At 39.0% G+C, this 71,907-nt stretch overlaps 5 protein-coding genes and 1 pseudogene across 10 annotated transcripts in view; 2 read left to right on the top strand and 4 right to left on the bottom strand.

Moving 5' to 3' along the window:
• Nucleotides 1-3,649, bottom strand: part of LOC133724551 (phosphatidylinositol 4-kinase beta 1-like) — a 15,457-nt gene extending 11,808 nt beyond the window's left edge. Inside the window, exon 1 of the mRNA XM_062151312.1 lies at nt 1,753-3,649. Coding sequence (XP_062007296.1) covers nt 1,753-3,177 — 1,425 coding nt within the window. The 5' untranslated portion in view covers nt 3,178-3,649. The remainder of the gene's footprint in view (nt 1-1,752) is intronic.
• Nucleotides 3,650-28,752: 25,103 nt separating this feature from the next.
• LOC133734740 (receptor protein kinase CLAVATA1-like) lies at nt 28,753-32,188 on the bottom strand (annotated as a pseudogene).
• A 9,177-nt stretch (nt 32,189-41,365) lies between these two features.
• LOC133724549 (chitinase 2-like) lies at nt 41,366-42,885 on the bottom strand. The gene is made up of 2 exons (XM_062151310.1): nt 42,435-42,885; nt 41,366-42,287 (listed from the first exon to the last, which is right to left on the bottom strand). The coding sequence occupies exons 1-2, from the start codon at nt 42,499-42,501 to the stop codon at nt 41,452-41,454; spliced, it is 903 nt and encodes a 300-aa protein (XP_062007294.1). The 5' UTR covers nt 42,502-42,885; the 3' UTR covers nt 41,366-41,451.
• A 247-nt stretch (nt 42,886-43,132) lies between these two features.
• Nucleotides 43,133-49,699, bottom strand: LOC133724548 (O-fucosyltransferase 38). 5 transcript variants are annotated; one of them, XM_062151307.1, is made up of 11 exons: nt 49,400-49,699; nt 48,512-48,590; nt 47,967-48,034; nt 47,475-47,563; nt 47,190-47,376; nt 46,215-46,343; nt 45,681-45,817; nt 44,760-44,973; nt 44,475-44,659; nt 43,784-43,879; nt 43,133-43,463 (listed from the first exon to the last, which is right to left on the bottom strand). In XM_062151307.1, the coding sequence occupies exons 1-11, from the start codon at nt 49,577-49,579 to the stop codon at nt 43,331-43,333; spliced, it is 1,497 nt and encodes a 498-aa protein (XP_062007291.1). In that variant the 5' UTR covers nt 49,580-49,699; the 3' UTR covers nt 43,133-43,330. The 5 variants fall into 5 exon arrangements, 3 of the variants coding, with proteins under 3 accessions (XP_062007291.1, XP_062007292.1, XP_062007293.1); XM_062151308.1 differs by having other exon boundaries at nt 47,190-47,367; nt 49,400-49,698; XM_062151309.1 differs by having other exon boundaries at nt 43,387-43,523.
• A 3,996-nt stretch (nt 49,700-53,695) lies between these two features.
• Nucleotides 53,696-55,005, top strand: LOC133725714 (uncharacterized). Its single transcript, XM_062153081.1, has 2 exons — nt 53,696-54,341; nt 55,001-55,005. The coding sequence occupies exons 1-2, from the start codon at nt 53,696-53,698 to the stop codon at nt 55,003-55,005; spliced, it is 651 nt and encodes a 216-aa protein (XP_062009065.1).
• Nucleotides 54,839-63,460, top strand: LOC133734694 (uncharacterized). Of its 2 annotated transcripts, none has more exons than XM_062162315.1 (5): nt 54,839-55,013; nt 55,140-56,508; nt 56,647-56,979; nt 57,675-57,723; nt 63,012-63,460. In XM_062162315.1, the coding sequence occupies exons 2-5, from the start codon at nt 55,168-55,170 to the stop codon at nt 63,017-63,019; spliced, it is 1,731 nt and encodes a 576-aa protein (XP_062018299.1). In that variant the 5' UTR covers nt 54,839-55,013; nt 55,140-55,167; the 3' UTR covers nt 63,020-63,460. The 2 variants fall into 2 exon arrangements, with proteins under 2 accessions (XP_062018299.1, XP_062018295.1); XM_062162311.1 differs by lacking the exon at nt 63,012-63,460 and adding an exon at nt 57,859-58,170 and having other exon boundaries at nt 55,142-56,508.
• Nucleotides 63,461-71,907: the final 8,447 nt, after the last annotated feature.

The raw sequence follows: 71,907 nt of genomic DNA, 5'->3' as shown, positions 1-71,907 counted from the left end.
TTTCTATCGCACGACAAATTAGCTTAGAGCAATAGGCAATTCAGCTTCAACCGGCAATGCTTGGAAAGGCAAAAGATCTTTTATATTATGGAGGGACAAACTTGGTGCATCAATGCTGACACGCAGTTTACATGATCTGATACCATGTTAAAGTTAGAGAATCCAACTGGAAGCTAACAGCAGCAGGTGAAGAGGTACAAGGGCATGGCTTCACATGCCAAGGACTATATACATACTGATGTTGGAGAAGTGTTGGCCAAAGGAAAGGAAGCTAGAATGCAATGGAAGTCACTGAGTCAACCAACAAAAGTAAGAACAGGAGCATTAGTAAATGACCGCAACAATGTGGCTTCTAGAGTTTTATCATAAATGACTAATGCTCCAAAGGTTGGCTTAGCAATGTCCAACTACAAATGACTTTTTTGGATTTCTAGATTCACTAATTTGTGAAAGAGACAAACCAGGACTATACCTCTGAACGTGGAAATACAAACTGTACATTTTACGACTTGATTAAAAAGTGAATTCAAAGCGAAACAAGGGAAAGGATAATCACTCTGCAAGCTTTCTCTCCCACAATTCCAAATGTACATGTAATCATTTGCCATGTCATTTGACATCAATCCAGAAGAAAGATTATTTGACAGCCCTTTCCCTTCCTATACTTAATCTTTCTACTCATCTAACATAACCAAACACAATAGCATGACAATAGTACCTTTTTCCCTGAACAAGGGGTTAATAGGGATGGTCAGGCCCATGGTTTGCTCCCATCTATTATCTGGGTCATAGACTCCTCACAATAGCTACCTAGCCATTTGCTAAAGTTCATAATCTCCTATAGATTGTATGGCTCTGGTGGAGGCCCCAGTTTCAAGCCCATTCCTGAAGGAGTGGACGATTTCTGGGTATCAGAAAGCACAATTACACCTTCCATGATCACTTTCCTTTACAACTCATCTCGTTTTTCCACCTTTCTAGTTCCACCATCTACTTTTTGAAACCCTGAGCGCACTTCCCTTTCCATGCTACTTTTTATTCTGATGCATTTGGATGTCATAATGAGGTTATATTACAAAAAGTAACACTCAAACACACCCACTCCATAGAGCCAATTATCCTGCCAAGCCTCTATGCCTAGTATATGCAAGGATACTTGGAGGAAGAAATGTATCTTACTTTTTATTTAAAAGAGGTTGAAATCAATTGTAAATATCTGTTCAAACGAGTAGCAAGCTGTCTATTGTTATTAATGAAGATGGTATGCTATATGAAATAAGTTTAGTTCCTTCTTTTATCACACATAGAACTACCCAAACAGCTTAAGCCACAACTTTGAAGAATCTACTGAATATCAAAGCTACACTGCATATAAACGTAAATATGACCTCCACAAATCAATGTTAACTAACTTCATCACTAAAGAAGTAATTTGTATTTCAATTTTCTATCTCAGACTACTGTTCTATAACTACAAGTAGCAATGCCCTCAAACTGCAGCTGGTGCATGAAACATTTTCAAACTATCCCAGTTATTGAGCAAACACATGACTTAGTGATCAAAGAAATAAATAAATAAAAACAAAACAAATAGATAAAAAAAAACAGAGCAAAGACATGGATAAAACTATATCACTGATAATTTAAGTTAACAATTTCATTACATAGGTGAGAAAAGAGCGAGGACCGCAGAGGGAAGGCCATACTACCACTACCAGTAAAGCAAGAGAAAAGAAGTAGGAGTAAACTTACCTCTTTATGTTTTTTTGAACCAAATAGCTCTGAATCTTCAACTGAACGGTCTCGATCTCTAAACAATTTACGGAAAAAATTCTCAGTGCCTGGACTACTTTCTAACAAGCTGCTACCATTGGTGCTTTCATTAGCAATACTTTTGCCATCTTCAGGATGCACGCGGAACAATCTTCGGAATAATGAAAAGTCAGAATGCTCTTCGTCCTCCCCATTGGCACTCCCTTCCTCAGTTTTATCATTCCCATCTTTCCTGTCCTCAAACTTATTACTAAATAACTTTCGGAAAAACCCATCTTTCTCATCATCTTCAGCTGATTTCGAGCATTTTCCTTCTGAGTGTGCTGTATCATCATCTTCATTTCTATCCTTTTTGTCCTCAAATTTCTCTTTGAAAAACTTCTTAAAGAACCCATCTTTTTCTTCATCCTCCACTGATTTAGAAACTGATTTATCCTCGGAATCGCTCTTACTTTCACGAAACAATTTCTTAAAAAACCCCTCTGAACTAGAAGTTAATTCTTCATCGTCCCCTTTACTATCCCTTAATAATCTCTTAAAGAACCCATCCTTTTCTGTATCATCATCATCCTTCTCCGATGACTTCCTAAATAGCAAAGAATCTCTACGCTTCGACCCCGTCTCATCATCACCTCTACTGTCCCTTAGCAGCCTCTTAAAGAACCCATCCTTCTCAGAGTCATCCTCATCTTTCTCCGCCGACTTCCTAAACAGCAATGCATCCCTAACCTTTGGACCCGGAATGAACTTCTTAAAAATCTTATTCTCATCAGGAGACAACTGCCCTCCACCATCCTCTGGCACACTGTTTCCTGATGAAGGCGAGAATGAAAAAGACTTCTGAGCAGGCGGCGAAGACGTCAATGACAACAGTTTCTGCTTAGATGAAAACAGTCTATTCAACACCTGGTTCTTACTCCCGGGGCTACTAGACTCACTCTGAGGCCGAACCAGCGGCGCCCACTCGCCCATCAAAGTAGCAGCAATCTGACACTTCTCCTGTATCCTACTAATCCCTTCATTGTCATCGGAATCTTCGAGCTCGGCCAGCAAAAACCAATGCACCTTGAGAGCCATCTTAAGGGACTTAGAGCACATATCAATGACAAACTTATCCAAAGAGGGGCTGGGTTTGTGTACTGACATATAACATATCTGAAACAAATAGCTCTCAATACCTGGCAATGGCAGAGTGTACATTCGATTACAGAGATAGTCTCGAACCCCGGAGTGTTCATGCTTGTACAGGTAGCTCACGGCGATCCACTCGCAGAAGAACGCCGAGTCGAAGAAGCGAATCAGCCACCCATTCTCGCCGGAATCACTTGATATGTTGGTCCGCGAGGTGATCTCCCGCGGCGACTCGTCCGTCTCACCCCGAGTCAGTCCCAGTATCCTCACCATTCTCAATCGACCATTATAAACCCTAGCCACCTTGTTTTCCACCCCCAATCCAAAACTCACAGTCCAATCAGAACCGAAATCATCAACCTCGCCAAGACATTTCTTCAGAGCAGAACCCTAGAAATCGCTAAAACCTTCATCGAAAACCCTAGCACAAGACGAAGCTTCAGCTCCTCTGACAATCCAATCCAGAAACCGAAAAAAAAAATGGTGACTACTGAAGCCGCAGAAATTGACGACCGGAAATCGTAATCCGGACCAGGAGAGACGACTTTGTTCCTGGTCGTCGATCAAGCTGGAGTTTAGAGGCCAAGTGAATTGCAGAGTCGATCGGGGAATTTGGGGAGAAATGCAAGAGAGTTTGGGATTCTGGGAAGAAAGAGAGAGAAATGAGAGATCGAATTGTGCTTACGAAACAGAATCGTGTACGAAGAAGAAGGTGATGAGGGATCTTCTTTAGAATTTGTCGTCCTCAACGACGTCGTTCTGCTGGTGCTGGGTAGTGTTGGTACTTGGTAATAGTCGTCGTCCTTTTAGTTGTGAATTTTTTTTTTTTTTTAAATCAAACCCAAATCAGGCGACAATAAGGGCTGGGCACATCCAAAACCGAAGGCCTGGTACCGTCCCGAAACCGTCCTGAAAACCGCCGGTATCAAAATCTGAAATTCACTGTTTAGGCCCGTCTCGTTCCATTTCTAGAAAACAGGCCCGGTACCGGTACCAGCCCAATAGATACCGGTTGGTCCCGTCCCGTTTAAATTAATTAAATTAAATCTTTAATTTTTTATATTACTTGGCTGAGTTTGATTAGCTAGTTTAGTCAAACATATGGGAACACAGAGGAATGACCACACCTGATCACTAAGTGACTAAACATGTTAACCTAAACGAATACCTCGATCCCCAATTCACCAACATCTGTTTTGAGCTCTCTACTCCATTTCTCCAGATCTTCTTCTGTTCTTCTAAATCCCAGATCCCCAATCTCTTTCCAATTTCCCTTCATACAGCAAGCATGATGAGATGAGCAAATGGTAGAGTTGAAGTAGCCTCAACCTTTTGTTCTTCATCTAAATCCTAGATCCCCAATCTCTTTCCAAGAACTGTCGATTGAGAGCAGGTCTTATGGCTGTCGGCCAATCGCTCCTAGGCTGTTGAGCATACCGGTAGTCAATTAAGAGTTCTCCCGAACACACTTGGTCATCCTCCTTAACCTCGTAAGTGATGAAAAACTAGTTTGTTTTTCATACTTCAGATATTAGATCGGATTTCATTAACTTCTTTCTTCATCAATGAATGGTTTTGTCAATATGCCCAGTTTTTGAGTTGCAGGTTCTGTCTTTAATTGTAGATTACTGAATTAGTGACATGGAAGAACCACTTTTTTTTTTTTTTGGTTGTCTTTATCTCCAATTTATTACGTATAAATTTCTAGATTCTGTTCTTGAGGATATGTTTCAAAAATACTAACCATAGCTGCTGATTCATACTTCATCTCCAGTTCAGTTCTTCAATTCAAATCGTTTGATGTCTAGAGGGAAGAAGGTAGTTGCTAAAGGGAAGAAGGTAGTTGCTCGACCTCATCCAACCGCTTCGGGGCTTGAAGACTCTTCAATTGCAACATCACATTCTGCTCCTCTTCAAATTGAAGCTCTTCCTCCAGCAAATTCAAGCCAGCAAGCTCCTACGGGTTCAAACCAACAAGTTCCTACTCCTGCAACTCAAAATGATCCTTCTAATCCGGTTAGTTTAGCAACTATTGAGCGTAGTTTTGTTTGGGAACACTTTAAGGAGTATGATAAGGTTGTGAAGGGCAAAGATGCTGAAGGGAATGATAAAGATATTGTTAAGAAGCGAGCTTATTGTATTCACTGTCCTAGAGGAAAAATAGGAGATTTTGTAGTGGATAGTTCTATAAATGGGACTTTAGGGATGATTAGGCATATTAATCAATTCTGTAGGTACTATCCCCCAAATGTTAGTAAGAGTCAGAGGGTTCTTGCATGTGGGTGATAAGTCTTTGGGAAACAAACTTACTGCAGTAGCTTATGATCAAGATGACTATGTAAATGCTTGCATCAAATTGATTGTCATGGATGAGTTGCCTTTTAGCTTTGTTGAGAAGAAAGGTTTTAACCGGTTTTGTGCTAGAGTGTGCCCTTTATTTAAAGTACCCTCTCATAGGAAACTAGTTAGAAAGTTCCTAAGCATATATGATGCACAAAAAAAAGAACTGTCCAAAACTATGAAGGATTATAGAGTGTGTCTCAAAACGGACACTTGGACTAGTGTCCAAAACATCAATTATATGATGCTTACTGCCCATTTAATTGATGTTGATTGGAAGATGCACAAGAGGGTTATAAATTTTTGTGTTATCCAAAACCATCAAGGGGCAACCATAGGTAGACTTATAGAGTCTTGTTTGCTGCAGTGGGAGATTGAGAAGGTGTTGACCATAATTGTTGATAATGCATCTGCAAATAAGTCGGCTTTAGAGTGACTTAGATCAAAGATGAATAAGTGTTCATCTTACAAAACTGTTTTAGGTGGTAAATACATGCATGTGAGATGCACAACTCACATAACCAATTTGATAGTGGGACATGGCTTGAAGAGGGTGCAAAAAAGTGTTTTAGTCATTCAGAATGCTGTCAAGTATGTTAGGTCTTCACCTAATAGACTCGACAGCTTTAGGAAAGCTATCGAGAAAGAAAAGCTTCCACTTACAGGGCTGGTTTGTCTAGATGTCCCAACTAGGTGAAATTAAGCTTATCTAATGTTGGAGGCAGCCTTGAAATTCAAGAAGGCTTTTGCAAGGATGAAGGAAGATGATGATAAGGTTTATCTAGGTTATTTCAAGGAACCAGAGGAGGAATATGATGAGGAAGGCAATGTCATTCCTAGTAAGAACAAAAGAAACAGAGTTGGACCTCCGGAAGAACTAGATTGGGACAAGGATGAAATTTTTGTTGATTTGCTTCGAGTTTTTTATGATGTGACCCTTAGAGTTAGTGCAAGCTTGCATCCAACTGTGCATACAACATTCCATGATGTTGTTACCATGGAGAGAAACATAGAAAACCTCTTCATTGCACCCGAGATGGCAACTGGTTCCGACACTGAAAATGTATTAATTGATATGGCTGCAAATATGAGAAGCAAATTCTTGAAGTACTATGGTGGCTTTTACAGACCTGAACAACTTGGTTATTGTTGGACTTGTGCTGGATGCAAGATTCAAGCTTAGGAATTATACACATTTTTTGAAGGAAGAGGGTATGGAGGATGTCGAAGTGCAAAGTAGAACCAATGAGATTAGGTCTCTGCTAATAGCACTATATGATGAGGTACAACTCTTTTTATTTAAGTGTTTCAAACATTAGATTTTCTGATCTTATGAGTATTAAAACTGAATTTATGTGTTTATGCATGTTCTTGCTTTATAGTATGTACCAATAGTAGATGGTGGGAGACATATGCATAGACATCAAAGCCCTATGAGTTCAGGCAGCACAATCACGAGTAGAGGCAGCAATACGAGAGTTGGTGTGCGGGGTCAATTGCTAAACTCTTGGAGAAAGGTGGTCCAAGAGAGTGAAGAGGTTGTAATGGCACATGAAGTTGATCAATATCTAAATGCTCCCCTAGAGTTTGTTGAGGAGGAGGAAGATGGTTTCGATATTTTGTGTTGGTGGAAGATAAATGGACCCAAGTTTCCTGTGGTGGCAGCAATAGCAAGAGATGTACTTGCCATTCAAACATCCACAGTTGCATCGGAGTCTGCATTTAGCATTGGATGCAGAGTTATTGATGCTTTTAGGAGTTCATTAACTCCTAAAACAGTTGAGGCTTTAATCTGCATGCAGAATTGGTTGTTGGGTAATGATATTGCTCAAGAGGTAGAGGAGCCTACAATTGAGAACACATAGTTCTGTGAGCAGGCTGAGAAAGGTACCTTGATCAGTTTCAATTTTAATTTTTGTTTTCTGTTTTCTTACATGTATTTTCTCTATTACTGACTTTGATTCTTTGAATGCTTACTTAGATCATGAGAGCACTGGCCCAAGCAGAAACATGTGTTCAACAATCCTAAAAGCAAAGGGGAAGGGAAAGGTTGCAGTGGTAAATATTGACTAATGAGTTTATGAGGTTGTGAGACTGTGTGTGATGAACTGATAAAGGTTTTTCCAGATGTGTTTAATACTTCAAGACTTGTAGTTAACTAGTTTTTATCATGTAATGGTTTGTAGACTTCGTATTTCTTATTTCAGACTTTAAATTTCTTGTTTAAGACCTACTGAACTTATTGTTGAATTGGTTTATGTGTTTATTCATTTATTGAACTTATTGTTATTGAATTGGCTATTTGCTGTGTTGGTCACTTGGTCTGCATCTTTGGCTCTTTGTTGTTTTGGTTACTTGGTCTGCATCTTAAGTTGGTCACTTGGTCTGCAACTCTACATATTTGCTTATTTGCATATTTGTGCAGTGTGTGAGCATTCAACTTTGTTGGTCTGCATATCTGTGCAACTGTGCATATTTGCTGTGGAAGAATGTGATATTTGCTTTGGTTTGCATGTTGGTATTCACTTATTGAACTTATTTCTTACATGTTGAATTGGTTTATACTTTTTTTAACTCTGGGAGTGAATCAATGATTGATATTGTTGAATAGGTTAAATGATTTATGTGTTTAAGTAGGGCTGTTGATTATTTGATAACTTGACAAGGTTGAATTGGTAGGGCTGTTGATTTTAAGTAGGGCTGTTGAATAGGGTTAAATGGTTTCTGGTTTAAGCATTATTTTTAATGACTTAATGTGTTATACTTAGGCCTGACATTTAGACCCGCAACCCGCAAACCCGCCCGAAACCCGCCCGCTAAAAGCCCGCACGAACCCGCACTATTGTTAATCCGGGCTGAAAAAAGTCTGCACGTAAAAAACCCGTAAATTAACGGGCCGGGCCGTGCTAAACCCGCTAAGCCCATTGGAACCCGTTAAATCATTTCTCAAAATTAAAACTCTTTCTACTCCGCTCTCTTTCAGCAATCCAAGTTATCCAACAATGGCTTTGAGCCTTCGAGATAGCCGACTAGCCTCCGCCCTACGTCTCTCTCTTCTTCATCCACAATTTTAGAGCAAGAGAGATCTGAGCTGGGATTGGAATTTGGAAACAAGTTTTGAAACAAGGTACCTTCATCAGTTCATGTTCATCTTCTGCGAAAGAAATCTGAGTTCATGTTCATCTGATATTATGTCTTTTGATGATTTTGGAGAGAGACCCGGGTTTTTTTTTTAATTTGAAGTGGAGGCATTCTGGGGTAGAAATCTCAACTGGGTATCTGTGTTTTGGTTTGTTCTTTGTTCTACATGTTGTGCTTTTGTTTCTTTGGATTGGTTATGGTCGTGGAGGCTTGTATTTTTATTATTATTTATTTATTTATTCTGTTGTTATATAAAGGGGGAGTTGGATTTTGGGGAAAGACAGTTGGAGCTTTGTATTTGAAATTTTGGTATGTGAGTGGAAATTGTGTTTGATTTCTGTTTGAAATTTTATCTCATGGTTGTATCCACCAATGCTTGGAATACTTGCTATCTCTCAGTATGATGGGTCAAGTCATAGATGATTGGGAATCTACTTCCTGCAAGCTATGTTTTATTGGTATTTTCTATCTCAACGTAGAAGTAACGACTTTTCTATTTCTCACTTTATCAATCTTTATGTTATTCTAATATTTTTCTTTTTTGTTTGTTTATATTTTAGAAAAAGAGCGTGCTGAATTGGAGGATATTACTGAAGACGTATTTGATTTGACATTGCAAGAAAGATCTGGAGAAGGAGAAAGCCGCAATTAAAATGACTTAGACGTATTTTATTTAGTACATTAAAAATGTATTTTATTTAGTACATTAAATATGTATTTTGAACCTATTTCAATTTTTGCAGCTACTATTATCATTTATGCTATTTCATCACTTATTCAAAAATCAATTTCTGCAATTGAAATATTTAATTATGAATCGAAAATTACATAAATCTTAACGGATTTTAATGGATTAGGGAAAAAAAAAATTATATACATAAGTCTTAACCGGTTCTAGTTGTTTAAAAAAAAAAAAAAAAATCTGTTAACGGGTTCCAACGGATTACCCGCAAACCCGCCGGGTTTAGCCCGCGAAACCCGTTAAGTTAACGGGTTTTTACGGGGTCGGCCTGTTAAAAACCCGCACTATACCCGCACGTTGCCAGGCCTAGTTATACTGCATGACTGTGTTGTTGTACTGTGTTGCACATTACATTTGTTTCTTGTCATAATTTGCAATCTGCATTACTGCATTCCAGTTTTTGACTTGGTTGGTATACTGCATAATCTACATTACTACATTCTAGTTTGTCCTTTTGAAATGGTTGTTTGCACTTTGCAAGTTTGCAGTTTTGCACATATTGTCCATCTTCATTAGTTCATTTCTTCTTTTCAAGAAGTCTTCAATTCATTTTAGTATTTCACATTGTTCATTTGTCTGATTTTGTTTAAGGCAAAATTGAATGTGTAGACTTATAAGTTGCAGTGCTAGGAGAACAGCTGCATCCTGGAATGATTGAAATTTGGAAATTTTGGATACATGTTAAGTACTTAAGTGTAGGAAAAAAAAAATAATAATAATAATCGGGTATCCCGAATTAGGCCCGGGCCAGACCCGATCCCGATTAGTTTCGGTACCTTCTATACCAACTTTGAAAAAACGTAGTCTTGTCCCAGCCCATCTTGAACAATATTTTAGATACCGGGCTCAGTATCATTCAGTAACCGGCCCATCCCGACCCGTGCCCAGCCCTTTATAATACCAACAAAAAAGTATATATAAAAAAGTTATGTTACTGTTTGTAGATTATAAAAGAAAAAAAAAGAACTAAAAATGTAAAAAAAAAAAAAAAAAAAGGAACTCAGTTTAAAATATTTTTTTTTTTTCAAATAGCTTATAGCTATACAAAATAATACCAACAAAAACGTATATATAAAAACGTTATGTAACGTCCCGAACCTGAATTTACCGGTTTACTAGTCATTTGGACAGTAAACGACCTTTACTTTCACTTTTACTGTCGTTTAAGTACTTTTAGTAGCCCTAAAAATTGACTTTTTGTTTGGGTCAAAATTTGAGAAATTGTTCTTCATGAAAGTTGTAGAGGACGTTAAACCGAGCGCGTGCATATGTGGTACGTAAATATCGGAGCTCGTATGCGAAAGTTATAAGCGAAAAGGGTAAAGTTACTGTTCATGATAGATAGTATAAAATTGAAAAGTTACTGTGGAGGCCGGTAATTTTTCTTTTCTCTCCCTCTCTCCTCCTCCCCGCGTTTTTCTCTCTCTCTCTCCTCGTCGCTCTGCAACTTCGGCCACTTTCCTTTTCCGGCCACCTGGTGGTGCATGGCGGGTACCGGCGGACTCGTCTCCGCTCCCTCTAGACGCCTGTGGTGGTGTTTTGCGGTGGCTCGGCCCGAGGAGCTTGGATTTGAGCCGTGAAGTCCACTGTAGCAGTTTGAGATTTTCGTCGATTTCCGGCGATTCCGGCCGCCTCCGGCCACGAGATTGGCATCGAAGGTTCGGTTTTTGACATAGATCATTTCCCCTAAGGTCTTTCATTTCAATTTGCAGTGTAGAGGTCGAATTAACGATTTGCAATTTCTAGGGTTCTTGGAGTTTTCTGGAAATTTTTGCACCGGCCGGTTTCGACTGTTTAAAGGTAAAATTGGGATGTGTTGTAGTTGAGAAAATTGATCAGTGTGTTGAGTAGGTGTTGCTGTCAAATTTTGGTGTCCATTGGAGTTGGTGGCAGTGGCGGCGGCGCCGCCACTGTGGGCGGCTGTAGCGGTGGCTAGGGTAGCTTTTTAATTTCATTTTCTGGCTAGTTAAATTCTATAATTATCATAGAGCTTGTATGTGAAGTTTGGTGAATTTTGGAGGAGTTTGGAATTGTTTGTGAATTTCCGAAGTTTGAAGTTTTGTGATGGAATTGTGGGAAATCCGGCCGTTGGATTTCCCTCGTTTTCATTGTGGAATATGTAGATTGAGGAATTGGTGTTGTGGAAGAGATTTGGGTGGAATTTGAGAGGTTTTGGAGATAGAGATTTTCGGGTTTCGTTTAGGTTCGTATTTATTTTATCGGATTGCCGTTTACGGAAATATACTTGTGTACAGGGCAATGTTGCGAGCTACGGCTAGATGAAGGGACTCGTTTGCGTGGTCGCCAACTAGTACTGTGAGTGGACGTTTGTTTTTGAATATTGATGCATGCATTTATTTTTCGAATTAATGTTTTATTAATTATCATATTATTTTAGTTTCGGATATGATTTCGGTTTTGGAATATTGCTTGGATTTTCCATCATGATTTTTGGAACGTGAGTTTTATTCGCTCGGATTTGAACTTGTGATTTAAATGATTTTCGACGAATTATTTTCCGAGGTGATTTTCGGAATTTATTAATATATTTTATTCGTCGATATTGAGATTTCTGGAATATTTTTTCGAAATGAGATTTCGATGGAATTATATTTCTTGTTTATTTATTGACTTTCGATTTTGGCATTGGGAATGCCTTATTGTTAATCTAGTTATTCTTTTAGCGTGTGGGACACGCTGTTGCTTTATACGACTTTTACGAGAATTTCCGGGTACGGTTGGGAATCGTACCCGTGTTTTCTTTATTCGTGGGACATGGGGAAGCCTTATAGATTTACTGGATTTTAATGGTTTTTACCCGCCATACCTGGGTCGTCATATTTATTGCTAGCTAGCCTATTAGTACTCCTCCCTGCTTACTATGTGTTTGTGGGTGAGTAAGAGCAGAGCATGGGATGCTCCAGAGTGTGGGACACTCCGACCCGAGCCTGGGAGGCTCCCTTCTTTCGTATGGTGAAACTTCTTCCCCATATTTTATCGTTGCTTGACTAGCGGGGCTAGTCCGATTTTCACTGTAGCCAGCGGGGCTGGTCTTATCTTTTTGAGAAACGAGATTTCGGTTTTACGATATAGTTTTCGAATGTCGTGACTAGCGAGGCTAGTCGATTTATCGTTTTGAAATTCTTGGATTTAAAGCTAAATGTGTTTTTGTAATTGTTGCATGCATCGGTTTTTATTGAAATAAATGTGGGAAAGTATGAAATCCTTCTTATTTTAAATTGTTTATTTTTGTCCACTCACGCTAACGTTTTTCGTCTACTTTCCCCTGGGCCTTTCGGTTTCTAATGCTCAGTTTGCAGGAGTTATTAGTTGAGGTCGGGCGTACATGGATCGAGGCATAGTTGACGAATAGCTTCCGCACTTCTTTGTTTGGCTCTGATCTATTGTGGGTTACTATTTTGGATAGTCCACTTTAGGGGTGACTCGACCAGTTCTCGGTAGAGTTATCTCTAAGGTGGGTCCCGCAGGGCCACCTCGGATTTCAGGGTGAAATTCGGGGCGGGTCCTGTCACGTTATGTTACTGTTTGTAGATTATAAAAGAAAAAAAAGGAACTAAAAATGTAAAACAAAAGAAGAAAAAAGGAACTCAGATCTCAAAAGTCATCAATAGGATTCGAACCCCAGTAACAGAAATAAAACAAAGGCCGCATTACCATCGCATTAACACAACCAACTTTTATCTAATTCGCAAATTACTATATATATATATATATATGATATTATGTATACTGGAACTTAGACTCTCGATGCCTGCCGGAAGCCGGTGGCCTGAGACGGTTGCCTCAGGTAGCAACCCTCAGGGCCGGCTATGTGCCCTATCATGATTGTTTATGTGCGTTGATGATTTATTGATGGATTTATAGTTTCTTTATGATGAATTCTTAATCACTATTTGAATTGATGCTTTATGTTTAAGTTCTTTGATTGATCACCTTAGGGTTTTGCATTTAGTAATTGGAAGACAAATTTGAAGCAGAGATGCAATATAATTTGATTAGCTTCTTGTGATTCAGTGTGGTAAATTACATTATTACTTGAGAAAGACTAATGGTTTGCTTGATTCTCTTGTTTTCTAGAACATAATGAATCCTTGCATGTTAAATTTATGCCTGAGAATGATAGACTGCATAGCTAGGGTATAAGATCTTTACCCAAGAGGGAGAGCATCATACACTTAAAGAAAACTATGGTCTAGAATGCCTGAGAAGGACTTAGATATGAGAATTATCGTCTAGAGAAACAAAATAATCTATTAATTGCATCCGAAACATAAATAGGATTGTTAGTGGTTGACTCCCATTGGAACCCTAGGTCCTATCATCTTTGCTTTTCGACTTATAAACTTTGTTTGTTTCTTTCTTTCTTTAATTTTCACATTATTTGTTTAGTCGAAAACCTCAAAACCATATCTTCTTTAGTTTGATTGTTTATGTAATTTTGTGTTTGGATTAATTAGGTTAGGATTTAAATTGATTATTAATCCTCAGTTGGAATGACCTCGTACTTGCATACTATACTAACGACGATTCATGCACTTGCGAGTTTTAATTAAAATTTCACAACAAAAACCAACCTGGAAGAACCCCAAGCAATACCCCTCATAAGAGCTCCCCGAAAGCTAAAATTCATCCCCGTCCGGCAACAGACCGGGTGGCGTCGACGAGGCCAAAAGGTCAGCCTAGATGCTAGGGCCACCGCCGAATGAGAGCAATCTCTCGGTCTGAATTTGCCGCTGACCTTAGGGTTATCGACAATTATTACTAATTAATGATGTTATTGACAATTATTATTAATATTGTGTAGATGAAAGTTTCTTAAAATGGGACCAAAACAATATTAATATATTACAATGTAGAGTTCGTTTTTATTTATAATTGCCTAAGTTGAGACCAAATTTCTTATGACTATTTAGAGATATTCATAAATCACTATATAGAGGCTCTATTCTTATTGACCTATAAATGTTAACACTCAAAACCCCTCATTTAAGAGAGATTATCATTTGATATTTTGATTATGGCTGCAAGCATGAATTAAGCCATTAATACAAGAATAAAATTCTTCATTTCACTAATTCATTATCATATGTAAAGTTGAGATTGTATACAACTGTAGAGTCTCTCATCAATAAGTAATAATCTCACCAAATATAAAAATAATTTTTTTTTTTTTTTATGGAAATAGATCAGCCATTTCATTAATGGGATAATGATAAAAAATGTCATTTTAAAGTGTCTTATTATAATTTAAACACCACAAATGTCCTGATGATAATTAAGGTCACATGTTCACGATCTACCACTGTACTTCAAATTAATTACAAAACTGCCACCGTCAGTTTTCTTTGGCAGTTTGCGGGAGGTAAACCGTAAACTAAAACGGCACTATTGTTCATCTTCTCCACATTATTTCGGAATTTCAAACGTCAAAAAATCGAAATCGGAATGATAAAAATTAAAAACTGACATTTTTTAACATGACCTCATTATTCATAAGGATTAAACTAATATTAATAACAATTCATAGTTGACCTTTTTATCAAGTGGGAAACTAGGTGACCTTATTATCATTTCACTCTCTAAAGTGACATTTTCCATCATTTCCCTTACTTAATACACAACCCATTTAATTTCTCATTCTAATAATTTACTAAATACACAACCCAAAGTACCTAAAATACCCTTAATCTCAAAAATAATAAAATATCCTACTTTTTGACTATATTAAGGTTACTATTTAATATGATTAGTATATTCTAGTATATTGACATTTTGTAAATGACCATATTGATTACTTGTGTTAGTTATTGAGAAATCCATAAAGATTTATTATTGTTCCCTTTAAATATATGCATATAAATAGGCTTTGTGTTATTTGAGCTTTCATCCACCAAACACCATGTTAATCAAGTATAAAATTATGAGTTGAACATTCAATCAAAACTATACCAGTGGTTTCTCCATAGTGGCGGAACTATATAGTTGTCATTAGAGGGACCAAACAAATTAACAATTACAAAGTTTTTTCACCTGTGATGTTTTATATTAGAAAATAAATTGATTAATCATAACTCTTAGAACAAAAAAGGAAATTAACTAAAAAATGGGAGTAAAGCGATATGTTTTAAAAATATTTAATGCCATTGATTTTGAAATTCTAAATATTATGGTCTCTAACCTCATCTAATTACAATTTATTTAAGGAAAAATTAAATTAGATAGTTTCTAACTTTATTCTTGTATTAAATTGGGAGGCTATGTATAGAAGTTTGTTGTGTTTATCTAACTATTTATACATAAATAGAATAATATAAGGAAAATATGACTATTTTTTTCTTCTTCTAATGCATAGATGTCTGTTTTGGTCATTTAACCTACCTACAAAATCTAATTTGAAATATAAAATAATAGGGATGTGTATTAAGTGATTACAGGTGTGTATTTAAAATTTCTCAAAAAAAAAAAAAAAAAAAAAAACGAAAAAAAGAACAAGGCCCCGTGACCCACTGCTGAAAAGAAAGAGGAAGCGGCCCAGTTTTTCTCAAGTAAAAAAACATCGCTACGCACGCTTGCATCAACACGCGCGCGCTACGATTGTTTTATTTTTTAGAAACCAAGTATGTTTTATTTTAGGGTGGTTCTAGTTGAACCTCATAATTTGCTCTTTGGACCTCCCATCCCAATTTTTTTCAAAAAATTTCCTATTTTGTCCTTGTTTGTATTTTACCTTTTTTTTTTTTATACCTCCTACTATGATACATGCAGTTCCTTTAAACATCAATTTTTTATCTTTGTCCGGTAAGGAACTATATACATAGAGAGGAGAGGAAGGATTAATATATAACCACACTACCAACTTTAAAGTCTAAACTCTATACATGGCATGAAGGGCCATCGACAGTTTCGTCAAAAGGGATAAATACAGGCATACAGTAGAGTATTTAATTGAGAACTATAAGTGCAATTGTGTTGGAGTACAGAAGAAGGGCCAAGCTGGAGGCTACGTTCTCAACCCAAAAACCCACAAAAATTTTTGGGTTCTTGCATAATTTAAAACCACCTGCATATCTCAAGTGATGTAATATGCTCTTTACTCGTTCTTCTTTTCCTCTTTAATTTCTCATGGCTATGGAGTTATGAAGTGCATCACAAATTTTGAATAAAAAAATAAAAAATAAAAACTCTATGATTCATATTTGTCAATTGGCTAAAAACAATTGCGAAGGAAGAGAGTATTTTTAGAATAATGACTCTTGTGTATCAATGGTATTCATTCTATATATTCAGTTTTTTTTTAATTATAATAGAGGGTTAAAATAGGGATTAAATTTTAACAAAAATTTAGATAGGTCCAAAGAGCAAATTGGGATGTCTGAATAGAACCACCCTTTATTTTATTTTATTTTTTGATAAGCTTATCAACCTACTGCAAGTGGCTGAGAGACATAATGAGGTTCTTTTGAGCAACAATGTCAGGCCCGTTGGAACAAAGAAATTTTTTGAGGCTAATTATGGCAAAGTGAAAGATGGAAAGAACCCCAATGCAAAGGGGGTTGGACGTGCTGATCCCTACCCACGTGGCAACAATGCACTACGTGGAAAGGGACATGGGGTTCGTGATATGGGTCATGGAGGCCCTCCAATGTATGGCGCAGAGATGGTGGTGCTGGCCTTAGTGGTCATGGAAACAAGGTGCAAAAGGCATCGAAGAACCCTAGGGCACCCTGGTCGTGACATGATGATCCGTATTTTAAAGAACTCACATGGACATCCTGACTTGAATCATATACTCTCGCAAGCGTACGAATCGTGTCAAGTAAGGGAAATATTTGGACCTTAGCTTATCGTACCTCGGGGATTAGGCGTTGGACCTAACTGAGGTAATTGACGCTAGAATAACTTAAAAGCATACAATGAAAAATAAAAATAAAATAAACTAAAATAATATTCACAAGGCACCAAGCCTCGGCAATGCTCAGCTTAGCTCACACTAAGCCTAATCAAAGCCACTAACTTGTAGCCCAAATGAGTTATGCACAAGGGAATGTAGAATTTTGTTCGGGAGTTTTGAATTGGGAATTAACTAAATTAAATGCAAACTAAAATAAAAGCAAACAACTAATTATCAAGCAAGAAATTAAATTTGGATTTTCAAATTAATGAGAACATGGGAGTGTTGGATGATTCACACTAACTATCTTGCAAATATCGATACCAATTTCACAAATACATGCATTTCCTATTTGTGTTAAGTCCCGTATCTAGTACCTGTCAAGGTTACTAAACCAATTTTCCTTTTGGTGTATTGATTATGACGGTTAGGGCCACAATTAACTCTCTAATTTAGGCATTACGCCGGTTAAGGCCGCAATATCTAAAATTAGAGGCCTAGAGAGCAAGATAATAGAGACCCAAGCAAGCTTAGCTACAATTAAGCTAGCTAATAGTCACTACACTTAAATCCTAGATGCAACAAGACTAATAAGTTGTCAATTTATCAATCTAGCTATTCATCACAATTGCCCACAACATAATTTCAAAGGTTGACAAAGCCTAGAAACATGCTTCAAAGGACCAATAAATTTGGATTTAAAGCATACACAAGGGAAATTACATTTATTTCATTTAAAGCATCAATATTTATACAAGATGAGTTAGGGCTTCACAACCCTAACTCCCAAATTGAACTACTCACAACCCATTATCAAATACATCACCAAAAGCATAGAAAAATTATGAAAGAGATAATAAGGAAGAAAGAGAGAAGAATAAGCTTGGTCACTTCTAGCTATGGGCTAGTATGAACTAAGTAATTTCTTCACTCAACTACCCAAAAATGGATGTGTGCTCTTGATGATGATTCCCTTGAATCCTTGAGTGTCCAATCCCAAAAGATGAAATTAAAAATGAAGATGGGAAGAGGAGAGAGCGTGAGGTGATGGGTGAGAGAAATGGGAATGAATGATAAAATGGGAGTGGTGTGCGGTGCTGATGTACATGCAATAGAGAATAGGGTCTCCACCCTGTGTGTTGTGGCTGTAGGGTGAGAAAGAATAGGGCATGGTGGCTGTTCAAGAAAGAGAGAGGAGAGATTGATTTATTCTGACACGTGGTGGTGGTTGTGTGGCTAAGAAGAGAAAAAGCTGGAATGGTTAAAGAAAGGAAAAAGTCTTGGGTAGGGGCTGCCACGTGGTGGGGCCGTGTGGCCCTCCAATAAAAAATCTCAAACTTTTTCTTCTTTTCCGAAAATGCCCCTGTTTTTTAATATGCAATACTCAAAATACCCCCCTGCTTGGGCACTGATTGGCCCGCCCCACTGCCACGTGGTGCGGGTGCCGTACGTAAGACTCTCTCTAAAGAAAGAAGAAATAAAGTGCACGTGGGTTTTGGGTTTCATAATTAAGCAATTATGCTGCTAGTGCTTTGTTTCATTGATTAATTAAGTTAACTGCTCACTTAATTAATGAATGATGCTACATTTCTTTCTCTTCTTCCTTTCTATTTTTCTTTCCTTCTCACTTCCCACAACTCGAATATTTCCACATACATTGTCAAGGGAAGTCGGATTTTGCTCTCTAGCTTGCATTGACCATAGTTGACCGTATCGACAATTCGTCCTTTTGTCGGAAACTCTAATTACCTCCATTTTTGTACAACTTCTTCCGAAATCCACAACTCCGCTTATTTACTACAAAATAAATAAAAATCGATTAATTACATAATAACTAACTTGAGGATCAACTTATTTCAAGTGTTTTAGGTATAATTACATGCACAAAAATGCATGTAATCACATCCCTTCTTTTGAGTGAAAAGTAAAATGGGAGAAAAATCCGCCACATTGCAAGGTGTTGGTCCTAGTACTGCTCAAATGCAGCCATTGCCTGCTGAAGTACCAGAAGCATTACCTCCCTCCCATTATGCCTCATTGACTATTTCAAAGGCACATTACTCGTTTTGCAAAGCCTGCTCTTTAGCAAAAACAGGATCGAGACCTTCCTATGTTAAAGACACAAAACAAAACGTTCCATTCTTACAAAGGATACAAGGAGATATCTGTAGACCAATCCATCCAGAATGCGGACCATTCAAATACTTTATGGTTCTGGTGGATGCTTCGACACGCTGGTCACATGTCGCATTATTGTCCACAAGAGATGCTGCATTTGCAAAACTCCTAGCATAGATTATACGTTTAAGGTCTCACCACCCTGATCACCCTATCAAGTCTATAAGACTTGATAACGCTGGAGAGTTTACATCAAAAGCATTTGATGATTATTGCATGTCTATTGGGATCGATGTAGAGTATCATGTACCCCATGTGCATACACAAAATGGTCTCGCAGAAGCCACCATCAAAAGGCTACAGATGGTGGCTAGGGCACTGGTTATGCGCACCAACATGCCTATATCTGCCTCGGGTTATGCAATATTGCACACAACTTTATTTATTAATTTCAGACCCACTGCTAGCCAACCATTTTCTGCGTAATAGTTGGTAACAGGATATGAGCTTGACATTTCACACTTACGCATATTTGGTTGAGCAGTATGTGTGCCTATTGCGCCCCCACAGCGCACCAAAATGGGTCCTCAGAGACGATTAGGTATTTATGTTGGATACAAATCTTCAACAATTATCCGCTATTTGGAACCCTTGACAGACGATCTCTTTACCGCTAGATTTGCGGATTGTCACTTTGATGAGACAGTCTTCCCGTCGTTAGGAGGGAGATAGGAAAAAAGATTTTCTAAGGGAACGACATGAATTGTCGTGGTTTGTCCCCACTCTGTCTCATTTTGATCCCCGCACTTCACAATGTGAAAGTGAAGTGAAAAGAATAATCGATCTTCAGAACGTAGCAGATTCGACGCCTGATGCGTTTACTGATATCGCAAAAGTGACGAGATCACATATACCAGCTGCAAATGTGCCTGCAAGGTTAAAAGTCCCCAACAAGGGGCATGGCGCCGCAAATAGAGGTGTTGCAACCACACTTAGTGGAGGTGTGGTTGAGGCTGTGGCTCCCCAAAGGAAGAGGGGAAGACCACTTGGTTCGACTGATACTCACCCAAGGAAGAAGAGCGTGAGTAAGGCACAAACCGATCCATTAATCATCAATGTAGAGAATCCCTCTCATGAGATTGTCTCTGATTATAGTTATGTCCATGAATCAATACTGGAGGACGCTTCAATGTTTGAAATGATTCCAGAGAACAAAGAAATCTCAATGGATTATGAGAGTGCATATGAGTTGATGGAAAGATCTTCCATACACATTGATGATGTATTTGCATACACTGTTGCTCAAGAAATCATAGAGCACGATGATATCGAACTACGCTCTGTTGCAGAATGTCAACAAAGAGTAGATTGGCCTAAATGGAAAGAAGAAATCCAGGCAAAACTAGATTCTCTGACAAAGAGACAGGTATTTGGTCCGGTAGTGCTAACCCCACCAAGTGTAAAGCCTGTAGGACAGAAATGGATCTTTGTCAGAAAGCGTAATGAGAAGAATGAAGTCCTGATGTACAAGGCTCGCCTCTTGGTGCAAGGTTTCTCACAACGCCGTGGAATTGACTACGAGGAGACATACTCTCCCGTAATGGACGTTATAACGTTCCGCTACTTAGTTAGCTTGGTAGTTGCCGAATGACTGGAAATGCAGCTCATGGATGTTGTTACTACATATCTCTATAGGGATCTTGATTCAAAGATATAAATGAAAGTGCCTGATAGCCTTACATTACTCAAATCAAGTGACTAGAACCACGGAGTGCGTTTGCAATTAGGTTGAAACGCTCACTTTATGGATTGAAATAATCTAGGCGGATGTGGTATACCCGTCTAAGTGACTACTTGATTGGGAAGGGATATAAGAGCGATGAATTATGCCCCGGCGTATCATAAAGAAAAAAAGTTCTGGATTTGCAATTGTAGCTGTATATGTTGATGATATGAACATAATTGGTACTCTTGATGAAATAAGAGAAACCGCGAGCTACTTGAAATCTGAATTTGAGATGAAGGATCTTGGGAAAACTCGATTCTGTCTAGGCCTTGAACTAGAACACCGAGTTTGTGGAATACTAATCCACCAGTCTGCGTATGTCTAAAAGATGCTCAGGTGATTTAACATGGACAAAGCGCATCCTGCTAGCACTCCCATGATCGGTCAAAATTTGGATGCAAAGAAAGATCCATTTCGTCCAAAGGAAGATGATGAAGAGGTGTTGGGAGCTGAAATTCCCTATCTAAGTGCAATAGGCGCATTATTGTACTTAGCCCAATGCACTCAACCAGACATTGCATTCTCAGTGAACTTGTTAGCTAGATTTAGCTCAGTGCCAACGCATCGTCACTAGAATGGTATCAAGAATATTTTCCGATACCTAAAAGGAACCATTGACTTGAGACTGTTCTTCCCCTATAGAGAGATAAGAGGGACCGCAGACGGAACTGCAATCTCTAAAGGAAATGTTGATGGCAAAAGCGGCGCTCACTACACCGAAACCCCAAATGATGTTTTGGTTGGTTTTGCTGATGTTGGGTACCTCTCTGACCCACATAAAGGTCATTCCCAAACTGGTTATGTATTTACCATTGGGAACACGGCGATATCTTGGAGATCAACCAAGCAAACCCTTGTGGCTACCTCCTCGAACCACTCTGAGATCATTGCTCTACATGAGGCAGTTCATGAGTGTATATGGTAAAGAGCTATCATTACACATATTCGAGAGACTAGTGGTTTGAGTTCTACCACTGAAGAGCCTACTTGCATTTATGAAGATAATGCAGCTTGCATCGAACAGATGAAGCTATGTTATATCAAGGGTGATAATACAAAACACATACAGCCGAAGTTTTTCTACAATCAGCAACAATAGGCTCTCCTCAAAATTCAAGTGAATCAAGTAAGGTCTGAGGAGAATGTGGCAGATTTGTTCACCAAATCATTGCCTAAGGCCATATTTAAGAAACATGTGAAAAACATAGAAATGCGAAGACTTTCCAAGCTCTCTTGATTAATGTAAGGATCAGGGGGAGGTGTAGACGTCAGGAAGAGTCTAACACACACATGTCATCCTCAAATGTAATGGGTGCGTTGTGCTCTTTTCCTTCGACCAAGGTGTATTTTTTGTCCCACAGGGTTTTTATTGTTACTTGGCAAGGTTTTTAGTGAAGCAACAATTCATACACCATTTCGTCTTTAACTTGGCACAAGGAGGAGTGCTAAAGGAAAAACACATTATGTGTCTTCGTCAAAGTAACTGACGAAGAGGGAATCAAGGAATTACGATTATAGCTTAATCAGCATTTACTATCATTATTGTAATTTGATGTTTCCATTGTAATTCTTTCCCTATATAAAGGGACTATGAAATGAAATGAGTAGACCAATTCATTTTACATTTACATAAATCAGTTATATAAAGGTTTCAGACAATTAATTTGGCTATAACGTTTATGGATATATATAATCAATTTGACTCCAGCACTTATGGATATACTTAATATAGAGAAGTGCATGACTAGTCATCCAGTTGGATTTATCCTTACTATCACCTTATAGAGGAAATAGTCGGCAGCAAGCTCCAAAAAGATTTATAACTATCATGTTCATCACTACAATTCGTACTATATAAATTATATGTCTTGGTTTGATTATTGTACTTTCGTAAACCAGCGAGCGTGTTTTTAAACAACTAGAGTCTCTTTTTGGATGTAGATGAAGTTGACATTTATATCTATAACAACAAAAATTCTTTTCCAAAATATCTCCGATATATCCCCAATATATATACATTAGTACCTAAAAACTGAACAGTCGAGATGTGGATATGCGACCGAAAAGTGACCCTAAACTCTAACCTCGCTCTGGATAGGATATATATATATATATATATATTTGACTGATATTTTAATTCTTGAGGGACACAAAGGGCCCAAAAGAAAGAAAAACTACATATGAGATACTACAGTCCTAAACTTAGGACTTTCACACAATTCATCAAGGAGGCTGATAGGGGTTGCTCCATGAAATACACACCCAAATCCTCAGTAAGGTTATACTTGGATAGCATGTCAGCAATCATGTTAATTACCCAGAAAACATGCTTCACTTCACAACTCACAAACTTTTGCATCAAGTACTGGCAACTATTAATAATAGATTTCAAAGGATGTAGCTCATCAACTTCTTGATTCACTAAAGTGACAAGGATTTCAGAATCACTTTCAATAATGACCTTCTGGTAATGAGCAGTAATAAGCATTCTAATCCCCAATAACAAACCCCAGGCCTCTGCTTGAATAACACTACCACATCCTAAATTAGCAATGAACCCAGAAATCCAAGATCCAGAAGAATCCCTGAGAACCCCACTAGCACCAATCTTTCCACTTCGCTTTCTCGCTCTATTAATATTCAGTTGGCACCAATCACAGGAGGCTTGAGCCAATGTAACATAACATAAGTCTTTTGATTAGGAATTAAATTTTTTAAAGTAGCAGGACTTAACTCCTCAATAACATCAATGATCAAATTGCTGGGATACATCATTAAATATAATATAAATCCTCCACTTCCAGATGTTCCAAGAAGCAAAAGCAAAGCAATACACCAATTCCCTATAACAAGTCCTCTTGCAGCGAATATTGGCTGCCAACTAGCTCTTCCAATCCAGATAGCTCTAGTAATTGTGTCCAAACTAGGCCTCATCATTTGGTCAGCGGATCAAATAGGCTGAGGGAGGTCCACAAGGCCCGATGGGTAAAATCCCGGCCCCGCCCGCATAAAAGCCCGTAAAAGGCCCGACCCAGTGGGTAGAGAGCCGAGTTTGGTTTAGGGGTTTGAAGCCCAGCCCGGCCCGCCAAAGGCTCGTAAAAGCCCGCCAACCCTGGCGTAAAAGCCCGCAAAGTGTAGTTAATTATAGATGCTATATATAGAGAGCCCTTCCACTAAGGGATCCCTTTTTTGGCCATTTTAAGGGATCCCTTGTGGGACCCACTTTTCGATCGCATTTCGGTATCTTGACCTTTTAGTTTTTAGGTCCTAATGTATAGATCACTTATACAAATTTTCAGCTAAATTGATTATCGTTAAGGAATCGAACTATATTAAATCAATGGACAAATCGAATTTGTCAAACCTGAACCGTTCGTGTTATAATTGTAAATCACAGTTATGAATGCCCTAATGACTATCAATTTAGCTGAAAATTTGTAGAGGTAATCTACTCATATAGACCTAATGTCTGAACGGTTTAGATGTGGATAGGTGATCGAAAAATGGGTCTAATTAGTGATCCATTCAAATGACCAAAAAAAAAGAATCCCTCACTAGAAGGGCCCTGATTATATATATATATGAAACACAATTCTCTTCTCTCTAAGTACATGTTGGAGGAAAAACCCTAGCCGCTAGAGCTTGAGAGAGGAAAACCCTAGCTTGAAAAAAACTTGTGATTCCGTCGTCAGAGAGTGGTGATGGAGGCTGTGGATGAGATGGCAGTGCGCTTGGCGGCATCGTTGGGACTGGCTAATGCTCGGAAACCGGTGGATCTCCATCCACCGCGTGGGGAAGGGTTGCATCATTCCCAGACTTATCTGGTCGGGAAACTCCTGACTGCTAGGGCTTTCAACAAGCGGTCCTTCATGGGCATGTTTAGGAGAGCTTGGAGGCTGAATGGGCGCTATACTGTCCAAGAACATGATGAGAGATTCTTGTTTACTTTGTCAGATCATTCTGATCGAAATCGAATTCTCTGGGGAGGACTGTGGGGGTTCGATCGTGCTCCTATAGTGTTGGCTCCATTTGACGGAGCAGGAGCTATAAAAGATGTTACATTGAATACTTTGGCATTTTGGATCAAGTCAGGGGCCTCCCTCTGGATTTCCATGCTGATCGATGCCTCAGATGTATAGGCAATGCTTTGGGACTGTTCCTACAGAAAGATACCATTGAATTTGATGATGGACGTTTCCGGATTACGGTGGAGATGGATTTGATGCAACCTGTCATTTTCCTGTCCAGTTTTACCATCGATGATGTCATTGATGTCGACCTCGACTTCTTTTTTGAAAATCTCTATGAGCAGTGCAGGGATTGTGGCTTACTAACTCATGTAGGTTTTCCGTGCTTTGGACCTCCTTTGCCAGAAATTTTGAGGGGGTAAACCACGCCAGCATGGCATAACTTGAGAGAGTTTTGAATAGGGTTGCTAACTCACCTATGGCAGGCTCCACGTTAGTGTTTGGTGCCCAGGAGGTTGGCAGTGGTCTGGTGGGTTTAGAGCGCTTTTTGCCTGCCATGAAACCTAAACCTAGACGGGAATTCAGATTCGAACCTTGCCGGTGACGCCGGCACAGAATGTTCAAGACCTAGCGCTGAACTCGACTGCAAACCAGGAAGAACTGGTGCTCGGAGATGCTACTATGGTTGATCATGCTGGTACCAGTGAGGAAGCCGACCATGCAAATAATCTTTAGTACCAGTTCCATCACCTAATCGACGAAGAAAGAGCATGGATGATGATGGAATATCACCTAAGAAGCTTAGATTAAGCCTAGCAGTTGGGCACACCAATTTGGATGCCATATTGATGGGTCTATGCCCTTCCGAACCTGTGCAAGGGGAGACAAAGAAACGTGGAAGGCCTAAAGGTGCAAAGAACAAGGTTAAGGATATCAGTGGTGTACAACCTTCACCCATGAAGAAATCACCGACAAAGAAGGCAAAGAAGGTAGAGAAACTGATCAATGGTCTACCTGAGTTTACTGTTATTGAGACTGCAAATGGTTCAAACCCTAGAAAGGGTAAGGAGCCTGTCAATGTTTAGTTGTTTTTTTTCTAGTTGTTTGAATGATTGTCTATGTTAGGAAAAGGATCTCTATGTGCCAATGTGGAAGTACTTAGTGTCACCGTACCACAATTGCGTGCTCGGCGTGTGAGATTAGGTAGAATAGATTGCCTGCATGGGCAAGAGTCTTTTGTTAACATAGACTACTTTGAGCTCAAAGTATCACAAATAAAGTAGTCGATTTTGTACTATTCTTATCTATGAAATAGGGGCATACATTGGTATGTACTCTTTATCTCAAAAAAAAAAAAAAAAAAAAAAAAAAAAAATATATATATATATATATATATATATATATATATATATATATATATATATATATATATATATACAGATCCTATCCAGAGCGGAGCTCCGCTTTGAAATTAACAGTGTGAAGTTCGAGTTTTGGGTCACTTTTCGGTCACACATCCACATATCGACCGTTAGTTTTTAGGTACTAGTGTATAGATCATCTATGCAAATTTTCAGCCAAAATGATGATCGTTAAGGCATTGATAACTGCCTTAAAGCTAGTACGGTTCAGGTTGACAGATTCAGTCCGTCCATTGGTTTAAGCGAGTTAGATACCTTAACGATCATCAATTTGGCTGAAAATTTGCAGAGATGATCTATACACTAGTACCTAAAAACTGAACGGTCGAGATGTGGATATGTGACCGAAAAGTGACCCAAAACTCGAACTTCACAAGTTAATTTCAAAGCGGAGCTCCGCTCTGGATAGAATCTATATATATATATATATATATAGCTACTCATATATACCTAAAAACTAAACGGTTAAGATGAAATATATAATCGGAAAGTGGGTTCAATGAGCAATCTCTTAAAATAACCAAAATAAGGAATCCCTCACTAGAAGGGCCCTGTATATATGTATGTGTGTGTGTGTGTGTGTGTGTGTGGGCATTGTCTAATATATAATATATTAGACAATACATGCATACATATATATGTGTTTGTTTGTGCGTGCGTGCGCACATGCGCATGTTCTTCTCCGAAATTAAATACTGCCGCTATACTTCAAGAACCCTAATTAACTTATTACTTAGGTAAAAAGTTAAATATAGATTAAATTATTTATTATTTGGAATTAGAGAATAGGCCCGGCCCGACCAAAAAAAACGAGGGCTACCCAGCCCGGCTAAAAAAAAGCCAGCAAGGCCCGATTTTTATGGACGAGCTTGGATCTTGAAATTTATAATGAAGCTCGGCCCGGCCCGTTATATGTCAAAATATTGTAAGGCCGACGCGGCACGTTGACGACCCCTACTCCAAACAAATGAGAAAGCATGAGGACAATCTCTTAACAAATGATCAATAAGGAAAGTTATGGTGGAGAGGGCAAGAAGAATCAGTGGACATTCTGCATTTGACTCTTTCTACATTAGTGAGCAATTTACAATGACATATCAGCCAGAAAAACATTTTAATATTGGTAAGGTAAAAGTCCGATTAAAGGGAGTATTATTCTCATCTTGAAGTAAAGTAAGAGCAACTCCAACAGCTTCCCTATAATTTCTGTATTATAGGGAAGCAAAAATCAAAACTTTAGTATCTTTTTCTTCTCTAACTTCAACAGATTCCCTATTTTACAACAATCTATAAAATCTCCATATTATTCCTTAAAATTTTAGAGTTTGCTGTAAATATAGGGAATTTGGTTTTCTCTTTCCTCACTTTCCCTAAAATAGGAATAGTTATAGGGAATCTGTTGGAGCAAAAGAGACTTATTTTTCCCTAAAATAGAAAAAAATTAAAATATAGGGAATCTGTTGGAGTTGCTCTAAGGTACGCAAATTTAACTGAAAACGAGTTGGAGCTTAATAATATTGGTAGCAAGCAACTCTATTTACATCTCTAGACGCACATTTATTAGAAAAATTACAAAAGATGGAAATAGAGTTGAAGGCCATGTTTTGTTTTTCTTTTACAATGTATTATTTTATTCCAAAATAAGAATTCTTTTATTACTCTATGCATTTCATCGAACATTTGGTATGCACTATCAAATTCTGTTTTGATGAAGAATATGAGTTGTATTGCTATATCGAGTACATCTTATGGTGATTCTCTGTGTTCTACATGGTTTGTGTATAATTTTGCACATAATAAGCATTTCTAGGTTATCTTTTTGAGCTTTATCCGAAGAAATTTAGCTACATGTGGTATTATGACATATGGTGATCCATCAGAGTTGTAGTACTTTACCACAATCTATTATGCGCTGCATCATTATGGCACTTGATTGACTGGTTGAATTACAACATGCTGTACTTGCATAATTGTTAACGAAATAGATTCGATCAGTTCATGGTTTATTGTTGGTAAAACTGTTATGTTGTTAAAGCTGAATGAGAAGATGTTCAGTCCTTCCAAGTCAGATTAGTAATAGGAGATGTTCAGTCCTCCATTTCTCTGTTGCCAAAAAGCAGTCCATCCTTTGTTATATAGGAGAAGATCTCATGAGTCCTCCTTTATGTTGATTATGGAGATCTTCAGTCCGCCGTATGCTTTGTAGTGAAGAAATTTGAGGGATCAGAAGAAAATTTGATTTCAGCCTTAAGGTTCGGTTCTTTGTTATACACTTCAAGGCCAATTTTCATAATTATTGGAGGGTTCATTCATTGCTGCAGTTGACAGTTTTTCTAATTATATAAATGAAATCATATAGTTTATTTCAGCAGGAATCTTTTGCTGAGAAATAACAAAGGTGATCAAAGTAAGCAAGCAATATGTGCTTTTATGAGGAATGACTTGGTTTCATATCTATGAAAAATCTTGCTCGTAATTGTAAATATGCTAGCAGCCCTTCTAGAAGGAAGTAGAAGATGAAAAACAAAGCAATATTTCAACTGCTTGCTAGCCTTGGACTCTTATTATAGAGACTTCAACGTACTGCAGGGTATATCTGCACTAACATCTTTTATTCAATACACGTAATGTGCATAGCGCACAACATCTCTAAGGGTTTGTCATGCCTGGAACAGAAGGAGGATTAGTGAGCAAGTAGACAACTTCCCTCATTGTAGGTCTTGAAGAGCTGTGATTCTTGACGCACATCATCGCTATCTTGAACATATGCTCGACACCTGCCAATGGGAGCTCACTGAGCCTAGAGTCCACAACTGCAAGTACAGATGATGCGTTGGATGACTGAGGGATTTCTGATGTGGTTTTCCTTACCCAAGTTACTAGGTTCACAGCTTCTTCGACTAGTTCCACCACTGGTTTCCTCCCTGTTACTAGTTCCAGCAGAACCACACCAAAGCTGTACACATCGATTTTCTCATCCACTTGTAGTGTGCAACCGTACTCTGTTCGATCATACCATCACAACAAAAAGAGATTCAGCATTATAATTGAATCCTAATTACATGGTTGGTTTGTTACTTTATATATCATTTTCAAAAGAGTAAGATATAAATGATGACTATATGGTAGTGTTTGTGACATTGGCCTAGATAATTGAAATTACGCACCTGGGGCAATGTAACCAAAGGTACCAGCAAGCGAAGACATGCAATCTGTTGGTCCTTGAAAGTACTTGGCAAGCCCAAAGTCAGCAACATGAGCTTCAAAGTTAGAGTCCAGCAAGATGTTATGGGACTTTACATCCCTGTGTATAATCAGAGGCGAACAGTCATGGTGGAGATAACACAATCCCTTGGCAGCTTCCACAGCAATCTTGTACCTGATTTCCCACTCCAAATGCCCTCCATTAGGCCCACGCAAAAATTGTCCCAAGCTACCATTAGGCATGTACTCGTACAGCAACAAATTCGTGTCCTTGTTCGACATGTACCCCAACAGCCGCACTATATTTCGGTGCTTGATTTGTCCCAATGTTTTAATTTCAGCTGAAAATCCCTGATCCCTCTGCAGCTGTTTGATTGCAATATCACCACCATTTGGCATTGTCCCCCGGTAGACAACTCCAGCACCACCCCTGCCGATAATGTTCTCTGCGTTTAGACACTGGAGAATGTCCTCTATGTTGAGATCGAGCTGTACTTGGAAAACTGTTAGCTTCCAAGAGCCACATTTCTCTATCATTCTGATCTTCCTCGTCCTATAAACCCTGATAACCACATATATAAGAAGCAGCATGAGTAGCAAAGTTAGCAGAGCTCCGGTCAGTCCTACGGTGATGACTTTATGGTCTCGAGGTCGTGGGTGGTTATCAGAGCTGCATAACACCTTTCCCGGCGAACAAAGATTGGGATTTCCAGCAAATGAAGCGTTGTTGAACACTAAAAACTGACCTCCGGTTGGGAGCCTACCAGTGAAATTGTTATAGGAGAGATCCAAATTTGTGAGGCTCCTCATGTATATGAATTCCACAGGTATTGGACCTGTTAGCTTGTTCCTTGAGAAATTAAGAAACTCAATTGCATTCACTTTGCCTATCCCTCTTGGGATTTCCCCAACTAAAGTGTTTTGACTAAAATCTAGGAACGTTAGAGAGGAATAACCAGAGATTGAAGCCGGAATTTCACTACCAAAATTGTTGGTGCTGATGTTGAGTTTCACTAGCAATTGTAAACTGAAGATTTCCTCTGGTACTGGCCCAGAGAATCTGTTCATATCTAGTGAAAGAATTTGTAAATTCCGGAGATTTCCAATGGTAGATGGGATTCTTCCAGAAATTTGATTACCAGAAAGAGTGAGGATTCCGAGTGAGGTACCAGACAGCTGCATCGGGAGTTCTCCGGACAAGTAATTATCATTGATCTCAATTATGTTCACATGAGGTAAGCTGAAGATTCCGGCAGGAATAGTCCCGTTGAGTGTGTTTTTCTCCAATCTGATTTTGACCAGTGACTTGCACCGACCCAATGCCTCCGGAATCGGCCCAAAGAAGTGATTATCCATCAGAATCAACGCCCTCAACCTCCCTCCTTTGCACAAATCTCGAGGAATCAACCCGGTGAGGTGGTTACCGGTTACATCGAGGTCTTTGAGCCTTCCATTCCGGCCAAGACTCTCAGGTAGTTCAAATGTGAAGTTATTCTCCCAAACTTGAAGCACCTCCAGATGAGAAAGATCGCCGATGAAGTTGGGTATGGGGCCGTAAAGATTGTTTTTATACAGGTTGAGTAGGATAAGGTTCTTGAGCTCTGAGAGACTTTCTGGTATTTCTCCGGTGAGTTCGTTAATAGAGAGATCCAAGTCCGTCAGACTCACCATACCTGAAAATTCTGGAGGTATATAACCACTGAATTGGTTAATATTTAGAAACAACTCAACTTGCGTAGGTTCTTCAAAAAGCCTAGATTGACGGGAATCTTGCCGGTGAGGTTACAGCTGGTCATGTCAAGCACTTGCAAGGACTGCATCGTTCCCAACTCAGTTGGAATTCCACCGCTATAAGTATTGTAGTAACCAACGTACAATTCTTTCATATTCTTTAGCCGAGCCAAGCTGGAAGGGAACTTTCCGTCGAGCCCGATACCGTTGAGGCCCAGATACTCCAAGCTTTGAATCTCTGAATAACTATTCGGAATTTCTCCCCTGAAGTAGTTCCCGCCAAGATGCAGATATTTGAGCTTTTTGAGATTGACGAGCTCTACCGGAAGTGGGCCATTGTAGTTGTTATTATAGGCGTCAAGAACCTCAAGCTCTGTCATTCTGAGCGTCATTTCTCCGGGAAATTTTCCAACGAACAAGTTGTTGGAGATGTTCAAGAGCTTTAAACAAGTCAGGTTGGCCATCTCAAGAGGAAGCTTCCCTGTGAAGTTGTTGTCGGCAATGGTGAGGTTGACGAGTTTGTTCAGAAGCCCAATCTCTGCTGGAATCGACCCAAACAGAGGCAAACCGGACACGTTGAGAGCAACAACTCGTGATTGGTGGTCACATGAAACTCCAGAGAAGGAGCAGTAGTAATGAGAAGAGGGATCCCAGTTCTCTAGCCCTGAACCTTTGGGGCCAATCATGGCTTTCTTGAGCATCAACAGTGCGTCAAGGTCACCAACGCAGAAACAACATTGTGGAAGGAGAAGGAAAATGAAAGAAACGTGGAGGAGATTATGCCAAAAAGGGGAGCCTACCAGTACCATCCTTTTGTTACAGTATCAGTAGGGCACCTGGTTCGCTCTGTAATTGGAATTGTAGGAGGGCAGGTTATAGATCCTAGATTTCTAGTAAAGGATTGTGGACTCCCTAGTTTTTGAACTAGTTGTATATATAGGCCCCGTTCTACTTGGGGATTTCTTTTTTGTTTTCGTGATACTCACTAGTCAATCACATTACGGGTCATTAGCTATTATATTGGTCAGAGAAATTTTACGGAAAAGAAAAAGTTAGACATAAAGTACTTGATTAATAACGTTTTGAAATTGAGTAAATCGAACTCTCGTAGGAAGCTTCAAAGGTGGAGTATCTAGCAAACATAGTAAAGAAGTTAAAAGGCCTAATGGGAGACATTAGAAAAAAATTAAAGGTAAAAGTTTAGTTAAAGAGAGACTGATTAAAGTTGACCCAAATTAAAATGCAGTAAGATGCATGCAGTCTATGTTTTTGTTGACCTCGTGAACCTGATCATCATAGTCCGAATGTCATAGATTCCCCTTTGTTACTAAAAAGCAAGATGCTAGTCAGATCTTAAATCTTAAACATTTCCTTAATTTGTCTTTCCAACTATCAAACTACTGGAGTCTGATAACAATGTGACAGAAATGACAAAGAAAATGAAGAAAAATCCAAACCTTCATAAGTGGAGAGACTAACTGGAAAGATGAAAAGCAAAATTTATGTTTTTTTCAATACAAGGACCAGTAAATTAATTCACAACATTTACTAGTGGAGACACAACAGAAAATTAACTTTTGAAGAAAAAAGTCAAAAGTTATAAAAGAGGAGGAATGCCAATTAACCTTCCATCTGAACACTCATGGGATCAGAAAGAAACTAGGGAGAGAGTGTCGCTTCCATCAACCCCAGGTCATACATGAGATCAGAGAATGTATGGATCGATTCATCCTGAAGCCTAAATAATTGAGAGAAGAATCTTGCAGAAAACTGCTTTAAGCCAAGACATAATAAATGAAAGTAAACAGTACATGCACATAGAATAGCAGACTGGACACTTGCATGTATGTTGTTCCCAACTCAGAAGCTAAAGATACCACAGCGAAATCTTTGCAGTCTAAAACTGCATACCAAATGAAAGTTCCATTCTCGTTTTTAGGTGTACCAAATATGCAAAAACATCACAGAGTTACTAAATCACTGGTTAATATGTCTTAACTTACACACAAGTCAACATCTGAAAAAGGAAACTTTGATCACAACATCATTTGTCTGCTTAATCAGGTCAAAGACACAAACATCTCCCACTTTCAAACCATTCTGCCTTACAAACTCATTCGAGTACATCTTACGAAAATTATGAGTTGTGTTGCTAACTTGCTATATCCATTACAGTTTTGGACTTTTTGTGCATAATTGGCATGCTTGCTCGAAATGGTTGAATTACAATATGCTGTACTAGCATAATGGTAGCAAAAATGTTATGTTGTTAAAGTTGAACAAGATGTTCTGTCCTTCTATGTCGGATTAGTAATAGGAGATGTTCAGTCCTCCATTTCTCTGTTGCTAGAAAAGCAGTATCAGTCCTCCTTATATTGATTGTGAGAAGTCCTATCCTCCAACATTCAGTTGCCAAGTAAATAATTAAGCATAATTAAGCTTGTCGATTATGGAGATGTCCAGTCCTCCGAATGCTCTGTAGTGAAGAAGTCAGTCCTTCACACTTCAATTTTCTATACGATCGACACAAGAAGATGTCCAGTCCTCTAGTTGATTAGTAACGAAGATAGTTCAGTTGTTTTCACTTTCAACTAAGTGTTTGAGAAAAACCACAGTTTGAATTGACTTATATGTTTTTATCCTTTTGATATTTCATAGTTTCAGACAGTTATTTGAGGAAATACTGTAATTAATTAAAGTGCAGCAAGCTATATTACATTCATAAATTCGCATGACATGCATGTAAGGATTCATTTATAATGCTGAACCACTTTGGCTGTGTTTTTTGTGATGGTAAGTTGGGCAAGGAAAACCACATCAAAAATCCCTCGGTCATCCACTGCATCATCTGTACTTGCAGTTGTGGACTCCAGGCTCAGTAGGTTCCCATTGGCAGGTGTCGAGCATGTGTTTAAGATAGCAATGATGTTCGTTGAGAATCACAGCTCTGCAAGACCTACGATGAGGGAAGTTGTCTACTTGCACACTAATCCTCCTCCTCCTGCTCCAGGCATGATGTTGAGACCAAAATTCTCTTAGAGGTCCAATTCGATGAACTCCCAAGAGTAAGTGGTCGTCGTTTTTCGATTAAAGTTTGGAGTCCAGAGCAAAAAATATATATATACCACTTCATATGTCCACCAGATCAGCAGAATGATTTCATTAATTGATCAAAGGAGTTCAAAACAGAACGAGATAAATATGGAGGTAGGCCTAACTAAATTACACCTCTTGGTGTGATTGGCTATTTGGTCTGCGTGTTCTTTTCTTAAGGAATACATACAGTAGCCAACAAGAAATTGAGAATTTGAGATTAGCTTTGACTATAAATCCTTTGACGGAGTGCTCCTGTGGTGTTGGCTCCATTTGACGGCGTAAGAGCTATAAAAGATGTTCCGTTGAATACTTTGGCATTCTGGATCAAAGTCAGGGGCCTCCCTCTAGATTTCCATACTGATCGATGCCTTAGACTTATAGGCAGTGCTTTGGGACGGTTTCTGCAGAAAGATACCATTGAATTTGATGCTGGACGTATCCGGATTAGGGTGGAGATGGATTTGATGCAACCTGTCATTTTCCGGCCCAGTTTTACGATCGATGATGATGGCATTGATGTCGACCTCGACTTCTTTTTTGAAAATCTCTATGACCAGTGCAGGTTGTGGCTTACTGTTAGAATTTGTGGCTTTGAAACCACTGTTGAAATTTGGTGCGGAAACTTTAGGAGTAGTGGGCTAGGACAATGTGTTTAGAACTTTAGTTTTGGGAGCAAGAGTTTGGGAGAAGGAGTTAGAGGAGATGGTTGAGTAGTTAAAACAGAGGAGGTGTTTTGTATTAGAACAGAGGAGTTTTTGATAATTGATGGTTCATTGATTGATTAATTGCATAAAGCTTAGTACATATACATAGGCCAAGTCAACCGACTTGGTTCACCGACTTTCCTCATGTGGTTAATTAATAACCACACATTAATGGACAACACTACAACTTACTAGAAGATTAATTACACCATGACAAGTTGACAACACCACCGACTCAACATGTGATTAATTGCTAATCTCTTCACTTATAGATAATTCTAGACATTGTCTAGATCAATCCATAAGTTCCTAGACTAATCTAGGTAATTTGAGAACAGTTTAGAACACTCCAATGAGTATTACTGTTTTTACACTCCTCCTTAATGCTCATTGATGATACTCCGAGCAATCTCATAGTAATTCAAGTCTCGATCTTGGAAGTGCCTTGGCGAAGGTGTTCTCGCTCTTGCTTTCTTTTTCCACAGCCTTCCTCTGGCTTTCTTCTTCCATAGCCTTTCTCCGGTTTTCTTCTTCATCGCAACTTCACATCTTTTTGGTTGTGGACTCGGGAATACTCCTCAAACCAGGCCATTGCAGAGGCCGCAAACCCCCAACCCTGTTTGAGTCCGATCCCTCCACAGCTTCTCATTCCGATTCCTCCAGATACTCCACATCAGAACAAGAAGTTGATCAAAAAGCTCGGGAGGCATAGAAGTAGCTCTCTCCAGGAACCAGTCCTTCCAAGTGGCAGATGAAGACTGAAGATGGAACGGAGGAGCACCTAGGATCTCTGTAGAGAAGGGACACTGGCAGAACAAATGCTCCACTGATTCAATAGCATTGGAGCAGACAACACAATGCAGATCCCCCGAATACCCTTTGGTCGACAGAGCAGCTCGAGTAGGAAGGAGGTTCTGCATTGCCCGCCATCCAAAGATAGCAACCTTACTGGGGACTTTTGCCTTCCAAAGAGCCCTCCAGACCGGACCATACGGGTCTCCAACTGAAGTTGAAGCGAACTGGTAGCCCATGACAAGATCACAAGCTACCGTGCTCTAAATTGTTGAATAAAAATAAAAATTGTGCATTACCACCTGTTTTGCTACCTAGTGGAGAAAAGGTGCATATTGAAGCCACAGGTTCTTTGCCTCTGAGTACCGTATATTATATACATAATGTGTTGTTGTGCCAAAGTTCAAAGTTGATTTAATGTCGGTCAGCCGCTTGACAAGAGGTCTAAATTGTTCAGTAACGTTCTATCCTCATTGGTGTGTTTTGCAGGATCTGGCTACGAAGAGGACGATTGGTTTGGGTAAAGAACGTGATGGGCTATACTATTTGGTGGCACTAGCGACGGAACGAACCAGGCCTTCCATTACCACTCCTTCCCAATCATCTTGCAACCTTGCCATTTCCTCTACCAATCTTTGGCATAATCGCTTGGGTCATGTCTCATCTCCTTGTTTAAGTCACATAGCAAAGAATTTCTTGCATTTTTCCATTCAGCCACATAATAATTGCCATGTATGTCCCTTGGCTAAGCAGAGTCGATTACCATTCAGTTCTAGTTCTATTCCTTCTACACGACCATTTGAAATAATTCATTGTGATATTTGGGGTCGTTATCGACACCCTTCTCTTTCTGGTGCTTTTTATTTCCTTACTATTGTGGATGACTTCACCCGATTTACATGGGTTTTCTTAATGCGGCACAAAGATGAAACACAGCCACTTTTGAAGCGTTTTTTTGCCCACATTCTCACTCAATTTGACTCTCGCATTAAAACTTTCCTAAGTGACAATGGCAGTGAATTTATTTCACTTCGCTCTTTTTTTTCAAGATAATGGCGTTGTTTTCCAACATTCTTGTGTTACACGCCTCAACAAAATGGGGTTGTGGAGCGCAAGCATCGCCATATTATCCCGGTGGCTCGTGCTTTAAAATTTCAGGCTCATCTTCCTTCCCAATTTTGGGGAGAGTGTGTTCTCACAGCTGTCCACATCATCAATCGGTTGCCCTCACCCATCCTTTCTTACAAAACTCCTTTTGAGCTTCTTTACTCACACCCGCCTTCTATTTCTCATCTTCGGGTTTTTGGACGCCTAGCTTATGGCACTAATGTGCATCCCACTCATAAATTTGACACCCGAGCAATTCCTTCCATTTTCATTGGTTACCCGGTGGGACAAAAAGCCTTCAAACTGTTTAACTTATCGACTCAGAAAATTTTTACAAGTCGAGATGTTAGATTTCATGAAGATGTCCTTCCTTATGCCTCCACTCAGTCCACTCTTCCTTCTGCCCCGTTAGCCCATGACCCAGGCCCAATTCCACTTCTTACTAATTCCCTTTTTTATTTTAGTTTTGATTCCCAGGTCCCTCCCACGCCTCCTTCTTCTTCTCACCCTGCCCGTCCGTCCCCAGACGCCGCTCTTGGCTCTCTCTCTTTACCACCTCCGCCTCCTCCCATCCCGCCCCCAGCACCCCTTCGTCAGTATTCCCGCCGACCCAAGCCGCCTGCCCCACCACCCCTCGTCCTTCTCCACCCCTGTTCCTACCCCCCTGTCGTCCCCGGTGCCAGGATGATCACCATCCCCACCATCTTCTCCGTCTCCTCCTCCCTCGCCTTCACCCGACCCTATTCCAGACCCCCCACCGCTCCGTCGCTCCACCCGCTCCACTGCGCCGCTGGCTCGATTCGCCGATATCGACTTCTCCAAGCCTCAATTCAATGCTTGCACTTACCAATCGCCCTCCTTCCCGCCAGGTCCTACCAAAGGTACGCGGTATCCATTGGCAAATTATGTCTCCACCGCCTGGGCTCCAGAGATAGAGGGAGGAGCATTTGGTTTGTCGGTTGCATAAATCCTTGTACGGTCTGAAACAGGCTTCAAGGCAGTGGTTTTCTAGGTTTTCAGAAGTTATTCGGTCTGTTTTGTGCAATCTAGAGCATACTACTCTCTTTTTACCAGGAGGCAAGGCAAGTCTTTTACAGTCTTATTGATATATGTTGATGACATATTAATTACTGGCAATGATCCTGTGAGTATAGCTGATGTCAAGAAATTTTTGCATAAAACATTCCGTTTGAAAGATCTTGGCAGTTTAAAGTATTTTCTTCGCATTGAGGTTTCAGCATCTAAGAAAGGGATATTTATTTGTCAGCGCAAGTATGCGGTAGAAATTATAAAAGATGCAGGATTATTGGGTGCTGCCCCTGTTGACACACCCATGGAACGTGGATTAAAGTTGTCAGATAAGACTGAGTTACTCAAAGATCCAGAAAAGTATAGGTGTTTGGTTGGAAGATTGATTTATCTCATAGTGTCAAGGCCAGATATTACATATCATGTTCATATATTAAGCAGGTTTATGCATCAGCCTCGAAAAGCTCATTAGGAGACAGCTTTGCGAGTGGTACGCTACCTCAAGTCAGCTCCTAGTCAAGGCTTGTTCTTTTCCTCAAATAGTGATCTTCGGCTACGAGCTTTTTGTGACTCAGATTGGGCAGGATGTCCACTTACAAGAAGGTCTACTACAGGGTATTGTATGTTCCTAGGGCCTTCTTTAATTTCATGGAGGTCAAAACGCCAGAAAACAGTCTCTCTTTCTTCAGCTGAAGCAGAGTATCGTGCTATGACAGGAGCGTGCTGTGAATTGACTTGGTTACGTTATTTGCTTCAAGACTTGGGGATTTTACACCAGGAAACGGCATTGCTCTATTGTGACAACAAGGTTGCTTTACATATAGCAGCAAATCCAGTGTTTCATGAACGTACAAGGCATATATAAATGGATTGTCACTATATCAAGGATAAAATCCAAGATGGTTCAGTGGAGACACGGTTTGTGAGTTCTGGAAATCAACTGGCTGATGTTCTGACTAAAGCTCTTGGCAAGGAGGACTTCGAGCTTATGATTCGCAAGTTGGGTGTGCAGGATATCCACTCTCCAACTTGAGGGGGAGTGTTGGAAAGTAGAGCAAAATTAGCTTGGTATAGCTGTCAACATTTAACACATTCACTCTGTATCATCACATTGATTCTATGTTATTAGGCATTAATAGGGCTAGAATAGTTTTCCTTTTTGTATCCTAGAATCAAGCTGTATTCTTGTATATATGTTATACTGATCAATAGAGCAAGATATCTCTCCAGCAAATCAGTCTTTGTTGTTTTACAACCTTAAGGCTTAAATATCTGGTCTCTCTAACGTGAAAATATTAATGTCGCGCCTTTGTCATCCCTTCCTATCCTCATGGTATCGTCAACATATCTGTAGTAATCCTATGGTTTGACTGATCAGGAATCTGGCGAGCTAAAATAGTGATGGGGATGATCATTTTGGATACCTTGTAGTAAAACAGATATACGGAGCCGTTCGAGAGCGGACGTCCGCAACCCAGAAAAAGTGCGGACGTCGCTCCTCCGACCTTGATCGAGCGGCGACGGCGCGACGCGGCTTGCCGGAGGGATGCTGGGGGGCGTGCGGAGGGGTCTGCGGTCCGGTGGAGTCGCCGGTTCTGCGGTGCTGCACAGAACCTGCAACTGCAGGTGAGGTGGCTGCCCAGAAACCGGCAAGCCCGACTTCCTCCGACCTTGAACGCCGCCCAGAAGAGGTCTGGGACGCCTCCGGCCAGCCCCGCGCCGCCGCCGCCTGCTGCATCGACGTCCGCACTTTAGCGAAAGTGCGAACGTCCGCTAGTGCGAACGTCCGCTCCTGATCGGGCCTCAATAGATATATATATATATATATATATATAGACACACACAGAGCAAGGATTGAAGAGGATATCCGTGAAGTAGTAAAAATGCGGGTGAATGACGTGTCAGCTAGCCAACAAACTCAATTTTGATGCGGGTCCCACATACATCATCTTCTCTCTCCCTCTCTCTCTCTCCCGGTCCGTCTGAAGAGGATTTCCTTTGTTCTGTTTTTTTTTCTTCTCTGCCCCAATCTCATCTTCCAAATCTCCCTGATTATTAAATTTCAGATGTCCCAACCCTCCTCTGTTCGGTTCTATCTCTTGATTTCCTTTGCTGCTCTTTCTTTCGTCTCTCTCCCTTCACTCGATCCTTTCCCCACTCATGAAATTTCAGATTCTTCATATCTCAGATGCACATCTTCTTCAACCTTCAGTTTAAGTTTAAATGAAACAGTTTAAGTTTAAATGAAAATTCGCCCAGTAATCGGAACTCTGATTTCGGCATCATATCGTTAGTCCAACATGGGCACGACGGTGTTATAGCTGCTGCTCATCTCGGTCTCTCTGTTTTTTTTTTTTTTTTTTTTTTTTCAATTTTCTTTGGTTCCCTTTTTACCTGGCAAGTTCTTGCGTGGTGGTCTGTTGGTTCTGAAATTTGGTTTGGGGCAATCTCTTGCTTCTCTGGTTGGGATCTGATATGCTATGCTTGCGTTGGGCTGGTTGTTTTCCTACCAAGATCCACTGAGTTAACTCGTGCTCGCTGATAAAGCCATCGACGGGGTCGACATCAATCTTGGGGAACAACAAGACCAACGGCCATTTGGTGACATTGAACGTCTCCATGAAATCCTTCCACTCATGTTGGAACTCGCGCGGCGGTGGGGGCGGAGTCTCGATCCATTGTGCATTGAATCAGAATTGCATACATGTCAGTCTATATATATGTATATGCATGCACATATTATTTTTGATTTCAACCAGCCACAGATCGATCATATATAGAACATCCAATTCACGCATAACAATATCATCAGATGAATCAAAACATATGAGTATGTAGCTATTAGATAGCTAGCTTATTAGTATATTCAACTTTGAATTTTAGAGTTGGCGCTGCTTTTTCGGGGGCTCTGGTGCTGGTTGACTTCCCAGTTGTTGAGCTTAAGTGCTTAACTGCTATTCCAGGATTAGTAACTCTAGTTTGACGTGTCTCCAGGTTGCTGTTAGTTGTAATAATACTACATTAATTTTGATGTCCCGATCCCTAGACCTAAATTTATTAAAACATGCGATTTGTATTAGAAAAGATGGTTATGTAGGAAATCTATGTTTTGCTTGTACTCCAAGAACTCAAAATACAGCACCTTGTGGAAGAGGAACATATCAATTTCTGCTTGTTAGCAACTCCTTTTCTGTTAAGCTCTTAAAACTTAAATGACAGCATGTCATTTTGGTTGGATAGGTTCTACGTACAGTTTGAAAATCATGATAATGCTTAGACCTTTCTGATAATTGCCTTGCTACCTTTATTGTAGAAGATATAATTTATTCCATATATAGAACCTATTAAGGGAGGTTCAAAATAATAGAGATAAAGCAATCTATCACAACTTCTGATATTGTAAGCTTTGTACATTACAAAGAAACCAAAGGATGCATGCAGATGGATCGATGGATGTTACACAGATGTGCTAGTAGAATTGAGCAAGAAAGCCTGTGATTTCCTCTCATAGTGATACTTATTCTCAGAAGAAGCATCAGCTGAGAAGATCATCACCCCATTAATTAGGAATCCATTTTCCTCCAATAGGCTTAAAGCATCAAAGAAAAGATCGCCCTGAATTCCTCTTCCGTTCACTTCATAGGCTGGCAACAGCTTTGTCTTGTCAAATTGGTTGGCTCGTAGCTCGAAGGCCTTCAAATATCCTTTCGGAGTCTTTACCTTGTCAGTGTAGAACTGGTGATTGACATAGTCTATGGCATGTCCATAACCCTGATAGAGTGCAATGTAAGGCGCAACTGTGCTGTAAAACGGTGCAATGCTGGCCACGGAAATGACACCCTGGTCTTTCAAACGTGTGATAAGCTCGCCAATGCAATAAGCAAAATTAGCATTGGTTTTAGAACTGTTGCGGAACTTTTCGTAGTCTATGTCAATGCCATCAAGATGGTAAGTGGTGATGATGGAAGTGAGAGATGAGACGGCATTACTTATCCATTTTTCGGAGTTTTCTGGGATGTACCAGTGTAAAGTTTTCGTGCCTATACTCCAACCAGACAGGCTTACCATGACTTTTACGTTAGGGTGGACTTTTTTTATAGCTGCAACAGACATTGGGGTTAATTCAGGTATCCAATATGGTGAAAATTTTCCGTTTTGGAAGTTGCCTGCTTCATCTGCATCAATAGCAAAGCCAAGTATGAAATGAAAGTCGATTCCATCATTAATTGGTACATCGTCAAATGATACCGAAACACCAGTGGCTCCAATGTACTCCATCATCACCTTCCCTCCTGAAAGCACAGAAGATAGGTAGGTAATCCATTCAGCCAAAATAGATGGATCAAATAACAGCTAATTTTGTACCTTAGAAAGCAGTACAAAAGCATATTTATGTCTCTTCTAATCAAAAATCAATGCCATATAGTTTGAATACCTACCATAGACTTGTTGGAAGATGAATGCAAATCCGGCAACAAAAAGGAGAGAGAGCTGAAGCTGAACCATCTTGCTTTAGTTGCTAGCTTGAATGAAGATGAAGACAATTAAAGGGAAGCTGGTGTTTATAAGTTCATCTCACTTGTCGTTATGCCGGCCTCCAGTACGCACAATTGGCATAAGCTGGAACAAGACTGGTATTTACAATGACTGCAAGATGTCTGAAGTTTACAAGATTGCATCTATGTTTGTTTATTGTCACTAGGAACGAGTCAAAGAATTTGCTGGTTTTTCTTCTGTGATATTACCAAGGTTCATGCCAATGATGTTGTTCTTAATTTGTATCTAGCCAACGCCAGCATCTCTCTGAGCCGTAAGCATTGATTGAGATTGGTTTGTTGGATTGAGATTCCAGACTACTTGACAAGAACCTTTTGTTTTGGATCTAATTGTAGCGGCCAAATGGAAGTAGTGATTAGTGTTTTGAAGAAAATAATCAAGTTTTATATAAAATTATAGTCGGATATTTGCAACAAGAATGTTGTTTTGAGGCAACTCTAATCTCAGTGATGCTCAAGTCATTGCATCACTTGGTCACCAGAAAGGCTCATGGACATTTTGACAAGGTTCCGAGCCTCTACTATTCAGGCAAAAGTGCATCACGGTCAAGAAACTAATATTCAGCAGATACCCAAGACTATGCACAAAGGAGAATATCAAGATAGCTTGATTGCCAAATGGTGATACCATTTTGCCATAGGCTCAGTCTGGCTCAACAAAATTTTGCATAAATGTATACAACAATGAATATATTGTACAGGTTCTAAAACAAAAAGAATGAATATTGACTATGTATATATTCTACACTGAATCTACATGGAAAAGGTTGAATATTTAATCAACCCAAGTGCTTTTTTGAAGCACATATACACTCAGGGTAAGGGTTTTCATAGAAAGATTCTTCAGTTCTCAATCGTGCTCGACCTTTCATTTCTGGCAGTGGCCCTCTTCTCCTCCTTGGGGCTCCTTTCCTGTCAATTTGGTATACCATCATGTTCCTTGACAACTTGTCTTAAAAACTTGCATTTTATCTGGTGCACATGTGCATGTGCGAGTGAGAACATCAGGTAAAAGTTCTTAATTCTTTATATTTCCCTGCTAACTTGCTAGAAATTTTCTCTCTACAGAGATGAATGACAGAATAACTATGTTTGGCCCAAATTCCCGATTTGCTTCAAAGTGGCTTGGTCATTTGGGTTTCCACTTTTGCAAACTCACTAATGACTAGCAATTCTTATAACTCTTCCTTTTATCCCTTGAAATAATAACAAAATGTTTTCAGCATAGTTACCTATTTTTGTGCATGGTCTGTATAATATGTGACAGCGAAGATCCTTCTGTTTGTTGTCCATTTTCCAGCATATCAAAAACTTCAACAAGTCCTTTCCTACGCATAAACACAATAATCAATGATGATATGCTACAGAAGCGAGATACGAAACACAGAATGGAAGGAAAATATAATGCAGCAATGGCTTCAGAGACTACAAATCCTATTGATGAAAGGCAACAGGATTTAGCATATACAGATCAATAAGAAGCTGACAATATAAGAAACAAAGTCAAGCGAACATATATGAGCCGTCATCAGTAAGAGTAACAGAAGAATTAAATTTAGATTAATTTTTCAAGAAAAAAAATTGCTCTGGTAATGCCAACAGATACCAGCTTCCTGCAAAGAAACTCTATGGAAACAGAACTTCTCAAAGAATCCACTCCAAAGAAACTTATAATTTAGTGTATTAATGGGCTGATAGAACAATCAGTTGATTTGATTCTGGTCTCCTATGATAGTCTAGGGACCTCTAAAGTTCACCAAGAAACCACAAAAAAAAAAATAATAAGTATATAAACAGGCATGTTTTGAACAGATCCTGAAAAGCAAAGAAGGATATTGACGTTTGAAGTACTTTCATATTGGAACATACCAAGACAAAAGCAAGAAATGAGAGAGACCATATTCATCTATTAAGGATATCTACCTATCTGGAGTGATCGTTTTGCGGTGACCTAAGAATCTGCGTTGGCCCTCAACAGCTCTTGCCATGTTACCAGAATATGATGGGACAAACACATCACTTTCAACTGAGATCACATAATCAAGAGCTGCAGTTTGAGATGCATGATTAGTAAATGCCTTTAGTTCCTCCTGGGTCGCAAGTGTTTCCTGTCACACACCCGAGAACAGTTCATAATTGCACCTTAGAATGTCCTCAAATCAAACTACTTTGGCAATACAAAAAAAAAAAACTACGAAACTGACCAACCTTGAAAACTATATTTGGAAAACGGGATGTGAGCTCCAAAAGGCGAGTACTACCACCATAGATCTCCCCAGCTGCAATATATATTAACGATGATGGTGGATAACCGAGAGCTCGAAGAAATATGCCAATCTCCTTGGGAGTTAGTGGACAGAAGCCACCTAGTCTCTGCTCAGTAGAGTTAATCTTTTTAACTTTCCAGTGATTTGTGTTCTCCCTAAAATATTGACATTAAAAATTTAAGCAGATACCTAGAGAATGATAACAAGACAAAAAGTACCATAACCAAAAACAAATGTTTCCTCAAATGAGAAATTGGAATCAGTCTGATGAACATTAACAGCTATGAAGTCCTCTGCCCAAAAATATTGAAGGTATTGAGAATCATATACCCTTCATCCCAAAAATTCAAAGTGAATTTTGGTTTAGAAAAGTTTTCTGGGAGTTTGTTTTAAATTGAAATATGAAACTTTCTGAAATACATAATCATTTACTTGTCTATATGATGAAATGTTCTTTCAAGAAAAAGGGTTAACCAATAAAGAAATGCATTTCCCGCTCAATAATTTCCAGCCCTTATGTTAACCTAGGCACAATCAAGAAAAGCACTTCCCCACTCAAATAAGTTTTACCAAAGATCTCCATAGAAAATGTATGCAGAAGAAAATAATCATTTAAAACTAGTATTTTCTGGGTAATAAATTGACCCTAAGAAAGTAATACCATCTGATTTGTCATTCAGCAAAACTCAATATCTTTATGACATTCTAAGTAGATATCAAACCTACAACTGAATCACAAAGTACAGTGATGACCCAGAATCGACAAAAAGGGATCTTTCCAAACTCTGGCCATGTAGACTTTAGAGGGTTGATTGGTCTCAATTGCATAGATATGTACATGCACAAGGACAAAGTTTATTACCTCATTACTCTTAGTTCCTCGGATTCCTCATCAGTCAAACCATAAGAACAACCAGTAAAAGACAACATGTCTTTCTCATATCTCAAATGAAGAGCAATATATTTTCCCCCACGTGCTCTAAGCCGCTCCACCAGCTTCTGCGGTGTCAGCGTCATGCATGCTCAGAACCTAATATAACAGTAAGCCCCATAGGAGACCTCTTAAATGCATTAATATTGAATGGAAACATATATGTTGGATGATATACATCGTGTTTTGTTGCATAGCAATCTGGATTTATATTATAGCTTGAAATGCAATCTCAAATTCTGAACGCAATGTGACAATTGCACATTCCTACGTTAAAAAGCACTCATGAATCATGAGTTCATGACCAATCTCAACCTTAATCTAACATATATTGCGAACAGCTTCATTAGCTTGTAGACTGTAAACTTCAATAAGGAAAGTCTGAATTAAATTAGCAATAATGATTTTTTTAATAAGAATGGCCGGCGATAAATGATCAAAGACAAAGCAATTCAAATTTCAAACCTTTCCAAAGCTCTCAATTGGGGGAGAGAAACGGAGCGCTTGATACAAGGCACGGCATCTCAACCTCTGGATATCAAGAGGAAGATCATTGTTTGCAAGTCGAGAATCTGATTTTGCAACATGAATCACCTAGAACAATTTGAATCAGTATCTAAGAAGCAAACATAGAGTTGAAATATTTAAGTCACTGAACAGCATTTAAGAACTTAGAATCAAAGCACATAGGTGCAAGTGCAACTACATTTCCTATACACTGAATATGAGCATGTCCAAAGACATAAATTACAAAATGGGAAAACCCCTTTGCAAGCTGTTAATGACAAACTTTATGAATGGCAGCACTGCTTTCTCAAGACAGACAAAACCACAGATTTTGCTTTACCTAACATTTAAATAAATGTATTTAGCAAAGTCTGTTAGTGATGGGAGCCTGGCGCACAAGGGCACATGATAGATCAAAACCATGCAACTGCCAACTGCTCAATAAGATAAACTTTAATTTGATATAAGTATGTTTTATGGTTCCCCTTTTATGTTATGATTGTGATATGTGGAGCAGTGCAATTAATAATATAAGCTTGGAACTTGCACAGTGATAATGATCATTGTATGGTATCACTGACCCATACTAACTACAATTTTGTATAACTGAATCCATTTTCTTATCCTCTGTCTCTTTTTTTTTTTTTTTTTCCCGGAATGAAAAATCAAGTCAGAGCTAAAGAATAGAAGTTAATTACCATAAAAATCAAACAATTAAGTTGATGAGCCTTTTCTAGAGCATGATTGATTAAGTAAATCAATATTGATTATAAGCTTAATATTAAAATGAAAAATCATAATTATAAAGGCTTAAATCGTAATATGGAGAATCAGAGGAACTAATCCAACATCACTGAGACAAAAGTTGCAGCAAGGTGCTCAATCTAGAATCAGACTTTTGTTTAGGGTGTTGAACTGCATAATATCAGTTACCTGATATTCTTTCCATAGCTGTGTCATGTCTTCATAGTAACTGGTGCTAGCCCAGGATGTGAAATGCTTCCTCGCCCGAGGAACATTTGCCAATTCCTGTGGGAGCTCCTTGACAATCTTGACATCTTCTTGCAGAGTTTCAATGAAGTGGAGTTCATCAAATATATCTGAAAATGTACTGTGCATACTAAGAAAGTTCAGTCAAAAGAATGAGATGCTAAAATGTTAAATAATAAACTAAAGCACTCAAAAACTGTTAGAAGGAAATAGAGTAATTGTAACAACCTCGAGTCATGCCAGAATGAACGTTTATCCAATTGAGGAATGACCAAGGTCGCATTCATAATGCGTGCCACAGCCACCATATCTGCAATCTATCAAAAGATTACCATTTACCATTACATAAATTCACCAAAAAAAATATTTATAAAAAGAAAAATAAATAGAAACAACTGACAGAAATCCATTGTTTGCAGCAGAGAAAATATTGAGGAAGCAGTAACATGAAAGGAATAGGTCTATACAGACTGATTTTTTTTTTCTGTCAGTGTACAGTGGGAGCTTCTGCAGTATTTCTAAGCAAATTATTGTTTGTACTGATACCGTAGAGAGTATAGAGGCTAGCAATTACAATAAATTGTGTAATGGGAATGTATATGTAAGCTCTGTCAAAAAGTTACCGATATGTGATTATGAGTGCAAGTAGACACAACTAATAACCAAGAATTCTGTAGCCCAAACAATAAAACATGAAAAATATGGATCTCAGTAACATACGCCTGTTCGCATCTGATTTAGTCCTCCATTACTCCTCACAGTCATGTAGTGGTCCCATCCAGCGGCAGCTGAAATTGTATATAGTATTTAGACAAGAAATCACTAGAAGATAGAAAGAAACAAATAGCACGAATATGCATGTTCAGACACATGTGCAACTATCTGGTTTAACTAAAGAGTGTAAGAAACACCACAAGACTCAAAAGATGCAGGCCAAAATGAATATCTTGCATGCATGTGCTAACATGACTGTGTTTGTGTGTGTGTGTGAGAGATTAATGGTGATGTACTAAGATTAAATAACCAAGAAAAGAAATTACTGCATTACCAAATCACCTCACTCTAATCAGTAAAATGGCTGTTGTGTGTGTGTGTGTGGGGGGGGGGGGGGGGGGGGGGGTACCATGATGATCATGGCAGAAATAAAGACGCAGAGAAATAAGTACTGTGAATGTGTTTTAACTTTCCCAGCATGACATACGGGGTAGGATCCATTACTACAGTAAAGATATAACATATAGCAAAAAAACATCTATGATTCTTACCTTTATATCTAGAAGTCGGCTTGACACATGAGCGTAAACCATAGCTAGGAGGGGCATCCCAAAGTTCTGCATCTGGCATCTGCATAATGGAAACTTAATGCCGTTTTTAGAAAGAAAACAAAAAGTTGAGGACAGGCGAAGTTATTTAAAGATTATGTAGTTAGCTACAAGGAAGGGGAAGAAGATGCTAATGAACTGACTAGAAAGCCTTATTTAATGGCGAGTAACCATTTCATAAGAAAAGAGATATTCGTTATTATAATTTATAGTTTGAGAAGAAAGGGTTGGGGACCAGGGGAAACAAACACGAAAAACAGTTACCCTTCATATATTAGGAAAATGAAAAACAGTAGCTAGTGAGAACACACTCACACATGCTTAATGAAAATAATATAGAGAGATTTCCAAATTCTAGAGCAGTACGTAATGCGTTTAGCACAGTACTCATATGAGAACAATGCCTTACTGATGTGGCACTAAAAATATGTTATTGGAAGTCCAATGTATTCTTGAATGTGTGCCTTTTGCAGCCTGTTTTAATCTGTAGTGTTGCCAAATACCATCAGCCTAGTTTCACCCAATTGTAGCTAAAATGGGCAATACCTCGATTTCGACTCTCTCACATATAGCAAGGTCCTCCCTAAAGAATTCATTTGAGTTTTCAATCACAACAAAATGAAACTAAAGATTGAAACTTTGTTCCTCATTGTCCCCAGTTAATACATAATCAAATAAGAAATTCACAAATACTCACTACCCTCAACCCAATGAAGCTATAAACATAAACACAATGACCCAGTTCCTAAAGGATCAATCTTCACCGGATTACAAACCCAAATAAAGAAAAATTCAAAAACCCAATTCAAGTAAGAAGCGAGGGGATGATACCCGGTCAGTTTGGGAATGTTCATCGAAGAAAGGCTGTTGCTTTTGCTGATCGTCGAGCAGATGCCATTGCCTTGTGTAGAAGATGAAGACCAAAAAGAAGAAGGCAAAAATGAGGATTAGGTTGAGTTTAATGGCGTGTGGAGATGGTGGTCTGGGTCTGTGATAGCCTCTCTGTACCATTTTTGGTTTCAGCAACAGATCTCTACCATCCTCGTCTTTCTTCTTCTTAAAGGCGACAAGCGTCTAGTGTAGTTGAGCAATACGGTTCCATCGGTTCGTGTTTTTCTTTTTGGTACTAATCCAAAAAACTGTACCGTAAATTCGATTAATTAACCATATATTAGAACAAAAACACACATAAGCAAGGTTAAATTTTTGACAAAATGATAATAATATTCCCATCTTAGGTTACTAAATGACTAGACTCCAAACACACTTTATGGATGTGGATAATTACGTATGAAGTTATTTCATAGAATGTGGTGAAAATTGCTGCATATATATTTTTTTTTTGTTAAATTTATTTTGTTTTTCTTTTATTTGTGAATTGATCATTTTGTCTTTCTCAAATATTTCAGTTTAAATATTTTTTAATATTTAAGGGATATTTTGGTAAAATGTTATGTTTCGGCTGACAAACTCTCTTCTCTTAATAATAGTATAGATGGATAAATCAGGTCAAAGTAATTCATTGTGTTAAAACAGTCAAGTTTATGACCTTATATTAAAACAGTCCATAAGCTTATGACTTTATGTTTAATTAGTCCACTTAATGACATTTTTATTCTGATTCTTAAAGCCAGTGACATGCAATTTGACATAGCCAGTTACCGTGACTTGGTGAATTCAGAAGATGCCTAAAACTTGAATTGCTACAAAAGATCTATAAAAGTAATGTTTTATTAAGGAAAACTAAACATAAGTGTCACCATAAAAAAATATAAAAAGCTAATTGATTTTTTTTTTTTTTTGAAAGGAAAAGCTAATTGATTTAGTAAGCTGGAGTTCACAATTGGCCAGTGACATGGCCAGTCTCTTGCATTTTAAGTCCTAAACAAATTTCTAAAACTCTAAATTTGCAGAGATCCAACTGTGCCTATGTTCTGCTAATGTCTTGATTATATGAGCTCTATATTGCAAAATATCTTTCTTGCTGAGTTTCTTCGGAATCCGCTCATCTTTCAAAAGTTTCTCCATGTAGTACATCACAAAAATTCCACAATCCAATTTGTTTGCCATAGAAAAATTCAAGTCAAGGAATTTGAACTGTATAACAATAAAGTGACATTTTAAAGTATTGTATACTTACGAGGTTTCTTCTTGTGAAATGAGAAGATCATCAGTGACTTTGACGGTTACATGATCAGTGATATGGCCAGAGACTTGAGGTTAACAGTGACCTAGATATAACAGTGACTCAGCAAGTGACACGTGATTGACAGTGACTTGACTATTGACTTGTGATCAACATTGGACATGACCAATGACTTGACTACTCCTTTATACATCATAAGATGTTTTGATTTTGACCGCAACCTTTCTCATCTGTAACGCATGTACTACACTCTAAAGCTTTGATCGTAGGAAAACGAGACATAATTTACCTGGTCCCGAAAGCAAATTGTAGACCTTTTCTATGCTGTTCTGGGAGGGCTGGGATAGTTTGGCATCATTATAAAGGCTAGAATTTCTTTTCAATCGGCACCAAAGATGGTAAAGTACGTTCCACTTCAAAAATAAGGTGCAAAACTGTCTTAAGAGTGTACCTCATTTACTGTATTTTTCCAAGTTAAGAGGATCAGAGTGCTGTACTCAGACTTCTCATTATTTTCGAAGGACTAAGAGCTTCTCATATCATCTGCAAATTCATTTGACTACATTGAAGGATTTGTTATAATTAACAGAACAGGTCTTCTCAATAACTAGAGGTCTTCCTTCAATCCTAAAGATCCAATTCAAGCGAGCCAATTTAACTCAGATGGAAAAAACACTCTACTGCCTAGAAATGGCCAAATACTATAACCCAGAATAGCTGATGTCATGCATGGATCAAGTGAGACACTCCAAGCGGGGGAAAAAAAAAAAGAGTATATCCGACAATTAACGAAGAATGGAAGCCCCAAGAAAATTCAGAGCCAAAGTTATAATTGAGGGGAGTAGCTGTTCGAGGCGACCCAAAACCCTAATTGAATGTAACAACAAACTAATCATATTATTCGGAATTACCTGCTCGAACTGTTTCTCGCATCCAACTCCAAATTCTCCTCTTAAACCAAATCCAGCCTGTCAATCTGCACTACTATTGGTTCCACTTGAACATTGCTCACAGATGCGAGCTGTTAAATCATACCCAAAAAAAAACACATAAGTATTAAACTCCTCATTTCATTTCCTTCTAATTTTCACTAAGCTTAAGCTACACCTATTCGAAAAGTGAATTATATCAAATAGGTAACAAAATGAATGCAGAATTAAGAATCACCAACCACTAGTCCGAGTCCTAAAAGAGCAACGGCGCCGAGAGGCAGAGGTCGTAGCTTTCGAAAATTATTTAAATTTTTGGTTTTTCAAAATTTGTCTTTCAAGCTAGTCAGTAGGATTAAACTAGAGGTCGTTCGAATGGAGGATCTGGATTCTTCTGCCCAGACCAATGCTTCGCTCAAACCCCAACTCTCCTATGCGAGCACTCTCAAAAATCCGGTTGACCGATACAGACAGACCATGACTGAGGAATTTGATTTCACGGATGCCGACTGCACTTACTCTCAAGGTAAACATGGCCAGAATGTCTCGTTTTCTAATAAAGTTCATAATAAGTTGGATTTTGAATGGAGGTGTGATGTAGTGGTCAAGCTCATGGGAAAACCCAATTCCACTAACACTTTTGAATTTATGCTAAGAGGACTGAGGAAGAAATGGCAGGTCAAAGGGGGATGGCAACTCATTGACCACCCCAATGACTTTTTCATTGTGAAATTTAATCTGGAAGAAGATATGAACAATGCTCTTTGTGGTGGTCCATGGATTTTGGCTGGACAAACCCTTGTTGTCCAAAAGTGGAGACCTGATTTTGACCCCATGAATGAACATATTGGCAAAATGGCTCTGTGGGTGCGAATTCTTGGTCTACCTGTGAAGTACTTCAAGGAATATGTTGGAGCTAAAATTGGGAAAATCCTTGGAGATGTTGTTAAGGTCGATAAGCTCACAATTGGTCAAGCCAGAGGTAAATTTGCTCGAGTATGTATTGCGGTCGATTTGAACAAGCCACTACGCCCTTATGTCGAAGTTGAATCTATTGCTTATCAGGTTGTTTATGAAGGGATTTCTCTAATCTGTTTCGAGTGTGGATGTTTTGGCCATGCTAAAGATAAATGTCCTAGCATTAAAACCTCTGATAATGAAAATGATCTGCACCAGGACAATGTCAATGAAAATGACCAGTCTCCAATGGGTGATGTGTTCACTGATGGGACTGAGGTGGGTATGACTATTAGGCAGCATGATACTAACTCTTCTCCCCTCAATGATATTATCAAGGAGGATATGGGGCCATGGATGCTAATGAGTTATAGGAAAAAAAAAAAAAAAGGTTGGTGAGACCAGTGAAGTCAAGAAAAACCTCTCTGCTGGGTCCAGATTTGCTGTTCTCCATGATGAAAGTGAGTTGGACCCCAATTTGACTGAACAACCTACCAATAACAAGCCTTCTGAAAGTTCCCCTGCTATTGTGAAGCTTTGGCATAGTTTCCAAGAGAAAAAGAACAATATCTCAAGCCCTGGTAAAGATAAAAGTGTAAAGACCTCTACTGCCTCTCTACAAAATGTCAATTTGTCTAGTAAACAATCATCCACTGTGAAGCAAGTCCCTAATAAAGAAAAATCAATCAGTGCTAATGCTAAGGGATTGTCCCGAGTCCCCATGAAGGATGTGTCTAATTTTGGAAGCAGTAGTGGCTCTAAAACTGATCTACACTATCAAAGGAAAGCCAAAGGGCTGAGTACATCCAATGCCAAGCAACAGCCTCATATTTTCAAAAAGCTCTCTTTTGATAATGTGAGTTCTGATTTCTTAGGCAAAGGAATTTCAGCTATTTTTGGTCACTGCCCCCCTGAGGAGACTGTGTCAGAAAAGCTGATGCAACCTTCTACTGATCCTGTTTCTATGAATTTTTTGAAAAAGACCTTTGCTGAAAATAGCATGATCACTAATGAAGACAACCTACCTCCTCATGATGGGGAGGGAATAGTTGATGTCTAAGCTGGGGTGCGTACCCTCTCCTTCCCAATTTTTTAATGTTTAAAATTCTTTTTTGGAATGCTAGAGGTGCTGGAAGTGAGAATTTTAGGTCTGCCATCTCAGACTTAGTTAGACTTCACTCTATTGATATTTTGGCTATTTGTGAGCCTCGTGTTCAATTTGCTAGAGCTAGTACTACTCTCAATAATCTTGGTTTTTCTGACTCAAGAGTTATGGAAGCTGAGGGTTTTTCTGGTGGTCTTTGGTTGCTGTGGAATAAAAACAAGGTTAAAGTGGACTTCATCGATGAAAACTTTCGGTCTATTTCTATCAAGATCACCCTTACTGGCAAACCTGCCTGGATGCTCACTGTGGTTTATGCTAGCCCAAATCATACTTCTCGGGCCTCCCTTTGGTCTTACTTTGATAACCTTGCTGCAAATAACAATCTACCTTGGATGCTAATTGGTGATTTCAATGAGTTGGTTTCTAGTGTTGATAAGAATGGTGGATCATTTAATGGAAAGTTTGGTGGTCTCAGAAATTGGATCAATAGAAATGCCATGATTGACAAGGGATTCCAAGGCTCCTGTTTCACTTGGAGTAATAACATGGTGAAGGAAAGATTGGATAGGGGTTTCTGCAATTGTGCTTGGAGAGCCTTATTTGATGAAGCTTTTACCGGCACCTCCCCAAAACCAGGTCTGATCACTGCCCCATTGTTATGCAGAAAAGCTCCAACAATTCTGTTAATAGAAGAGCCACTCCGTTTCGTTTCCAGGCCATGTGGTTCTCACATGCTAAGTATGCTGATTTTGTTTCCTCCACTTGGAAATCTTTATCTGGCAATTTTCCTACTAGAGTCAAAAATCTTTCCATTGCTTTTGCTAAATGGAATAAAGAGGTCTTTGGGCATCTCTTTCAAAGAAAGAAGAAGATCCTTGCTAGGATTGGTGGCATACAGACAATTGATAAATTGCTCCTTTTCGCCTTCTTATCAATATTTTCATTATTTCCTATAAACAAATGAATTAGTCCTATATAATTTGGCTGGAGGAATAGCTTAATTTTTGTATTTTAGATCCAACTACAAGTATGAAAATGTGCGTAACTAATGATGTGTAAAGTTAAAACCAAACTTATATATGGTCGTTGGCATTATCCTAAAAATACTGTATTTAGACATAAATATTTAGCAAAACAACATCAGATCTCACAGGCAATTTCAAGTCTCAGTGACTCCGAGTCTCAAGTCTCCATCGCCAATATCGTCTTGACTGGCAAATCGATCACACAAACACACACTCTCTCTCTCTCTCTGAATTATCATGTCTTTCCACGTCTCTTGTTCTAATTTTCAGGTTAAGGACTAAGGTAATTCTATATAGTTATCCGATTTCGTTTAATAATTCTCTATGCATGCATTGTTAATTCTTATAACTTTTATCATCATTGTGATCTATTGTAATGAATTTGTTCTTTTATAACTTTTAATTGAAGAGGTTGAAGAGGAAAGGGCGTCGCAGAAATGACAGGGGTTGATGAAAATCTGGTGGAGAAAATCCTGTCAACTCTGCCTCCCAAGGCTCTGATGCGATTCAAATGCGCCTCTAAAGTGTGGTATGCGCTGATCAACGATCCCAGGTTCGTAGCTAAGCACCTCTTCAATTACAATTACAATTCCAATTCCAAGCTTCTGCTCTTTATGAAGAGGCGTTTAGTCTCCGAGGACATCAAGGACACTGCTAATGAGATTACAGAAGAAGTAGAAGGACAGCTAGAGTTTTCGTTGCTTAATTTATGCAATAATGATGATGATATTGATAATGGTGAGGACAGCATTATTATCTCTAGTGTCGAGGACATCAAGATTCCTCTTTGTACGAGTCTAAAGACTAGAGGCGAAGCAGTTCATATTGTAGGGCATTGCAATGGAATCATCTGTCTAGTTCTAGGAGTTGTAGCTAATTCTTTTCAGCTGCTTTTATGGAACCCAGCAATTCAGGAATTCAAGCTTCTTCCCCCCCGTCCATACCTTCAAGATGTTGATTGGGAAAGATCTCTGTGGTTCAAGTATGTTCACGGGTTTGGATATGATCCTAAATTGAACGAATATAAAGTTGTTAGCATTGGACTAGTTTATCCAGATGATTTTAGGGATGATGGATATGTTATTCATCATCCTCCAAAACCAGCAATATACACTTTGAGTACTGATTCTTGGAAAGAGATCAAAACCAATGCTTTCGAAACAGAAACCACTCTCCTTTTACCCGAAAATTTCCAGATTCAATTCAAGCAAATGTTTTATTGGTTAGGATATGAGCAACATAAGGAACTGGATTTGTTTGATATAGACGAGGACTCCATTGGGCCGGTCATCATTTTGTTGGATATTGAGAATGAGGTATTTCATGATATCATGTTACCTGATAGTTTATATCCTCGCTATGTCATGTTCAATCCCAGTCTCTATATTAATGGTATGCAACTTCGAGTGTGGAACGAATCCCCTGCTCTTTTTGTATTGGTTGATAAACTTCAAGGTATTAAACCTGAAGAAGATGAATCTTTTGTAATATGGGTGCTGGATGAACTTGGTGGTGCTTGGACAAAACACATGACTCTTGAACCCACAGAGAAGCCATTGTCACTTTTGAATACCAATAAGATAGTTATAAATGATTTCATGGGACTTGTACTCTCCTATGAACTTCGTAGCAAAAGGCTTAAAGATATTCTGATTCAAAACACGCCTTATTCTCATATATATGTCCAGTTAGATGACATTGCAGCTGTTGTCTATGTGAAAAGTATAGTTTCAGTATTGGGAGCCGAGAAGCTCCAAAGCAGAGAGAATTCCAACGTGGTATAGTTACTAAACATTTTCTTTTCCCTTTCTATCCAAATTCTTCAATAAGTTTGTACCATCAAGGACGTTCAAATTGTATCTTTAGTTCGGAAATACCTTACATGTCAACTATTGATGTTTCATTCTATTTTTTAGGCGAACTTTTCTCTACTCACGCACTTTCCATTCAGTCCTTCAATAGTGGACAGGGAATCGACCTCATATTCAATATGGGCTATCCCATCGGATGATGTGTCTCTTAGGATCAAGAAAGTGATGGAAAGTCTCAGGGCCGAGTTCGGTGGGCCGGAGATCGAACCACATATCCCTATTGTGGTATCTATTCGTATGACGTATGAAGATGTGCTCAACAAATTTAGATCTCTCCGTTCTAAAAATCTCCATGCATATCAAGCAAAAGTTGATCTAGTGGTTACTAGAAATTTTTATCACCAATGTGTTTCTCTACTCATTGATAAATCCGAACAGGTATTTAAATTTTTCTTGTTATGATGTTTAGTTTTATCTTGATAATTCATATGAACTTTCAAGTGTTATTTTCTGCATTTGGTCTTGGATAGATGTATAATTCAACTAATTTGAAACAAGGGCTAAATACTAGTTAGTACCCTGTGGTTTAGGTCTAAAATCAATTCAGTCCCTGGACTTCTAATTTCATCAAAAACACTCCTGCACTTTCAATTTTGATCTAATAGGTCCAATTCGTTAATATTCTGTTATGGGTTCAAGTTATAGTTGGATTATTTGTTGAAAAACTATTTATTTTTAATAGTAGGACTCACTCCTAAATTGACTATGCAGACCACCTCGACACCACATCATAAAACATAGGCCATATATGAGCCACGTTAACAAGTTAAATAACTCAATTGTCGGAAAACTAACAAATTGGACCTATTAGATCAAAATTGAAAGTGCAGGGGTGTTTTTGATGAAATTAGAAGTTCAGAGACTAAATTGATTTTGGACCTAAACCATAGGGTAGTAATTTGTATTTAGCCCTTGAAACAATGAATTTGATTTGAAGATTTCATGCACCTTTTCATTTATGGCACCCATATTTCTGTTTTTAGGTATTAGTAGAGCCAAGTATTCAATTACTCTCATTTTTCTAATACACTGTGAGTAATTACATGAGTGGATTTTTTTGTTTTTGTTTTCAGTTAATATGTACAACTGAGATATGCAATGACCATTTCGGTTTACCTTCGCGTAAGTTCCCTTCATTGTTGAACTGCTTTTTTCGGTAACTTTTTTTCAGAGTTGATGCGTTGTTTTGAAATGGACTAGAGCTGTTGTGTGCTTATTTTATCTTATGAAATGTGATTTGTCTCTCCTCCTCTACAGATGGTAGGCCATATTTGAGTCTCCTTTACGGGTGTCTGACAGAAGAAGAGAGGAAAATAGCTCTAGAAAAAGTTTGCAATCTAGATAAAAACATTTCCAGCTTGAGCTTCACCGTAGCTCAACTCGGATTGTACAAAATCGACTACAAAGATATAACTCTCAGATCTTGGGAGAAAATTACTGAATATACTCTCCCATTCCCTTAGGTCGGTCTCTTAAGTCATGTTTACTATAAAAATTGTATTCTGTGTTTAAGAATAAAGGAATTTGAGAGAGATTGATGAGAGAATTGTGTGTTTCATTATTGAGAATAGGAGCCCTATATATAGGGATTACAAAGTACATGTTCTAATGATACAAGGAAAACTATTCCGAATAGGTCTAGGAATTCTAGAACATTCTCTCCTATTACAATCATGGGACTACTTCTAGTTTGATTAGGCACAGAAAGCTGATTTCCTTCAACACTCCCCCTTGTGCCGCTCAAACTTGGTGGTGACGCTTCATCCGTTGTCTCATTAAAAACCTTGCTCGAGGAGGAGAAAAAGAGTACAACACGTCATTCACTCTTCGAGATCGAACATGTGGACATCATAACTCCCCCTGATGTCGATACGTCCCCCTGATTGCTATAATCGTGGGAGTTCGGATAACTTTCTCAATCCAATGCTCTTCACATGTTTCTTGAAGGTGGATTTTTAGATAACGACTTAGGAGTGACCTTTGTGAGGGTCAGAGAGGTACCCTGCATCAGCAAAACCCATCAAAACATCACCTTCATTTTGATGTAAGAGAGGTGGGTGAGGTCGGCCACCCTTAGTGGCGGCGGCGGCGTTGGCGGTAATATGGCCGGTTATGGTGTTATGGGGGACGGTGGCGCCATGCCTAATGGGGTCCGATCCCATTTTTCTTGGGCGAGAATCCATCGACCCTATGGGCTTCCCGCGCTTCCTGGCAGGAGCCGTGGGCCTAGCCACAACGTCACCAAGGGAGGGGACGTTGGCGCCATTCTCAGGTACTATTGAGATGGCGTCATGTCCTCTAATTTTAGGGACATCAATGCTTACAGGCACGTTTGCAGCAGGTATGTGTGATCTCGTCACTTTAGCTATATCAGAAAACGTATCAGGCATCGATTCTGCTACGTTATGAAGATCGAGAATTCTCCGCACTTCAATTTCTGACTGAGCGGTTCGGGGATCAAGATGAGACAAAGTTGGGACAGACCACGACAATTCCTGTCGTTCCTATTGAACATTTATGTTCTTATCTCCCCCTAACGACGGGAAGACTGTCTCATCAAAGTGACAATCCGCAAATCTAGCTAGCGGTAAAGAGATCGCCTGTCAAGGGTTCTAAATAGCGGACAATATTTGGAGAATCATATCCAACATAAATGCCTAATCGTCTCTGAGGACCCATTTTGATGCGCTATGGCGGCGCAATTGGCACATAAACTGCACACCCAAGTATGCGTAAGTGTGAGACATCAGACTCATACCTAGGCACCATCTGGGACGCAGAAAAGGGTTGAGTGGCAGTAGGCCTCAGACGAATAAGCACAGCTGCATGCAATATTGCATAGCCCCAAGCAGAAATAGGGAGATTGGTGCGCATTACCAATGCTCTAGGACCATTTGTAGTCGTTTAATGGCGGCTTCTGCGAGACCATTTTGGGTGTGAACATGAGGAACAGGATGTTCAACTTCAATCCCAATGGACATGCAATATTCATCAAAAGTTTTTGATGTAAACTCCCCAGCATTTTCTAGTCTTATAGACTTAATAGGATGATCAGGGTGGTGAGCCCTTAACTTAATAATTTGGGCTAGGAGTTTAGCGAATGCAGCGTTCCTTGTGGATAAAAGCATGACATGTGACCAGCGTTTCGATGCATCAACCAACACCATAAAATATCTAAATGGTCCGCAAGGTGGTTGAATAGGTCCACAAATATCACCTTGGATTCTTTGTAAGAATGGTATATTTTCTTTAGTGTCCTTTGCATAGGATGGTCTCGATCCTAATTTTGCTAAAGAACAGGCTTTGCAGAACGAATGATGGGCTTTAGAAACAACCAATGAGAATTTTGGTTGAGCCATGAAGTCACAATTGACTTTAGAAGTAGGATTTGGAAATATGGGAGCATAGGTGGCGTCAAAGCCACCCATAGGCCAGAGGGGGATGGCGGCGCCGGCATGTGAAGGCCAATTTTGGGGGTGAACGGCTCCGTGAGGCGCAGAGGCTCCTTCAGGGTCCAAATCCCGATTTTTACTTCTTTTCGTTCTTGAAAAATGGATGTCTGTGTGAAGTCTTTAATATACGGATCATCATATCACGACCTGGATGTCCCAAATGGTCATGCCAAAGCCTATATGTGTCGAAATCCCATAAATCATCTCTCATAACATGATTGGATTCAATTATTCGAATAGTGGTTGCATACAACCCACTAGATTGACACATAAATTTCTCTAGGACTCGTTTATGTCCGTAGTCATTAGAGGTGATGCAAAGGAACTCTTTTCCATTCTCACAATGTGTTTCCACATGAAAACTATTGGCTCTTATATCTTTGAAGTAATAAAGTTCGAAAAATATGTCCACGACATGAGATAAAATAAATCGATACTTTATTAATAATAGCCAATGATTACATCAAAGTTTCGTGACCACAATCTAATCCAAAATAAAAATCAAACATTAGAGAAATTGTAGTCACTCAATCCGTTGGGTAACTCCAATTAAATATGACCAGGTAAGTAGGAAGAGATGTCGGTGGAGTGAGGCTCACTTAAGTACCACTAATCTCAAGCTACTTTCCTAGACATCATACTTAATTAGATGAGCCTGGTGAGAAAGAGTTAATCCAATAAGTCATTTTATTGATTAAGGAATAATTGTCATTACATAATTCTTGGAAATATAAAAGACTATACTAATAAAATCTGCAGAATTTTGTCTATCGCCAGATTTAAAGTCTTCCATAGCTCGATATCTTGATCACCATTGATCAAGTACTCCTTAAAATACCATGAAGAGGATGCTCTCTTGATTGAGATATATTGACGCAATACATATGGGTCCCTAGGACCAATGGCGTTGGAATAGTGCTACCATGGCCAAAAGTGGCGCCATGGTGTCCAACCTTATACCCTCAACGTCATGATTCCTATGGTCACGTTAGGGTTTTCTCAATCAATTTGTTCTTTTGTGATTGTTTTTCCACAGAGACGCATCGTTGTTTTGATGCGGTGGGCTTCCGAATAATATTTCATAACTCTTTCAAAGTTTAGAGAAGCGGAAATTATTCCATCGTGCTTCTAAGTTCGGAAAATCGTGAACGTTACTAAAACGTTTACGAGGCGCAACCCAAAGGTTTTTAGCGGTATCCTCATTCATGTACTCAAACTGGAGGGCCATCTCTATGTGGTGCTTCATCAAGGTAAATGCCCTAGAATTATCTATCTCAGTTTGAGAGCCTTGAGTGGTTCCTTTAGAACAAGACTCCTGGATTGTAGGCAATAAATAAAAGGCAATTAGGTGGAGCTCAACATTATGAGCCCACATGAAAATATCCCGTGCCCGTAGAATCTAATGGACTAAAATCGAGCTCGTTCAAGTCTGACATCCTGGAAAGGAAAGCAAGAACGTATTTAGTTTCGGAGTCAATGCTTCCACGAAATCTAATATAAGATTTCTGAGCCTTAATGCTACCAAGAAATCAATTTCCAAGAATATTTTAGATTAGACCGAAATAATGATGTTTATATGGTCATAAATCGATGCTTACGGACGCTCTTAGTCCGAAGTCTTACGAACACTCTTAGTAATATTTTCGATGCTCACGAACGCTCTTAGTTCGTATAGCGTGAATCCCCACAATTCCGCTTTCTCAAGAATCGAACCCACATTTTAAGAAAGGTGGGATGTAGAAGAAGGGAGGTTGCAAGTCCCCGAGAAAAAGAAAGAAGAAATTTAAATTTCAAAAGCAGGAACTTTAATTTAAAACTTGTTGAAATTCGGAGCAGATTTGCTTCTGAACAGCTCTCACTTCGATTGATGTACCGGTCTCAAAACGACTCCAATAAGGCTGAAATTCGGAGGTCAGATAGAAGAGACAGAGACGAACAACTTTTATGAAGGAAGGATTTTGATCTGAGGTCCCGAGCAAGACGTTTCGGGGCCTGCAAGCAGGCTGATCTGCACAGGAACGAGCGTCCTGCTGTGCTGCAGGGGCAGCAGGTGTGCGGTGATGTTGCAGGGGAAGTAGGCGGCACACGGGTGTGTAAGGGATGCAAGGGCAGCGTGCAGTGCAGGGGCATGCAGGCGGGCAGCAGCGGCTAGGCTAGCTCGGGCTAGGTGCAACGGTGGAAAAGGTGATGTTGAAGAGAATTTCGGTTTTTGGATTTTTGGTTTTGTGGTTAGAACTCGTGCTGATAACGTGTTTAAGAAAAGAGGAATTTGAGAGAGATTGATGAGAGAATTGTGTGTTTCATTATTGAGAATAGGAGCCCTATATGTAGGGATTACAAAGTACATGTTCTAATGATACAAGGAAAACTATTCCGAATAGGACTAGGAATTCTAGAACATTATCTCCTATTACAATCATGGAACTACTTCTAGTTTGATTAGGCACACAAAGCTGATTTCCTTCAACATTCTGATCGATATAAAGAGAACCATGTTCCAGTATCCCTGCATATGCCGTAGTTATGTCTTTAATTGGATCCGTTATGATCTTTGTTCTTTTGTGAGAGTCCCCGGAATATGTATAATTAGATTATGGATTGTTTATATTTTTGTTATGACAAGGTTATTTCCATACAAGCTTATACATACAAAATCCAAGCATCTAAACTTCTGATACCAAACACCCTATGACATACAAATATATAATATATAACAAACAAATATCGTGTCGATCTCCGGCTCTAGCGGACTAGCATTTCGATCTCTCTCTCTCTCTCGCTCTCTCTGAATCATCATATCTTTCCCCGTCTTCTGTTCTAGTTCTCAGGTTAAGGACTAAGGTTACATAGTTAGATCCGATTTTGTTTAATAATTCTCTAAGCACCATTGTTTTTATAACTTTTATTACCATTGTGATCTATTGTAATGAATTCGCTCTTTTATAACTTTTAATCCAGGAGGTTGAAAAGGAAAGGGCGTGGTAGAAATGACAGAGGTTGATGAAGATCTGGTGGAGAAAATCCTGTCAACTCTGCATCCCAAGGCTTTGGTGCGATTGAAATGCGCCTTTAAAGGGTGGTATGCACTGATCAACAATCCCAGGTTTGTAGCTAAGCACCTCTCCGATTACAATTCCTATTCCAATCGTCTTCTCCGTATGAAGAAGCGTTTAGTCTTCAAGAACATCAAGGACACTGCTAATGAAACTGCAGAAGAAGAAGAAGAGCTAGTGTTTTCGTTGCTTAATTTATGCAATAATTATGATGATATTGATAATGGTGAGGACAACATTATTATCTCTAGTGTCGAGGATATGAAGGTTCCTCTTTGTATGAGTCTAAAGACTAGAGGCGAAGCAGTTCATATTGTAGGGCATTGCAATGGAATCATCTGTCTATTTCTAGGAGTTCTAGTTAAATCTTTTCAGCTACTTTTATAAAACCCAGTAATTCCGGAATTCAAGCTTCTTCCCCCCTTTCCATACCTTGCAGATGTTAATTAGGATGAAGATGTGTGGTCCAAGTATGTTCAGGGGTTTGGATATGTACATACCTCCAACAATATGGAGTATTTGCTATCTCACCAAGCATAAGTAACACCCTCTTTGGGACACCCACAAGCCATGGTGAGGCCCAACTGCTACTTACATCTTGTAGCCCTATGTTCAAGCTACGCTACGGTATCCGGAAGTCGCAAATCCGCCGCCGGGAAGCCACCTTTCTGGTCTTGCCAAGTTGCCTCCATAATAGGCATTTTTAGACTAGAATAGTGGGTTCTTGTCCCACATCTAAGAAAATGTAAAGGAAGAGCATTCCTTCACCTATAAAAGGAATGCCTCCTCCCACAACTCAAGTACTCAATTACATCACTTTGTAATCTTGTTAGGCCGCAAGGCTCAACACACACTAGTACAACATTCAAGTGGACGTAGTCTCCCGCTAAGGCGGGAGGTGAACCACTATACTTCGCTTGTGTCACTCTCTCTCTCTCTCTCTCTCTAAAGCTAACTAGAGACCCCTCGGTCACTAACGTTAACATTGGCGCCGTCTGTGGGAAGCCAACACAAAGGCTTCGTTACTTACCATTGAGTTAAGTCATATTAACCGAGCTCAAAATAATTTCTTTCTTTGAGTTATATAATTGAAATTCTTAGCGGTAACTTGTGCCATCGGGGCCGGTCAACGCCCAACATGGCTGGTCAACGTCGGTCAACAAGTAGTCAACGCCCAAGGAGTGGTCAAAACTTGCAGAAACTACTCAAAACACCAACATATGGGCCGGTCAGTGCTTGGTCAACTCCCGGCGGAGGCGGTCAACGCCCATCAGGGGCCGGTCAACGCTGACCTACCCAAAAAAAAAAAAAAAATTCGGTGCCAAATTTGCTCTCGACACCCAGAAAAATTCTCTGGGCACCCATCTCCATTTTCAAATCTGCATTCGCGCCCAAACTTCCGCTCCGCTGCAAACTGCAGCGCTCCGCTCCGCTACCTGCAGCCAACCTGCAACCTGTTGCCAGCCACTCTCCTCTGCTGCTCCGGTCTGCTGCACTGCGCTGCGAGCTCCGCTCCGCCACAGTCCATGCAGCTCCGAGGTCTCCGCAGTCTCCATCGCTGCACTTCTCCTCTGCAACTGCAAACCTCTGCAGCCTTCACCGCTGCAAATCCCCCGCTGAGCCTCCAACCTCCGCTGAGCTCCTCCTTCTTCGATATGCCAGCAGCCATGGCCAAGTTGCTTCATCCACCTGCTGGGTCAGCGTCCATGCATCCGGTCTCCGCTAGCGAGCTCGTGCTCCGCTCCGCTGAGTTCCGAATCTCCGCCGACCTCTGAGTGTCCGCTGAACATCGATCTTCCGCTGAGCTCAAGTGCCCAATCACCGCTGTCTCCGCCGAGCTCCAAGTGAGCACAAAGCTCCACTCCACTGGCCAACCTCCGCCGGCCACTGCAGCTGACCCGAGCTTCCTCCGCTAAGCACTACCAGCCTGCCAGCACCGGCATCAGCGCCGGCATCTTCCGCCCAACACTATCAGCGGCAAAACCTCCGCCGAACTTAACCAGCGGCTCCGCTCCGCTCCGCCAGCCTCGCTACCGCCGAGCTATCACTGCTAAGCCCTACCGCCAGGTGCCAGCTCCCCTGAACAAGCACCGTTGAGCTGGTTACTCTGCTGGCCGGATCGCCGCTGATCCATCTCCGTTGGCCAAATACCGCTGATCTCAGGACATCCAACATCCTCTCCCATCTTCAGCCCACGTCACCGGTCACTTCCAGACCGCGCAGCCACAGGAACACCGCTAGTAATGCTGGGCTATAACCACCGAACATCAGCCTCCAATCACTGCTGCATCTGCCCGCGGAACACCAGCCTCCAATCATGGCTTCAAACTTCAAACTCTGTATGGCGGTCAAAGCCTCAAACAAAGTTAAGCTTTCTCTATGCATATCCTAATCAATTATTGAGATAAGATTATATGCTTATTATGTGAACGTGTGAAAGCCACACACTTGTATCAAAAGCATAATACGCTCAATAAAATAGTACACTCACAGCCCATATAATATATGCATGCTCTAAAGTGGAACATGTCAGAGACTAGCTCAGTCACTCCCATGTGCAATACACCAATGTGAAATATAATATGTCTACCACCACGTGATGATGGCAAAGCTCAGGCGGCATGTTTACATAGTCAACATATTTCAATTGCCATTCCAGTTTAAATTATGCATGAGTTATGCATGTGGTTGTCAAAATATGTGTGCTTACTCCAAATATTCAAATATTATCTCACCATTGATAAGTGGTCAGACTTTGAAAATGCATTTTTGCATAACTTTGGACCAATGTCATCAAGTGCTAGCATTCTAGCAATTGGGTATTCACTGTTGCTTTGACGCAAATTCATATGCATCTGATGCTTCTCATAATTCAACCCGTCATCTACACATGCTTATAAATGTCCATGTACTTAATGCCATGCATATATGTGAAACAATAATATCACTATGATCGCCACCATGACATTCTCAAATATATGTACGCTAACTCTTAATTGCACATATTTAATCAAATTTATTCCTTGATCGGTTCATCTTATGAACAAAAGTGCTAATCATTTACCTTATCTTATGTTGACGAGGCACAAGCACCGTTTCGATCAACGAGATCATTAGCCTTCTACAAAAGAACTTCGCCGGAGCAATGGAGCGTCATGCTTGGACAACTCCAACATGATTTGGGTACTTAGATCATTTCCAACTCCAACTCGCTCCAAATCGACATAAGATAAGTAACTATATCTTATCTTTTACGCTCTTTCAATTTGAGCTACCGCCATGCCAATGCCATGCTTTTACTACTTCTAAGCATGCCTATAATATATCACACTTGATATGCTTTTGCATGCTTCCATAAACTTTTGAGCATGCCAACAACATTTCGTAGATTTGGCAACACTTTCTAGACCTCACATACTAGATATGCCATGCTTCACATACCGATCTCAATGATCCTTTAGCATATCTACAAAAATGCAAAAAATGATATTAGCATCCACATTACAAGTACATGCTATACAAAATATGCCATGCTTCTATTTTTAATTGCAACTGAATTAAATAAACATGGCACACTCGAACAAAATATTATTACTTGCTCTATGTATTTATCATTTTTCATTCAGACCAACCGCCAAGCGGTAAGGCAACGCCTCATAATGACAATGACCGCTACGCGGCATTGCAGTCAAGTTTCTCCTCTGAGAAATAGCAAAGGGACTAGTTAACACAGCCCACGGCAGCCATTGATCCGGCAGTTAACCCCGACGCTTGGGTACCAAAGATTGGGCTCGCTACCCAACACCCTCTGCTCCGCGCAGCTCCCCTCATCAAACAATTTTCTGACCATCCGGAGGTCTATAGCCAGGAGTAGGGGACTCCTCGCAGGGCCTGGCAGGGGCCCACCAGAAGGGCAAAAGCGTTCGCTCCAACCAATTCTAGATGGATGACGCACTCGCACTAATTATGCTTGATATACGTGAAGGAATTGTGTCCTAAAACAATCATTTTGATGTAATTATTACTGTAATTATTATTAATCAAAAGGGCAAGTTTATTGTTCATTGCTTATATTTATATTTGATTGAACAAGGTCCAAGGAATATGAGTTAAAGAGAAAGTAATCTAAAGAGTTAGATGTGTGAGACCTTTACTCTTTCACACTCTTATCCTAAAAGGTTCCTAGTCATAGGATTATCACTTGGACATTGATAATCCGGAAAGACTAGCACATACTATGTATGCTCAATATGGAGGATGATATGTCTCTTGTCATTTGTGTAGAGACACTAATACAAGTATGTGGGTGCTCTTAACTTAAAGAGTACACTGAACGCGATCATTAGAGTTCTTGTATGGAGTCTTACTTACATGTCAAACTTGAACTCTAAATTGCAATAATACAAATTAGTCCTTTGACCTGAGACACCATAGTTGTCTTATGAGTGAATGGATTATCTCTTGATGATGCAATAATATTGTGTCCCTTAATGGATATAATAGATGCATTCATTGGTATAATCAATTCGGTCATGGAGACATGTGAGTGTACAACAAGGAATCTCTATCCTTAAGTAAATAAGGTGTATGTTCAAAGATGTGATTCAATGAGTCTTTGGCCAAAGCAATGAATGAGATTTAAAAAGGAGTTTTTTTTTAATCACATTCTAAGAATCACATAAGAATGAAAATCACATTAGGGGATTGACATATCAATTCCATACCCCGATGATGTGATTTAGAACATCGTGTTAGAGAAGGACCGTATTGTATTGTAATTCCAATTGAATAGGTTCTTTGTCATTCTACATTAACTAGGGTAGTCATGATATGTTGCAAGACGTCACTCATGACTTGTGAAGTCCCCGAGGATTAATAAACATTTATTATCCTAATAACAAGGGAGAATCAAAAATGGAGTTTTTGATTCGTAAACAAAATAGAATGGTTTCTATAAACTTCACTGCCTTGTTAATTAGAACCTAAGAGATCGCACACCATATAAGTGGATCCTTGAGATTGTATATGAAGAAGATTAAACAAGAGTTGGTTATGAGCAAATAATTAATTAGATTTATTATTTGGACATAATTAGAATTTTCGGGTAAAACCCGAACCTATTGGGCCTAAACGATTGTCGGATTTTGGTGTGGACTTGGGCTTCACTAAATGAGATTTAAATGAAAGCCCAAGACACATTTTTAGTGCCCAATAACATGTATGGACCAGCCAAAATATTGGCTTTATGAAAGTCAATATTTTCTTTTAGTAATTGGAGTTATTTCCTATTATATAAAAGTGAAAGCATAGACATAATAATGGTAGTATCTCTACACCATTATTTTTCAGATTAGAGAGAGAGAAAGAGTTCTCTCTTGGTCCATTTTTCAGAAATTAAAGGAAAGAAGAACACTTGCATAATTTCTTCTTTTCTTTCATCTTTCTTCATCTCTTGATTCACTTGGTGAAGATCCTTAGAGGCCATATATTTTTGTGGCTCTACTTGTTACATCAAGGAGAATATTACAAGCACAAGGAGTACAAGAAGGAGCTCTTAATTCAAGGTGCTTCAAGGTGGAGGAAACACACACAAGGAGAGATCAAGGAGAGGAACTTTGGTGGTTCACTTGGATCGGATTAAAATCACGCTCCAAGGGTGAGTAGAACATAAACTCCCTCTTTGTTCTTCCTTACTATGCATGCTATGTTTATATACATATCACAATAAGCCAAGATCATGGGTTAAAGGAATGGATTTTATGTTTAGTTAGTAGTTTAATGGTTAAACTAATTCCGCACTAATTAAAAAGTTTTGAAATCCATCCATTCCTTCAATTGGTATCAGAGCCATTGGCTTAATTTTGATATGTTATAAACATGACTAAGTATGTTGGTTGATGTGATTTTCTTAAGCTTAGAGTAATATGTAATTTAGATCATAAAATTTGCTTTATCATAAAAGTTATGAAGCATGTGATGTAAGGTAGATTTTATGATAGCTAGAAAAAGTTTTCTGGAAATTACATGTAAGAAGTGGTTTAAGTTTTATGAAACTTTGATGCATATGAGATATGTATTAAGGGATTCTATATGTTTCTTAATTAAGGTGTTAATCTTAGAAACATTTTAGATTATATATGCTTTAGGGTATGCATGATTTTTGGCTTCAAAGATGAAGTAAACAAGTGTTCAATGGAAGAACACAAAGCTGAAATTTTATTTCCAGCTTTGGAACATGTCTAATCTAGTTATGAACTAGCTAATTTTTCATGGTGTTTGTTTTTCACTTTTGATCCATAAATTCATGAATTCAAATTTACCTAATAGTTAATGATGACATAAAATCATTTCCATGTTTCCCTCACCAAAAGGTTGGTAGGGTTAGTCATCTTTACTATTAGTTTCTCTAAATTACCCACCAAAAGTTGGAATGAGATAAAAGACATGTCTCCCTAAATCACTCACCAAAAGTTGGTGAATCATGATGTAAAACATCATCCCCTAAATCACTCACCAAAAGTTGGTGATGCATGATGTAAGACATCATCCCCTAAATCACTCATCAAAAGTGATGTGAGACATCATCCCCTAAATTACTCACCAAAAGTTAGTGTTGCATGATGTAAGACATCATCCCTTAAATCACTCAATTAATTTACTTGCATTAAATTAAAGTAATTTTAGTGGTTAATTTATTTTGAATAAGTTAATTATGCTTGTTTAATTAACCTTATTAATCTTGGTTAATTAAAGGATGATTATGGACTATGGCCTAATATAATTGAGCATGAGATTGGCCGACTATTCATTTTGAATGAATGTGGTTATGTAATTAATTTAGTTAATTCATTTGGTTGTGTAACTAAGTAGCTTATTTAATTTATTCAAGTTTGATTAAATTTAAATGGGAGCTTGTATGCCCCTTATCCACTCTTGTAATTGAAGATGGAGGCACATGAGGATGATTCAAAGAAGAAGTTTGAAGTCATCTAGCCTTGAAAGAAGTTCAAGTGCAAAGTGTAATAGCTTAGCTTAGTTATTTAATTTTCGTAATCGTTACGCGTAATTAAAATCAACCACCCAAACATGACCTTGATCCAACATATTGGCTCATGTTGGATCAAACAACAAGTCCATAATCATCCTATGTGACCTATTATAATTGCATGTTCGTTGCACTTGATCAAGTAATTTTATACTTCCCATGATTCCATTTGAAAATGTTTTTGATGAAATCAAATTGTTTTTCCGAAAAACAATTAAGTGGGAGTATTTTATTATAGATCAAGTATAATGAAAATGTGATTGCATTAGGATCAAAGCAAATGCAATGTGATTGTTATTAATGAGATTATTAAAGATGAGACTTTAAAATTCCCTCAAAGTGATATTAAGTTGAAAAACGAAGAAGACATTATGAATGCTTCTTTGTGGCATTCCAACATTGTAATCTCCTAGTAGATGTTCTTGCATGTGAATATCATTCCGAACGGAGGTATTTCTTGCTAGGAGCATTAAAGAGAGGTTATTCAACATTTGATGTTGTAAGGTAGGGACAAATCTTGGTCAATATTCTATTATGATGAGATTTAATTTTTGATCTCTATACTTACATGAGATGTTGGGTATAGCTTAACTAGAGTAATTTATCAATATCCTATTATGGTGAGACTTAATTACTTTTGAGGCCAAAGTTATGGATATTCACATTTGATGTGATTGGATAAGAGTATCCTCTCATGGAAATTAAGTTGACTTATAGTTCTATTATGATGCGGTTGGCTTAATGAAAATGAGTCTTCCATACTCACTAAGAGTTTTAATTTATACTCTCGAATTCCTTTGAGGGATTTGGAATTTGTTAAAATAGTGAGAGGGTGCCATTTGATTCTTAAGACCCGAGTCACTTGGTTTTAAAATCAATCTCACTTCTTTTATTTTATGTTATGTAGACTGCAATATGTCAGGACATCCTATCACCAAAATTCTCAATGAAAATCGTCTTGAGGGCCCAAACTTCAATGACTGGCTCCGCAATTTGAAAATTGTATTGACATTCGATAAGATCGCTTATGTCTTACAAAATGCACCTCCTCACACTGTATTGGCTCAAGATGCAACCGATGAGCAACGTGTTGCTTATCAAAAGCATAAGGATGATGACACACAAGCTAAATGTGTTATGCTTGCATCCATGAACTCACAACTTCAAAAGCAACATGAGAATATGGATAGTGCCAGTTCTATATTACTCCATCTCACTGAATTGTTTGGTGAGAGAAATAGAAATGTGCGCTTCACAGTAGTCAATGAGCTTGTTAAGACAAAGCATGTGAGGGGTGCACCTGTTCATCAACATGGTCTAAAAATGATAGGCCTTATTGAGCAAATTCAAGACCTTGGATTTGCACTTGATGCGGAGCTAGCTCAAGATCTTCTTCTTTCCTCCCTAGATGATTCATTTTCTCAGTTCATAATGAACTATAATATGCAACAAATGGATCATACTCTTTCTGATCTTCTCAATATGTTGGTAACAGCTGAGAAGCAAATTAAGAAAGAGAGTGGGAGTGCGGCTATTATCGCTTCTTCTTCATCCAGTAAGTCCAAATGTAAAGGCAAAGGGAAGAAGAAACAAGTGATAAAGCCTAAGGGAGTAGTCCAAAAGAAGAAGAAGAAGGAACAAAAGGAACCAAAAGGTATTTGTTTCTTTTGCAACAAAGATGGGCACTGGAAGAGGAATTGCAAAGCTTATCTTGCATCCTTGAAGAACAAGTCTTCAACAGAAGGTATGATCAATG

This window comes from Rosa rugosa, chromosome 1 (genome assembly GCF_958449725.1).
Source record: "Rosa rugosa chromosome 1, drRosRugo1.1, whole genome shotgun sequence".
Classification (NCBI taxonomy): domain Eukaryota; kingdom Viridiplantae; phylum Streptophyta; class Magnoliopsida; order Rosales; family Rosaceae; genus Rosa; species Rosa rugosa.
The sequence above is the reverse complement of the archived record's forward strand: the minus strand, read 5'-3'. Positions and strand labels throughout refer to the sequence as shown.

Coding starts and splice junctions, on each gene's coding strand:
- LOC133725714 (XM_062153081.1), top strand. CDS start 53,696: ATGTTTAAAATTCTTTTTTGGAATGCTAGAGGTGCTGGAAGTGAGAAT.
- LOC133724548 (XM_062151307.1), bottom strand. CDS start 49,579: ATGGTACAGAGAGGCTATCACAGACCCAGACCACCATCTCCACACGCC. Junction 46,344..47,189: donor AGCTATGGAAAGAATATCAG/GTAACTGATATT, acceptor AAATTGTTCTAG/GTGATTCATGTTGCAAAATC. Junction 44,660..44,759: donor TTCCAAATATAGTTTTCAAG/GTTGGTCAGTTT, acceptor GGTGTGTGACAG/GAAACACTTGCGACCCAGGA.
- LOC133734694 (XM_062162311.1), top strand. CDS start 55,168: ATGACAGGGGTTGATGAAAATCTGGTGGAGAAAATCCTGTCAACTCTG. Junction 56,509..56,646: donor GCAGAGAGAATTCCAACGTG/GTATAGTTACTA, acceptor TCTATTTTTTAG/GCGAACTTTTCTCTACTCAC. Junction 56,980..57,674: donor TCATTGATAAATCCGAACAG/GTATTTAAATTT, acceptor TTTTGTTTTCAG/TTAATATGTACAACTGAGAT.
- LOC133724549 (XM_062151310.1), bottom strand. CDS start 42,501: ATGGTTCAGCTTCAGCTCTCTCTCCTTTTTGTTGCCGGATTTGCATTC. Junction 42,288..42,434: donor CATCTTCCAACAAGTCTATG/GTAGGTATTCAA, acceptor CTGTGCTTTCAG/GAGGGAAGGTGATGATGGAG.